The 72,089-nt window shown below is 32.7% G+C and overlaps 3 protein-coding genes and 1 long non-coding RNA gene across 4 annotated transcripts; 1 reads left to right on the forward strand and 3 right to left on the reverse strand.

Moving 5' to 3' along the window:
• Window positions 1-3,061: 3,061 nt before the first annotated feature.
• LOC110645632 (uncharacterized) lies at window positions 3,062-4,094 on the reverse strand. The gene has a single exon (XM_021798854.2). The coding sequence runs from the start codon at window positions 3,984-3,986 to the stop codon at window positions 3,423-3,425; it is 564 nt and encodes a 187-aa protein (XP_021654546.2). The 5' UTR covers window positions 3,987-4,094; the 3' UTR covers window positions 3,062-3,422.
• Window positions 4,095-16,593: 12,499 nt separating this feature from the next.
• LOC131183803 (uncharacterized) lies at window positions 16,594-49,735 on the reverse strand. The gene is made up of 2 exons (XR_009151813.1): window positions 49,668-49,735; window positions 16,594-17,452 (listed from the first exon to the last, which is right to left on the reverse strand). It is a non-coding gene; the product is annotated as an uncharacterized LOC131183803 (long non-coding RNA).
• LOC110647350 (U-box domain-containing protein 30) lies at window positions 37,001-39,513 on the reverse strand. The gene is made up of 2 exons (XM_021801130.2): window positions 39,200-39,513; window positions 37,001-39,015 (listed from the first exon to the last, which is right to left on the reverse strand). Exon 2 carries the CDS (start codon window positions 38,615-38,617, stop codon window positions 37,280-37,282), a length of 1,338 nt encoding a protein of 445 aa, XP_021656822.2. The 5' UTR covers window positions 38,618-39,015; window positions 39,200-39,513; the 3' UTR covers window positions 37,001-37,279.
• Window positions 49,736-66,984: 17,249 nt separating the features above from the next.
• Window positions 66,985-67,980, forward strand: LOC110670520 (cytosolic sulfotransferase 5-like). Its single transcript, XM_021832591.2, has one exon. The coding sequence runs from the start codon at window positions 66,985-66,987 to the stop codon at window positions 67,978-67,980; it is 996 nt and encodes a 331-aa protein (XP_021688283.2).
• Window positions 67,981-72,089: the final 4,109 nt, after the last annotated feature.

Consider the following 72,089-nt stretch of genomic DNA (forward strand, 5'->3'; position numbering starts at 1 on the left):
TTTTTGAATATCTCATGACAGTATATATTTAATAAATCACTCTTTTTTCAGGTTTGCTAAAGCCCCAGATTCTGCTCTAATGGATTGGTCCTCATATTACAGGTTATTTTTCTGAACAGTGAAACTCTGGTGAGAATTCAAGAGCTTATCGGACAAACCCACCAGGAGCATCCCTCGTGGATCATGACTAGTTCCTTGGGCAGAGATGAGTATATCACAGCTAAGAAACTAAAAAGCGAGTCAAAACCACTGCCCAATGCAAGTTATCTGAAAAAAAGATGCATGAAAATCCAGCAATATTTAATGAGATGTTTATGGTTTCCACCCCAAAGCCAAACCCCATTTTTTCCCCTCACATGTCAATTTTTCTAGAGAAAGTTGTGTTAAAATGAAAACTGGGCCGGGGTCTGCAACTTGCGGTGTGCTTACAGTTTTTATTCAGATATTATAGCTTCAATTTCTTGGAGATATTATGCTGTGTGCAAAAACTTCTTGCAGTGGTTAAAAATTCCAGGTTTTTCATTTAAGGGGATTGGAATCCCTATGCCAAATCAAACTGTTTGGGTATGGCAAAAAGGTATTTGATTGATGTTCAATTAACTGCGATCTGGATGAGTATTTGTTACTTGTAGCAGCTTCCAAGTTTTTCCATGGTCATCTAGATGAGTATTTAATTTGACCAACACCATTTTCTGAAGCATCGCATCTAATGAATTGAACCTTCAATGAAGTCTTTATCCTTTGTCAAACCTCACTATTAATTGCTTCAACTATGAATTTCTGCTGATGTCATTATAGGTGTCAAACATTTGAAATCAACTATTGAACGCGAAAAATTATACGCTACCACAATGATTACATATAAGTAAATTCACATGAAATGGCAAACAAATGAATGAGTTGTATATAAGTAAAATTAATTACTAAATTTTGAAATTTAAAAAATTATTGAATAGTTACTTGATAATTTTAATTTTAAAGGGTCCATTTATGTATATATGTTTAATTCTTGTTGGATTGTCATTTTATGTAAGATATCTTATATGGAATCACTGTTGTACAGTATAATGGTGTTAATTAATTTTTCTAGGGCCTAATTTTATTTTTCTTTTAAGTAAATTTAAAAATAATAATAATTTAATTATAGTTAAATTATCTCTAAAATAGTGAGAATTTTTTTGCATATCAGAATATTCTCTATATTTATTTTTTGATTCACAGGAAATTAATCACCTTGAGATTTATGCTGCTTTTTTTAACAATGTCTTTTTAAAGATCAAACCTGAATTCTCCCGTTTTGAGCATAATATATCTTACAAAATTGAATATATTAATTGTGAGCATAATATATCTCAAGGAATCGTTTGTGAATTTTAGCATGGCAAAGTTCCATTGTGCTGGAGGCTTCAGACAAATTGCTGGCTTCTAATGAATGCCTAAATAAAATTGAACACACTAAGATTTCTATTAACTTTTAAGATTCTTATATGTGGCCGACATTTTCACATTATCTGTCTGCTCTCGACAATTGAATTAATGATAATGAACCAAATAAAATAGTTCTGGACATCCACACTTGCATAAGAACTAAGAATTGTACCTTTCAACTAAACACCATTTTTTTTTTTTTTGATGCAAATGAAGGGAAAACCTGAAAGTAAATCAGCCTAAGCCAAGCAACTCTATGAATATAAGCAGCCAACAGTCCAGAAACAGCACTAGGAGGATCCAGCAAGACATGGACACCCATATCTGCATTCACAGCTAGCCATATTCGCCAAAAAATCTACCACATGATTCGATTGGCGATAACAATGCATGAAACACCACCTTGTAACTCTTCGTTTCTCATATTTTTCATTCTATGCAATTGCAACTTAATTTAATATGATAATAAGTATATTTTATAAAAAGTATATTTTCTTGATTTGAATACAAATTTTGAAATTAAATCCACATGATTAAAATCTTAGCTTTTACACCTCAATTTATTTTGCATTTCCATAATAATTAAAATTTCTATATATAAAGGTAAAATTTAATTTTTCAATGGTCATGTTTTATCAAACATTTTTTTATCAATTAAGTATTGATTAAAATTTAAAATTGTAATCTCATAATTTGAAAATGACTCTAAGGCAATTAAAATTTAGGGTATAAGTTAAATATTTATATTGAAATTTATATAAAATTAATTAATAAAATATATATGCTATAATTGAATAATTGGTATACAAATTTCAATATGAGTATATGAATTAAAAATTGTTAAACTATAACTTATATATATAACATCGAGTTTATAATTATCGATGAATATCCATTTTAATTACCTTAAAGTTTTGTAATTTCCAGACCTCTTTATTTTTTTTCTTTCTTTTTTTTTTCTTGTGAGCTTTTTAGGGAGATTTATTATCTTATTTTTTGGGAGAAATTAGTATTTGCTCCTTTGCAACGATTTATTGTTTTCTCTATTGTGATAATTTATTTTTTTTAGTTGTTCTATTTTATTATTTTATTATTTGGATAAGAGTTTAATGATAGAAAATACGTATCAAAATTTGATGATTTTAAATCGGACTCATAAAAAGATCATGAAATCGAACGTTGGTAATTAATATAGAGTAGAGTGTGTTTCTTGCTGACTAATCAACTTAAATATTAAGATCATTTAAAATTAAAATAATTACTATTATATTTTATATAAATAATTTATTTTAAATTTTTTCATGCAAAATTATAGAAGTACAATTTTATCTCTATTTAATAAAAAATTTATCTTTTATTTTAACAAGAAAAACCGATGAATTCCTTGAAAATAGTCGGTTATGGTAAGACGGATATCGTCCAAAATTGAATAGAAAAGTTTGAAAAATGGGATAGTAACAACTAATGCGGCTAAATATGAGAGAGTTTCACTTTTTCAGCGGTTGGTGAGGTCATAGAGTAGTAGAATAGCTAATTCAGGATGTTTTGAAAATTCCACAATTCACACCCATGCAACGCCAACCGTGTGGATTGATTGCAGAGCTAGCATGTGCAATTTATTTTCTTTTCAAGCTTCTTCACCACCGTTCTCATGGAAGCATCATATATATAATAATTATACATATCTCCAGCCCAAAAGACTTGCTGGTATATTATACAGTAATTTTCTTTCCTAATATTCTGAACCCAAACAAAAACAAGAAGAAAATATTGAAATAAAAATCACTAAATGCTAGTAGTTTTCATACGTTAATTACTTCACATTGCAGTAAACTAGCTAGGTAGTTTGCGGCTGTTGTGGCTGATGGTTCTGGTGAATGGCCAATAGCTGGTTTAATACGTACTTACGATTTAAAAAAGAAGAGACGTTTGATCTATTCTGCATCTCTTTGAAGCTTAAAGAAGCAAGAAATAAAGCTGCTTTCAGCTAAATTTTAAAGGACTGTGCTTTGCTCCAAGCTGGAAAGTGTTCCAGGACTCAGAAGAGGAAAAGAACACCAGCCATGGGTTGATGGAGACAAGAGGTTCAATTCGAGCGAAGGCGAAGCTACTACACTATCAGAAATCTTCTTGAGTTTGGGATCAGTTGTATCAGACATCAACTCCTGAAATAAAGCAGAAAATGGGGTTTTCACAGGGGAAGGAAGGAGCTGCAAAGGTGCTGCTGCTGCGAACTCTCTGCTAAACAATGCCGGTTTGTCTTTATCAAGAACAAGCGGAGGAGGCGCCACACGTTGGAGCCGCTGTTGAGGCTGCGACGGCTCAGGTGCACCGGTGAGCTTTTGAACAAGATCCTTGAAGTTTATAGGGTCGACCTTGTACACTCTTGGTGGGGTTGGTGCCAATGGTGCTATAGGTTTCTTCCATGGCTTCAACTGGGGCTTACGAACCGAATGAAGCAATTGCGATGCCTTTAGGCCCTTTCCTTCATGTGGGTATTGGGAAATATACATTGGTGAGGAAGAGGAAGAAGAATAGCTAGAAGAATAAGCATCCATAGTGAGAAACTGGCTTGTTATCTGCGAGAGAAATGAAGGTGTTTGATATATTGTGTGCTCCGTCTATTTTCCCTCCAGAAAATTGAGAATGGGTAATGATCAGAATAATACTCTATGTATATATAGACATAGAAAAATCCTGAGGAACAATATATTAATTAGTTTGCAGAAGTAGAAATGCGCAGATAAGACAAGAAGAAGGCAGCGACTGAGCAATTGAAACAACAGAAATTCAAATATATGCTTGATTGTTTACTATTAGCCGACGGCCAGATGTGAGTGCTTACATATACAATATTTTTTATTTGGTTCAAATGCTGAAATTTTTGACCGTTTATTTTTTTAATAAAAAATTCCCCTCCTCAATTATTCAATAATTAAGTATAAAACATTTAATATATTTAATATTCATCCATTGATTTAATATAATCAAATATTTTATTAAATACTTAATTAAATTACATTTTTTTAAATAAATTAAATTTTATTATACACTACTAAATGTTTGAAAATCCAACATTAAAAATATACATTATGGTACACTACAAATTATTGAATTATAATAGTGAATTAGTTAAAATTTTGATGTACAAGCTGTTTAATTATTTATATAAATTTATATTAAAAATAAAAAATATATATTATGTCCACTACTACACTGATCATACACATAATGCAAGCCAGCCTCACACTTTTTATATATACCACCTAATGAATATAAGAAACTGAACAGAATGATAAGTTAATTATAAATTAATATATAAATAATTATAATTATTAAATTTTTAAAAAAATATTTTATAGTTACAATTTTAAGAAATTTATTTATTTATTATTTTTTTGAATTTACCAAAATATCTCGTATCCATTTTATAATATGCATAAAATTAATTTTTTTATATTTCATAATTACATCTTGGAATAATATATTTTTTAAAAATAAAATTTGAATCTCACATCAATTGTAAAGTGTGCGTATGTTTGGGTTATATAAAAATAAAAATTTTCTCAAAATTATCATAATTTTGAGGTGTGATCTATTTCTGTTACTGATCAAAGTACACTTGTGTCTTTGCCTGATGAAAGAAAAAAATAGTACGCCTTGAGCCGTTTCTGGAGTTGCCAATGTGGTTAAGGCCCTAATTGAAGTCCCATGTAAGGCTGATCCATCGAGATCCCACATCAGCTGGCATGGAATGTGCATGTGTTTAAATTATATAAAAATAATGATTTCTTTAAAATTATCATGATTTTGAAGTGTGATCTATTTTTATCACTAACCTAAATATGCATGTGTCTTTACCCAATGAAAAAAAAAAAATTGAATACTCCCTTTAAAGTGCAAAGGAGCCTATAAAAATTAAATTTTATATGCAATAGAATTTTTTTTATTTAGATTAGGTCTATTATAAAAAAAATTATATAATAAAATTAATTCGTATATAATAATTTTATTATAATTATTTATTATGATCTATAATTAATGATTATAATTAAATTATTATATATATAATAATTATATGAAATAAAAAATTTTATCATAAATCAAATATGCAATAGATATATAATTAGATTTATTTATTAAATATATAAATTTTATATATTTATATTTTAAATTATGAAATTTAGATAAAATTTCAAATAAGCGACAAAGCGGACCAGCCGCCTTCATCCATTGAGAAATGTTCCAAATGTCCCACGTGGCGATTGCTTTGAAACTTTGACCAAAACTCAACAATAATTATCCAGCTACGTACACATCTCATAATTAAAACTAAAGAAAGAAAATAAATAAAAACTCAGATCAATCACTGTCTATGAAATGAATTCTACATTATTTTGAAAGCTTTTGTCTTCGTTTCTTCTTCCGCAACTTGTTTTGCTTTCGCTTTCTTAACTGTGTTTTCGTAATTTTACATAACTTCTCTAACCCTTTATTAATGGTGCAAAACTCGAAACAGCTTGCTTTTGTGTGCAACTGCAAGCAATGCCATTGAACTCACTATTTGAATACAGTATTCAATTGTTTGACTTGCAGTGCAGGAATTAAGAAGCTGCATTATCATAATTTCTTTTCTTTTAAAAATTCTTTATATATATAAATAAATTATGTGGAATTGAAATTATGAAAATTTATTTATTATGTTCATTAATTTCACAACTATGTATGGAGTTTTTTCTTTTTTCTTTTTTTCTTTAAAAAAAAGAGCCATTAGTTTTGGTGGAAATCTAAGAATTTTATATATTAATTGAAATGGAATGGATAAAACTTAGCAAATATATAGTTAGGTTAATTATTCTTTGAATATTAGGCATAATAGTATAAGTTTAATTCAACATGATACAATCAAGAATTGGTATCAATAATTCAAACATAAATAAACTATTTTTTTGTATTAATTTATTTTTTAAAATATTTTCATTCAATTTTTACATATTCCATACACAAATTATTTATATATTTATTTATGTATTTATTTATTAAGTAATTAACAAAATATGACATATTATTTTTTGTTTAAAGGCCAATTAGTGAAAAAATAAAAATCCAATCATTTGTTAAAATTTGTAATTATGATATAACACTTAAAATTAATTTTATCTATTATATATACATTTTTCCATATTGATAAACAATTATGATCAAATTTGCAATAACATGGGTTTGAAACGAAATTAATAATGGGTAATTATTACTTTTATAATTTTTTATTTCATTAATATTTATAACTTTTTGAGAAGTTAAATATTAATTTTAGAGGCTTCTTGAGGGGATAATATTTATCTTGGAGGATTATGTTAACCCTCTTTAAAGATTAAAATTTAAAAAGATAATATTTAACCTTAATTTTTTGACCTTTTAATTATCAAACACATTCTAAAAATTAAACACTTCAAATTATGTTTGAGAATTGTAAGACTGGAAAATAAATAAAGGATTGGTAGTTTACTTTTTGTTAGGGATGGCAACGGGTAGGGTATCCACTAAAATCACCTTACCCGAATCCGAATCCAATTAATATTTTCATTACTCAAATTCGTTCTAAATCTAATTAAAATTTATTCTCAACTATCTGAACCCATCTCAAACTCTATTATTATTACTCGAAAAATACCTGAATCAATTTAATTTTATATTTTTTAATAAAAAATTTATATAAAAATTTATTTTTATTTATAATTTATATTTTAAAATTTTAATAATTTCATAAATATTTCAATTTTATTTTATACAAAATAAAATATATAAAAATTTATAAATATTATAATAGAAAACATATATTTTACATTTAATTAACTATTTATATAAAAGAGTTTAAGCAAATGATACCAATATGTAAAATTCGAACCCGTCGTAGATATTAAATTTCAAACTTTAATCCGTTCTAAACTCGATTATATATTATTCAAATTCATACTATTAAAAATTTTTCATCAATTAAAAATTTTTATTGTATCCATTCTGGTTAATTACTCCTTATGATACGAGTGAAATACCTTTTAATTTCTTCCCTATAGAATTTAGCTTCATTAAAAATATTTTAAAATTTTAAATATAATTTAGACTTTACTCGATAATTAATGACTATTAATTATTTTAATAATTATTTAATAATTATTTTATTAATTATTAACTTTTAAATATTAATTATTAATAATTAACTTTTCATACAATTATTAAAGTAGAAGTATTAAATTAACTATTAAATAATAATATAATCAAATTATTCTCACTTAAAATACTCTTTAAAAATTATAAAAATTAATTTTTTTATATATCCCTCTTAATTTTTAAATATTAATATAAATATTTAATTTATAAAAATATTCATCATTATCTTAAAACTTATTACTAAAAGAATCTGCTTTTAAAATCACGTGTAGAGAAATTAAAATTTTTGTTTGATACTTCAAAAGTATCTGAATCTAAGGAAACGGAAATTAGGCAGTGTTTTTCAACGTGATGTTCAAGAGACAGGGCGGCCGCCGCCACTACTGTAAGCGTTAATTCACCGACCTCCACCATGAATGATGGGGACTACACCCATCGTTGGTGATCGTCCGTCGCATCAATACGCGTCAATTGACACTCCACCCACCCATCACTAGGTCCACCAGGCAGTGGTTTCTTCTACCTTTTCCTATAAATTTTCGTAAACTCTACCGCCTATTTTTAACCAGCATTTTACACATGCACGCATAATCTCATGCATCATTAAACTTTGGTCGTAGCCATAGCATCCAAGGGTTCTGCAAGTTGATCATTTAAGAGAGGTAAGGAGGTAGATTGAATAGGAGTGTGCAGCAGATGAAAGCAGAATTTGTCAAGAGGAGGCTTTTGTTTATCTTTAAACAAAACTAACTAATTTATTGCAAAATTTGAATTGAAGGACAAAGCTATAGTAAAAAAATCCATGAAATATGAAAATTGAGCTTAGGTAAACTTAGATCTATTGTTAAAATGTTAAAATTAATTAGTTAAAAAGTATTTAATTTAATTTATGAAAATCAATTTATAAGCATAATTTATTTAGTTAAAATATTTATAAGTAATTAATAAATAATTAATATATTTATTAAAAATTAATTTATAAGTATATTTATTATTAAAATAGCTAAAAAATATTAAATAAGATTTATGATGAAATTTTAAAAATTAAATAAAAATAATATAATAATATACTTAATCAAACTAATTTATAAACATCAAAATAAAAAGTTACGTATCTCAGCTTATTTATTTATTTTTTCATTTTAACTTATAAGATCAAATTATAAATTTAAAATTTATTATAAATAAATAGGTTAATTTAAATTTAAAACTTATAAATCAATTTGATCTACTTATAAATTAAGATAAATACTCTCTTAATTGGCCCTTAATCCTTATAAATCCTTTAGACTTATTTTTTTTTTTTTTTTTAATTAGGACTCTTAACATAATTTTTGATAGATGGATTTATTAATAATAATTTTAAAATTTCCTTATGATAATTAACAAAATATTAATAATAATAATATTTTAAATTAAATTAACAAAATTCAACAAGGGCGGAACAATTAAGGAACCAGAGTGCGCCATGCCCCCAAAATTTGGTGAATTTTCTTTTTCAAAATGTATAGTTATTAAATTAATTATTTATAACAGATGCTTTTCATATAATTAACCTTCTCAAATCTTTTTAATAATAATCAAACTTACTTTATAAATTTCAATGTTTAATTTTAAAAATTAATCCTTTTTTACGAGCTAGCTATTAAAAGAAATGAATTCTATATTAATAATAATAATAATGATAAATGTAACACCCCTAATTTTTAAATTTATTATTTTATGGATAAATATTAGTATTTTATTTTATTTAAATTTTAGGAAATTATTTGAAATTTTTTCGGGTTTTAGAAATCAAGTTCGATTTTCTGAAAATATAAACTTTGATGATTTTTAAAAATTAATTTAAAGACCATGTGGCAAAACTAAAAATATATTTAGAGTCTACGAATTTTATTGAGTTTTTTAGAATTTTTTCGAAATTTTTGGGCCTCGTTTTCGGTCCCAAGGCAGAGTAAAAATTTAAAATTTTGTATCTTGAATCGGACCGATCGAATCGAACAGGACCGGATCGGACCGATCGAATCGGATCGGCTTCTTCTTCCTTTTTCTTTCTCCCCGCACACGTCCCGACCTCTTCTTCTCTCTCTCCCGTTTTCTCTCTCCTCCCTCCTCCCCTCACCGGCCAGCCGCCACCCAGCCCTCCTCACCTCACCGGCGCGCCTCCCCAGCCTCCCCCAATCGCCGGCCACTGCCTAGAACGCCGGGAAACCTCGCGACGCGCAGCGAGCTGCTTCGTCTTCCCGGTCGAAATCAGGCCGATCCGGCCACCGATTGGGCTAGATCTTGTATCAAACACCATCTACACCTCGAGAGCTTTCCATAGACACCAAGAACACCAAAATCCATTAAGCGGTTTGTCTAATTTTTATCTGGGAAGTTTTAGCCCATTTTGACTTTTGGGCTAGATTTCTTGCAAACCGTGAACCCCACGAGAAAACCGAGAGTACCAGAGTGCTCCACCCGTCGAGAGCTTCGCAGCAATATAAATTTCAAAATTTTCCGACACCATTTTTCGGTGGGTCCTATAGAATTTCGTAGTGTTTTTTCGAGCATTAAATTAGTTTAGAAAATTCCGTAAAATTTATGTACTAACCCCCGTGTTGTGGGCTTCGTGTAGGTATCTTCAATTCGCGGAAATTCAACAGTTGTCCGGGTCTGTGAATTTCTGGCCAGACAGACCGGTTACCGAAAAAGTCTTGGAATTGGATCGAGATTTTGGCTACCCCACCATTGTCAGACGTCCCAAGGGCGTCCCCGGATTCGGAATCGGCATAGGTAAACCCAAACCTTGTTTTTTCGTAATTTTATAGTGCTTAAATGGGATTAAAAATTCATAAAATATTCGTGGTAGCTAAGAAAATTATGATTCTTTTTGCATTAGCCTAGTAATATTGCTAAAGCCCACGGGGCAAAGTTTTAGAATTTTTAGAGTTTATTTGGATGATTTTTGCAAAAAGGGTCAATTATAAAGACTAAATTGTAATTTTACATATTGTGATTGATGACTATTTGGATGGGCCCAGGAGGGCTGTGTGATATGATTGAGTTGTAGGTGTATGGTTGGTGGATATAGAAGTGTGTTTTAAACCCATTTGCAAGTTGGGTAGGTCTTAGGTATAGAGGAGACTCTGTCGGATTTTCGGCACAACTTAGGACGTATTTGGTCTTTTCTTGGGTCGTATTGAGTCAATTGTATTAAACAATTGTAATAAAATTATCAGGTAAGCCGAGACAACCTTCTTCCTCCGCCCAGCCGCCACAGTGACTGCTGTCAAGTCTGTAAGTAAAATATTAATTTTAATTCTAATTTTGATATTATTATATGTTTAATGCATGCCCATGCATCACTTATATGTATATATCTATGTAGTTAAACCCTAGGCACGTTTTATGTTGCATTCACAACTGATAAAGTGCCATGGATGTTGTTGTGGTAATTTGGAGCAGTGTGCGTGCGTTGGCGTGCGTGTGATGTGGTGTTGGCTATGGATAGGACGGGTAGACACGGTTTGAGATCTTCGCTGGGACCCAGTCTTTCGGGATAGACACGGCTTGAGTTCTTCGCTGGGATCCCGATTTGGTTTATTAAGCGAAAGTCCGGCTTGAGTTCTTCGCTGGCACAGGTTGGATTTAAGAGAGCTGTATAGGGGATCAGCTCCCATATATTTATGATTTGACATTACTGGGTGTGTGAGTGCTCCAAATTACCTTTTTGCTGTTATGATGTGAAAATATTGCTGATGTTGCATTTCACTTTACAGGGTGCATTAGCTTTAGATAGTTATAGAGATTATGGTTAAAATTGATATTTTACTCTCTGAGTTGAACGCTGACTCCTGTTCAATATTTTTCCAGGCCACAGGAGGATATTTTTGAGGTTAACCTGCTTTTCTCCCTCGCAGGTCATTTATTAATGTTTATATAAACCTGTTAACTCTTAGAATTTCCGTATATGATAGAAATATTTATTTGAATTGAGTTTGTAATATAAATTGTCATTTTGGACCTATAAACTTATTATTTTATGCATGTGTGTTGGGCTGGATGAGGGAGCTGAGCTCCCATTTATTTTTATGTTGTATGAGTATGTGGAGGGTGAGCTGAGCTCCCCAATTGATTATATTTTGTGTTTACAGGTCGGGTGAGTCAAAAACTCCCCGTTGAAATGTCTATTTTATGGCCGGACTCTGTCCAGTTGAATTCTCGAAATTGGGTCCAAATGGGCCTTAGAGTTGGGTTAAGGAATAGTTAGGCTTACTACGGGCCTCGGGGTCTTTAGGCTGGCCCAGGTCTTAGTGCCGGTCCGGCCCATAGGTTGGGTCTTGACAATAAAATAATATTTTTCGAGTAAAATATTTGCTATGATATATCTTTGCTGAATTTATATTCAACTATATAATTTTTTAGATTGAATTTTAATTCATTTTTAATCTTGCACTCCAATTATGCAAATTGGTTCAAAAAAATTATTCTTTATAAATTATATGTTCTATTAATAGCAAAAAGATTGAAATACACTCAACTTAACTCAACTAAGCCTTTATCCAAAAAATTTGTTAGGGTCGGCTATATGGATTCTCTTTCTCCACTCTAAACAATTTTGGGTTAAATCCTTGAAAATGTATAAGACTTCTAGGTTATGTTGTATTACTCTCCTCCAAGTTAATTTAGGTCTATCCCTTCTTTTCTTTCTATCCTCTAACCCAATGTGCTATACTTGTCTAACTGGAGCCTCCGTATGTCTACGTTTCACATAACCAAACTACCTCAATCTCCCTTCTCTCAACTTATCCTCAATTGGCATTACTCTTACATTTTCTCTAATACTCTTATTACAGACTTTATCTAGTATAGTATGGTCACTCATCCACCTTAATATTCTCATATCTGCAACTCTTATCTTAGACACATACGACTCCTCATTGTCCAACACTCACTACCATATAACATGGCCGGTTGTATAACTGTACGGTAAAATTTTCCTTTCAACTTATTGGGAATCTTGCAATCACATGAAATTTTCGTGGCACATTTCCATTTCAACCATTTAGCTTTAATCCTATGACTAACATCCTCCTTACATCTCCCATCTACTTGAAGGATTGAGCTAAGATATTTAAAGTGATTACGTTGGGGCAATACCACTCCATCCAAACTAACTTATTCCCTATCACCAGTTTGGCCTTCATTGAACTTGCAATATATGTATTATATCTTCGTTCTACTTAACTAAGATTGAAATACACGTTAAAAAAATTATGTTTTGCCCAATAATACATATTGTGAAAATTCTTCAAGTAGATTTATTAATTAAATTAATATCTACATTCAATTACTAATAATTTTCATAATATTAATATTTGCTTTCCAACCCCTCAATATAAAATGATATTTCTGCCATTATTATTAATTATTATATTAATTTGTGTACCAATATATATTAATTTAATAGTATATATCTGCTACAATTATTGTTTTAATTGTTGATGATGTGAAATAAATTTAGGTTTTAGGTTGTTAATTGAGGACATTAATTTTTAATTGTTGATTGTAATTGTTTGATTTTTTTTTTATGTTTGAAATAATATTTTATTTTAATTTTGAAAATCGATAATTTGAGATTAAGAATTGAGATTTACTCAGAATGTTATGCACTTAATAAGAAATTGAATTCTCAAACCGAATTCAATTTTCTTAATTGAAGTATAATTGAGTTTCAATTGAAATTAATTTTATAATTTTTAATTAATTAAAAAAATTACAAATTATGAAAATGAAAAAAAAATTATGTAATTTAATCAAATATTTGTATGAGCCATTTTTTTAAAAAAAAAGGGGGAGAGAAATTAAAATATAATTTCAAATATTTTATATTTTTTAAAAAAATTATTATTTTTATTATGTCAAGTATTAATTAATAATAAATACACTTATTAAATTTTTATTAATAGTTTTTAAGTTTTTAACGCATGCACACACATATATATATATATATATATATAATTATCGTTTTGACTGTTGTTGCGAAATAAATTTTGATTTTAGGGTTTGATGAGATTAATTTTCATTATTGATTGTATTTATTTATTTTTTATTTCTGAAATATATTTTTTTTTAATTTTGAGAATTGATGATTTGATGTTTTCATTTGAGATTAAGAATTGAGATTTATCAAAAATATATTATTCTAATATTGTGTGTTCAGGTTGTTTTGCTTAGAATGTTCTGGACTTAATCTGAAATTGAATTTTTAAACCGAATTAAACTAAGTTTCTTAATTGAGGTATAATTGAGTTTTAGTTGAAATCAATTATATATATATATATATATATATATATATATATATATTAATTTTTAATTACCTAAAGCAAATTACATATTATAAAAATTTAAAAAAATGTGAAACATGAACGTAACCCTTTTAATATGTGGTTTTATATTGTATTGAGTTAATTTGACACGCCTCAATACACGATTTAATATGATACAATATATAACTCATTTGACACATTTTAACATGTTTCAACATTTTTAATATTTAACAAATATACTACATGAAATTTACACAATTTTAGTATGCATAAATTTAAAAATATTTAAAAATATAAAATATAACATAAAATAAGTAAATGATATTTTAGTAATCAATATTTTAATTAAAACTTAAAAATAATAATTATAAAACAATATTTTTTTATTCATTATATAAATGATAAATTAAATTAATTTTAATAAAGAAAAAATAAATCAGTTATTATAATAAAATTCTAATGTAATTAATTTATTATTTTTTAATAATTTCATTTGCGGATTAGAAAATTAAACGGATTGTTAAGTTAAAATGAATTGAAGAGTAAAAATGGATTGGTGAATTATAAATCGACATACGATATGAATAATAAAATGTATCATAAATATGTAACACCCTAAATTTTTAATATAATTATTTTATATGTAAATATTAATTTTTTATTTTATTAAATATTTTAAAATTTTATTTGGAATTTTTTGAATTTTTGAAATCGGATTTGATTTTTCAAAAACAATAAATTTTATCGATTTTTAAAAATTAATTTAAAGACCATGTGATAAAAAAAAATATATTTAGACTCTAAAATTTTTTTTGAGATTTCTGTAATTTTTTTGGAATTTTCGAACCTCATTTTAGATCTCAAGATAGAGTAAAAATTTAATTTTGAGTATCCTGAATCGAACCGGTCAAATCAAATCGGGCTGAATTAGACCAATCGAATTGAACCGGCCACACTCTTTTTCTCCCCCTCCCAACGCGCGATCAGCACCTCCCCTTCCCTCACTCTTTTCTCTCTCCTCTCTCCTCCCCTCACCGGCCAACCGCTACCCCTCCCTCCTTAGCTCACCATTGCACCTCCAGGAGCCCTCCCCTCTGCCGTCAGATGTCCCAGTTGGTCCGAAAAACGTGCCAAAGTACTCCCTTCATACAGCTTGACTCTTGAGCTTCCCGGCTAAAATCTGGCCGATTCGGCCACCAATCGGACTGGGTCTTATCCCAAACCTCATCTACACCTCGAGAGCTTTCCATAGACACCAAGATCATAAATTATCATCGAGCGGTTTATCAAATTTTAACCTAGGAAGTTTTAGCTTATTTTGATTTTTAGACTAAATTTCCTCCAAACCAGAAATCCCATGGAGATTCCGAGGGTACCGGCGTGCTCCACTAAACGAGAGCTTCGTGGCAATATAAATTTCAAAATTTTTTCACACCAGAAATTCAATGGTCCCACAGATTTTGCAGTGATTTTTTGAGTTTTAAATAAGCTTATTTAATTTCATAAATATTTTATTCTAACTCATAGTGTCGTGGGTTTTGCGTAAGTATCTTCATCTGCGAATATTTGACCGATGCTCGAATCTACATTTTCGGGTAGGGCAGATAGGTTGTAGGAGCTGTTTTGGAGTCGAGTCAAAATCACAGTCCTCCCCACCATTTTCAGACGCCCCGGACGCGTTTCAAGCATTAGAATCGGCATAGGTAAACCCAAGCCCTAAGTTTCCTTATTTATTTAGTGCTGAGATTAGAATAAAAATCTGTAAAATATTCATGGGTGCTTAGAAAATTATAATTCATTTTGCAATAGCCTTATAGCATTGTTAAGGACTACGGAGCAAAATTTTAGAACTTTTAGAGCTAATTTGAATGACTTTTGCAAAATGTTTATTTTAAGCCTTATAATTGAAGTTGTTGGCTTGTGTGAGACTAGCCTAGTTTGGAGGGTCCAGGAGAGACTATTTGTTGTTGTTGAGTTATGGATGTGAGATTATGACCTTTAGAAGTGTTATTTGAATTAATTTGCAAGTTGGGTAGGTCCTAGGTAAAAGAGAACTCTGCCGAATTTTCGATAAAACTTAGGCCATCTTTTGACTCTTTAAAGTTTTGTTCTAAGTAAATATTAATAAATTTGTGATATAATTTTTAGGTGTGCCGGGTCAGCCTTTTTCCTCCGCTCAGCCACTGTAATGACTTTTAGATTACTGTGAGTATATATTAATTTTTATTATAATTTCAATATTATTATTTTATATTTAAAGCATATCCATGCATTACATATAAATATATGTACTTAACTATCATAGGCACACTTTGTGTTGCATTATTACTTAATTATACGGATATAGGTGTCATTTTTGTGTAATTTGGAGCTATATGCATGTGTCAGAGTGCGTGTGGTGTACCAGAAATGGATATGGGTAGGACGTGTCACGACCCAACCTATGGGCCGGACCGGCACTAGGACCTGGGCCAGCCTAAAGCCCCCGAGGCCCGTAGTAAGCCTAACTGTTCATTTACCCAATGTTGAGGCCCATTTGGGCCCAATTTCAAGAAAACAAACGGACAAAGTCCGACCATAAAATGGACTTACCAACGGGGAGTTTTTGACTCACCCGACCTGTAAACACAATAAACAATCCATTGGGGAGCTCAGCTCACCCTCCACATACTCATCAACATAATAATAAATGGGAGCTCAGCTCCCTCATCCAATCCATCAAAACAGACTTAAAATATTAAGTTTACAGGTCCAACATGATAATAATATTACAGACCAAATTCAAATAATTACTGCTAACACATGCGGAAATTCTAGGAGTAAATAAAATTACACAAATATCGATAAACAACCTGCGAAGTATAAAAGCAGGTTAACCCAGAATAAAATATCCTCCTGCGGCCTGTAAAAATTTTTGAACAGGAGTGAGCGTTCGACTCAGAGAGTAAAATATCAATCTTAACTATAATCTCTATAACTATCTGAACTAATGCACCCTGTAGAGTGAAATGCAACATCAACATCATATTCACATCATAGCATCAAAAAGGTAATTTGGAGCACTCACACACCCTGTAGCATCAATCATAATATATTGGGAGCTGATCCCCTATACAGCTCTCTTAAATCCAACCTGGTGCCAGCGAAGAACTCAAGCCGGACTTTCGCTTAATAAACCAAATCGAGGGTCCCAGCGAAGAACTCAAGCCGTGACTACCCCTCGAAGGAACGGGTCCCAGCGAAGAACTCAAGCCGTGACTACCCCGTCCTATCCATAGTCCACACCACATCACACGCACGCCAACGCACGCACACTGCTCCAAATTACCACAACAACACTCATGGCACATTAACAGTTATGAATGCAACATAATTCGTGCCTAGAGTTTAACTACATAAATATATGCATATAAGTGATGCATGGGCATGCTGAACATATAATAATATCGAAATTACAATTAAAATTAATATTTTACTCACAAACTTGACGACAAATTACTGTGGCGGCTGGGCGGAGGAAGAAGGCTGTCCCGGCTCACCTGACAATTACATTACATCTATTTAATAAATTTGACTCAATACAAACAAAGAAAAAGATCAAGTACGTCCTAAGTCGTGCCGAAAATCCGGCAGAGTCTCCCCTATACCTAGGACCTACCCAACCTGCAAAAGGGCAAAAAAAACGCACTTCTATATTCACAATCCATATATCAACAGTTCAATCATATCACACAGCCCCTCCTGGGCCCATCAAATCAATCATCTATCACAATACGCAAAATTTCAATTTAGTCCTTATTATTGATCATTTTTGCAAAAACTGCCCAAACAAGCTCTAAAAATTATAAAACTTTTCCCCGCGTTCCTTAGCAATATTACTAAGCTTTTTCAAAAAGAATATTATTTTTCTATTCTACAACGAATATTGTATGGATTTTTAATGCTATTTAAGAACTAGAAAATTACGTAAAACACGGTTCGGGTTTACCTTTGCCAATTCGACTTGAACGCGCTCGGGACGTCGACAATGGGGCTAGCCAAAACCTCGGTCCAATTCGAGACTTTTCCAGAATCGCCTGTCGCCCAAATTTGCAGACCTGGTCAACTGTCGAATTTCCGCGAATCGAGGATACCTACACGAAGCCCATAACACGGGGGTTAGTACATAAATTTTTCAGAATTTTCTAAGCTCATTTAATGGTCGAAAATACACTGCGAAGTTCCGTGGGACCCACCGAAAAACGGTGTCGGAAAAATTCGAAATTTATGTCGTTGCGAAGCTCTCGACGAATGGAGCGTGCTGGTGGCCTCGGTTTCCTTGTGGGATTCACGGTTTTCGAGAAATCTAGCCCAAAAGTCGAAATGGGCTAAAATCTTCCCGAGCAAAAATCGGACAATCCGCTCGATGGATTTCGGCGTTCTTGGTGTCTATGGAAAGCTCTCGCCGAGTAGATGATTTTGGACACAAGACCCGGTCCAATCGGTGGCCGGATCGGCCGGATTTGGCCGGGGAAGCTGGAGCGGCGCGCGCGCGCGCAGGGGGCGTTTCAGGCGCGTTTTTCCGGCCGTTCGGGCGTGGCCATTAGTCAATGGCTGGCGGCCGGGCCGGCTGGCGGCCGCTGGGTCGGGGTGGAGGAGAGAAACGAGAGAGAGAAGAGGGGAGGGAGCGTCGCGCGCGGGAGGAAGAAAAAGAGAAGAGACCGGTCCGATTCGACCGGTCCGATCCGGTCCGATTCGACCGATCCGATCCGGTCCGGTTCGATTCGGCTGGTTCGATTCATGACACAAAATTTTGAATTTTTACTCTGCCTCGGGACCGAAAACGAGGTCCAAAAATTTTGAAAAAATTCCATAAAACTCAGAAAAATACGTAGACTCCAAATATATTTTTAGTTTTGCCACGTGGTCTTTAAATTAATTTTTAAAAATTATCAAAGTTTATATTTTCGGAAAATCGAACCCGATTTTTAAAATCAGAAAAATCTCAAAAAAATTCCTAAAATTCAAATAAAATTAAAATACCAAAAATACTCATAAATAATAAAATTTTGGGGTGTTACAGGACGGCTAAATCGGCTTGAGCTAGCTTAGGGCTCGGTCCTTTTTGTGATAAGTTGAGGCGAGTATAGCATTGAGTTGATCTCGCTGACCCTCGCATTTGAATTATTAAGAGAAAGTCCAGCTCGATTTGATCTCGCTGGCAAACATTGGATTAAGAGAGCTGTATAGGAGAGCAACTCCCATATTATATATATTGATGTAACACACGGGTGTGTGAGTGCTCCAAATTATTTTTTGTATGAATATTATCTGAATTTGATTGAATATGTTGATCTCTATTGCATTTTATTCCTTAGAGATGTATTAGTACTAGATAGTTATAGAAATTATAACTAAAATCAATATCATTATCTATGAGTCGAACGCTCACTCCTGTTCACTCATTTTTCTAGGTTACAAGAGGACTTGTTCCTTGTGATTAACTTGCTTTCTTCCTCGCAAGTCTAGAATTGCAGTATCTATAATTATGTTATTATTTCGAAATCTAGAACTCCGCATGTACTAAGAGTATTTTATTTGGTTTGAGAACTGCAAAAGATTATTATTTTGAAATTGTAAACTTAATATTATGCATGTATGGTTGAATGGGATAAATATGTATTTTGGATGAGGGAGTTGAGCTCCCATTTGATTAAATTGATTGATTAAGGATTGTGAGGGTGAGCTGAGCTCCCTATATATATATATATATATATATATATATATATATATATTGTGATCACAGGTCCAGTAAGCTAAAAACTCTAAACTTAATATTATGCATGTATGGTTGAATGGGATAAATATGTATTTTGGATGAGGGAGTTGAGCTCCCATTTGATTAAATTGATTAATTAAGGATTGTAAGGGTGAGCTGAGCTCCCTATATATATATATATATATATATATATATATATATATATATATATATATATATATATATATATATATATATATTGTGATCACAGGTCCAGTAAGCTAAAAACTCCCTGTTAAGTAGTGTAATTTATAGCCGGACTCTGTCCGATTAATTTCTTGAAAATGGGCTTTAAGGTTGGGTTAGAGAATAGCTAGGCTTACTATGAGTTTTAGAGGTCTTATGCTGACTCAAATCTTAGTGCTGGCCCAGCCTACAATTTGAATCATGACAAAATGTATCAAGTCAGGCTAACGAATTAATTTGTAATACAATTTTAACACAAACACAAATATAAATAAACTCAATCCAAATTTAATATTTTCTTGTCGTGTTTTGTGTATAAAATTATCACCTTAAATGTCATGACCAAACCTATGGGCCAGACCGGCACTAGGACTTGAGCCAGCCTAAAGCCCCTGAGGCCCGTAGTAAGCCTACCTATTCCTCAACCAAATCCTAAGGCCCATTTGGGCCCAATTTTAAGAATTCAACTGGACAGAGTCCGACTATAAAATGGACTATTCAACGGGGAGTTTTTGACTCACCCAACCTGTAAACACAATATATAATAAATTGGGGAGCTTAGCTCACCCTCCACATACTCATAATATCATAAAATCCAATGGGAGCTCAGCTCCCTCATCCAATCCAGTCATGCATGCAATTAATAATCTTACAAATTCAACACCATATTATATTACAGACCCAAATTAATTAAAATACTCCTAACACATGCAGAGTCTAAAATTTAACTCAATTGTATAAAATACATCAAATACTACTAATTGACCTGCGAAGAAGAAGAGCAGGTTAATCACAATAAGTAATCCTCCTGTAGCCTAGAAAAATAGATGAACAGGAGTGGGCGTTCGACTCAGAGAGTAAAATACTAATTGTAACCACAATTTCTATTGCTATCTAAAGCTAATGCATCCTAAGGAATGGAATGCAACATCATCATAAATTTCATACAAACCACATCATAACAGTAAAAAGGAAATTTGGAGCACTCACACACCCAACACTGTTCAAACAGTACATATATGGGAGCTGATCCCCTATACAGCTCTCTTAAACCAACCTCTGCCAGCGAGTATCTCTCAAGCCAGACTTTCGCTTAATAAATCAAATGCGGGGTCTCAACGAGTGTCTCTCAAGCCGTTTCTGCCTCGACTTATCCATAAAGGATCGAGTCCTAGCAAGTGTCTCTCAAACCGTGTCTACTCGTCCTGTCCATAATCAATACCATACCACACACACGCCAACGCACGCATACTGCTCCAAATTACCACAAACAACATCCTTGGCATTTTCATCAATTATGAATACAATATAAAACGTGCCTAGTATTTAACTACATAGATACATTTTTATAAGTTGTGCATGGACATGCTTGAACATATAATAATATTGAAATTATAATTAAAATTAATATTTTACTCACAGACTTAACCGAGGTTACTGCGGCAGCTGGGTGGAGGAGAAAGGCTATCTCGGCTCACCTGATAAATTTCATTGCAATTATTTAATATATTTGACTCAATACAAGCTTAGAAAAGACCAAAGACACCCTAGGTCGTGTCGAAAATCCAGCAGAGTCTCCCCTATACCTAGGACCCAACTTACAAAAGAGTTCAAAATGCACTTTTATATTCACAAGCCACACATCCAAAACTCAATCACATCACATGGCCCCTCCTGGGCCCATCCAAATAGTCAACAACCACAATTTGAAAAATTATAATTTAGTCCTTATAATTACCCCTTTTGCAAAAACTATCCATTTGAGCTCTAAAAATTCTAAAACATTGCCCCGCGGTCCTTAGCAATATTATAGAGCTAACGCAAAAGGAATTATATTTTTCTAATCTACCACGAATATTTTATAGATTTGTTAATCAAAATGAGGCACTAGATAATTAAGAAAAATGAGGGTTCGAGTTTACCTATACCAATTCCGACATTGAAGACACCTCTGGGACGTCTGAAAATGATGGGGTAACCTATAACTTAGACCCAATTCAGTGACTTTTTTAGTAGCCTGTCTGACCGACCCGAAATTGCAGACCCCAGCAACTATTGAATTTCTAGGAATTGAAGGCACCAACGCGAAGCCCATAATATGGGGGTTAGTATATAATTTTTACGAAATTTTCTAAGCTCATTTAATGCTCGAAAAAATATTGTAAAGTTTCGTGGGACCCACCAAAAAATGGTATCGGAAAAATTTGAAATGGGTATTACCGCGAAGCTCTCGACTAGTGGAGCACTCCGGTACTCTCGGATTTTTGGTGGAATTTACAGTTTTCGAGAAATCTAGCCCGATAGTCAAAATAAGCTAAAACTTCCTGGACAAAATTTGGGTAAACCGCTCAATGGATTTTGGTGTTCTTGGTGTCTATGGAAAGCTCTCGAGATGTAGAAGTATTTTGGGACAAGACCTGGTCTGATTAGTGGCCGGATCGACCGAAATCGGGCCGGGAAGACAAAATGGCATGCTGCGCACATAAGCGTCTTTGGACGAGTTTTTCCGACGCTTTAGGCGAAGGCCAGCTAGGGGGAAGGGCGCTGGAGGTGCACCGGCGAGCTGGAGAAGCTTGGGCGGTGGCTGGCCGGCTAAGGGCGGAGGGAGGAGAGATAAAACGCGAGAGAGAGGGAGAGTGTCGGGGGCGCGCGAAGAAGAAGAAAGAAAAAGAAAATGAGCCGATCCGATTCGATCGGTCTGATCCTGTCTGGTTCGATTTGACTGGTTCGATTTAAGATACCCGAAATTAAATTTTAACTATACTCTGGGACCAAAAACGAGGCCCAAAAATTTTGAAAAAAATTCCATAAAACTCATAAAAATTCGTAGAGTCTAAATATAATTTTAGTTTTGCCACGTGGTCTTTAAATAAATTTTTAAAAATCATCAAAGTTCTATATTTTCAAAAAATTGAATCTGATTTTAAAAATTCGAAAAATTTCAAATAATTCCCAAAAATTTAAATAAAATAAAATATTAATATCTACCCATAAAATAATTAATTTAAAAATTAGGGGTGTTACATTCTTCCCCCCTACAGAAAATTCATCTTTGAATTTTTTATACAAGATAGAATAAAAGAACGGAATTATACATTGAATAAATATGGGTACTTGCTACGCATGTCCCGCTTTGACTCCTAAGTGCACTCTTCCACTAACTAGCTTTTCCACAAAACCTTAACCACAGGGATCTGTTTTGATCTTAGCTACCTCACTTGGTAGTCCACTATGGCTACAAGTTGCTCCTCAAACGTCAACTCTTCTTTCAACTCTACAATATCTAGCTGTAACACATGAGAAGGATCAGGTATGTATTTCCTGAGCATGGAGATGTGAAATACAGGATGAACATGAGAAAGGTTGGGTGGTAACTCCAACTGATAGGCAACTGCTCCAACTCTATCAGTAACCTCAAAAGGTCCAATATACCGAGGTACTAACTTGCCCTTTTTTCCAAATCTCATGACTCCCTTCATCGGAGAAACCTTCAAAAATACATAATAGCCTATTGCAAACTCTAAATCCCTCTGTCTGGGATCTGCATAATTCTTTTGCCTACTGAAAGCTATTTTTAATCATTCCCTGATTAAATGAACCATTTCTGAAGTGTACTACACTAAGTCTACATCATGCACATTCGCTTCTCCCATTTCCATCCAACACAGAGGAGACCTACACTTTCTACCATATAGCGCCTCATAGGTTGCAATCCCGATGCTGGAATGATAACTGTTGTTGTAGGCAAACTCCACCAAAGGTAGCTGATAATCCCATTGACCTCTAAAATCCAAAAAACACATGCGAAGCATGTCTTCCAGTGTTTGGATTGTCCTTTTGGATTGCCTGTCTATCCGAGGGTGAAAGGCAGTACTAAAGTTTAATTGCATGCCAAGTGCCTCTTGCAGCTTTTTCCAAAACCTAGAAGTGAACTGGGGCCCTCTGTCAGATATTATGGAAGCAGGAACTCCATGCAATCTGACTATTTCTCGAACATAGAACCAGGCGTACTATATAACAGAATATGTGGTTTACACATGCAAGAAATGAGCTGATTTAGTCAGATGATCTACAATTACCCATATCAAATCATATCCCCGTGTGCTACGAGGCAACTCAGTTATAAAATCCATAGTGATCATTTCCCACTTCCATTCTAGGATAGGGAGCTCTTGCAGCTTCCCTGACAGCCTCTGGTGTTCAAACTTCACCTTCTGACAAATCAAGCACTTGGACACAAAGTCTGCTTTGTCTCTCTTCATGCCATTCTGCCAGTAGCTATCTTTCACATCATGATACATCTTGGTGGAGCCTGGGTGGACATTGTACAGTGTATAGTATGCCTCTTGCATGATTTCATTTCTGAGATTGTCCACGTTGGGCACACATATCTTGGAACTTTTCATAAGAGCGCCATCATTGGCGAATCCAAACTCACCACCTTCACCCTGCTTTACTCTTTCTATAATCTTCATCAATTGTGGGTCTCTGTGCTGGGAAACTCTGATTCTATCTCACAGGTCTGGTCTCACTAAAAAATGGGCCAATAATACCCCCTCATTTGAAATATCTAAGATCAGAACTTGATCCATCAAGTCATGTACTTCCTGAATCAACGGTCTCTTCTCCGCTGATATGTGCACCAAGCTGCCAGAAGATTTTCTGCTCAAAGCATCTGCTACTACATTAGCCTTCCCAGGGTGGTACTGGATGGTACAATCATAGTCCTTCAAAAGCTCCATCCATCTCCTCTGTCTCAATTTTAAATCCCTCTATTGGAAGATGTACTTCAAACTCTTGTGGTCGGTGTATATCTCGCACACTTCACCATACAGGTAGTGTCTCCAGATCTTTAGTGCAAAGACTACAGCCGCCATTTTCAAATCATGGGTAGGATAGTTCTGCTCATGCCACTTTAGCTGCCTTGAAGCATAAGCCACTACTTTTCCATTCTGCATCAAAACACACCCTAAGCTAACTCTGGAGGCATCACAGTGCATGGTATATCCTTCACCATTCATCGGTAATGTCAACACAAGGGCCGTAGTTAGACATTCCTTAAGCTTCTGGAAGCTCTCCTCATAATTATCTGTCCAAGTGAATGGAACATTCTTCTGAGTTAAATTAGTTAGGGGAGTTGCTATCCTGGAGAAATTCTGCACAAAATGCTTATAGTAGCCAGCTAGGCCCAAAAAACTTCACACCTCAGTGACTGTTGCAGGCTTAAGCCAATCAGTTACAGCCTCAATTTTCTTGGGATCCACTTAAATGCCTTCAATAGAAACCACACGTCTCAATAATGAGATGTTTTTTTAGCCAAAATTCACATTTTGAAAATTTGGCATATAGCTGGTACTCCCTCAAAGTCTGCAACACCATCATCAAATGCCACACATGTTCTTCCTCGATCCGAGAGTATAGCAAAATGTCATCTATGAATACAATGATAAAATGGTCCAGGAATGGCTTTAACACCCTGTTCATCAAGTCCATGAAGGCCGCTAGTGCATTAGTGAGTCCAAAAGACATCACCAAGAACTCATAACGACCATATCTTGTCCTAAATGCTGTCTTAGGCACATTCTCATTCCTAATTCTCAACTGATGGTAGCCTGATCGTAGGTCTATTTTGGAAAAGAATCTAGCCCTTTGGAGCTGATCAAACAGATCATCGATCCTAGGAAGTGGATACTTATTCTTCACACTCACCTTGTTCAGCTGCCTATAATCAATACACAACCTCAAGGACCCATCTTTCTTTCTCACAAATAGAACAGGAATGCCCCAAGGTGAAGTGCTCGGATGTATGAAACCCTTGTCTAAAAGCTCCTGTAGTTGCTCCTTTAACTCTTTCAATTCTGCTGGTGCCATCCTGTAAGGCGGCATTGATATGAAGTTTGTACCCAGTACAACATTAATGCAGAACTCTATTTCCCTTCCTGGTGGCAACCTTGGAAGCTCCTCAGGGAAGACATCTATAAATTCTATGACAACAGGAACATTTTCAATGTTAACACCTTTTTCAGATATATCTCTCACCAATGCCAAATACCCTTGTCACCCACGCCTCAACATTTTTCTAGCAGTAATTACTGACACCAAGTTATATGGAGCCACGCTTCTGTCACCATCAAAGCTAAACTCTTTCACACCAGGTATATGAAAGTACACCTTTTTATTCCTGCAGTCTAACGTGCCATAATGAGTTGCCAACCAATCCATTCCTAAAATTACATCGAAATCCATTACTGGTAGAGGAACCAAGTCTGCTGTGAGGATCTTTCCATCCACTACCACTGGACTACCCGAAAAAACCATATCCCCATTTATGTTGTCACTAAGTAGGGTAGCTATAGACAAGGGGCATTCTAAAGTTGTAGGGTTCCTACCCAATCTCATGGCAAAAACAGGGGAGACAAATGAGTGCGTAGTACCCGGATCTATCAAAACACAAGCCTCATAGGAACAGACTAAAAGAATACTTGCCATAACTGCATTGGAAGCCTGAGCATCCTGGTGGGTCAAGGTGAAAACCCAAGCTTGACCCCTACCTGCATTGTAGAACCTTGAAATTGACTTCGACCTCCTGACCTGCCTCCAAATCCATGTCTTTCTTGTCCTTGGCCCTGTTGGCCACTGAACTGACTGCCTGCCATATTGGAAGCACCAGGATACAATTAACAAGGAACATTTGTAACAAAACCCTGTGACCCCATCTGTGGCTCTCTAAACACTGGACATACTTCTGAACCCATCATATAATGTCCTGAATGTCCTCTTCCACACTGCATGCAAGGTGACAAGGAGGATCCTGAACTAGACCTAGAACTGCTGTAACCGAACTGTGACCACTGCTGGATCCATACCCTGGTCTGAATTCTTGAGATTTGTGTTTAAAATGACCCTTCTTATTATTTCTACCCCTTGCTCTGTAGTGACTTTGGCCTCCGCTATCTGTGGTACCCATGTAGGAAACACCTGAAGAATCTTCTGCTCTATTCTTCTTTGCCCTTCCACTATCATCTCCTATATAGCTAATCTCAATCTGTCAAGCTCGATCAACTACCACATCAAAATACTGATCAGACATCATGGCCAGGTTTGCATACCTCCTGTCCAGCCCCTTTAGGAACCTCTTTACCTTCATACTTTCTGTAGCCACTGTTGTGGGGGCATATCTACTTAGTTCCAAAAATTATGTAGCATATTCATCTATGGATCTACCATTCTGCCTTAAGGCCTCAAATGTCACACCTTACCCCTCTGTAAGGCATAACATGATCCCGTAGAATACTTAATGAACTACCGAACTTCACCTACCGATAACCCATTAAGTACCCTACAAGGGATTTTAAAACGATTTTCTTACATTTTGGAAGTGGTGAGCATTTTGATAAGAATTTAAAACCATTTATTCAAGTTTAAATACTAATAAAAATTTTTGTCCATTTTAGTTTTGCCGCAAATTTTATAAAAATTTTGACAGAGTTCCCTCTGTATTTTGAGAAACCAGTTCTTCAAAGACCTGTAAAAAGCATTTCCAAAAATATCTCACAACTCCCAACCTTCAATAAAACTCAAATCAACCCAATTCAAGTCTCTTCAAAGCAAATTCCACAATTTAATCAAAATTTGTCACCACAAAATATTTAATACTCCATTTACAAGGCATAAAGCAGAAAATTCATATGTACAAATATTAAATTTACAGAAGCAAACCCAAAATAATATTATTACAATTTATTTACAACTGCTCAACTTTCATTGATACATACAACATTCCTATATTTACATCAAAATTATCTACAAGGGTATAAAATAATACCCGTACAACAGACTGGTGTAGTTTTCCAGTTAGTAGCAGCTCACTCTGCTGCCTTCTCCTTGCTCTTATCTGCGACAGCAAAATAAGCTATCGCTGAGTATAAACATACTCAGTGGTGCACAATAAAAATTTAAAATGCGATACATAAATCATTTATTGATGAAACATAATTTGAATACTTCACCATCACATTTCACAAATATCAAAGCTCATAACAACTCATTTTGTCAAATAATATATTAAACACAGTTTAGTCAAACAATTTCATAAACACAGTGTTGCCAAAATCATACACAACTTAAGCCATGACATAAAATTTCCGATCAATGCCGCGTTGTACACCACGACAAAGCAATCTACAACCCCATTAATCGAAATCAATGAGGGAGGTGGCTAGCTAGCTAATGAGTACTCATCTGATCTACAACCTCAACTGGCAAGCCAGAGAGGGAGGAAAATAAACGATCTCACCCCATAAATGGAGAAAGATTAATAAGTAACTGTCATGCTAAGTGTGAATCAAAAATCCATTTCAAACACTTTATTCAAATATTGCATACAAAGATCAAATCAATTTCCAAAGTTACAATTTAATCACAAGATGGCAACACAAAGTTCTTAAATTCATATTGCGTACTAAATCAATTTTTCAAAAATAAAATGCTTAAATAGGGTTTATTATGCACAAACCTCAAGCGAGTCGTCCCTTAGCCTCGACTCATTTCCTCGGGTTCCTTCCCGATATTCTTTTCAACTAAAACACAAAATTTTACAATGTTTCAATACTAGAACTTAACATAAATCCCAAAATAATTTTTTGCTTCGCATTTACCTAGTTCTAACGTTTTAAATTTGACGTTCTCGAAATTTTGTGTTTCGGGTTACTATTCACTGCACTATTTAAGTCAAATAGTTAACTTTCTGAGGCTTAATAGGTATGGGAACTCCAACTTCACCCACATACCACATTTTGGTCACTAAACTTGTTGGTTTTGGTCGTTTTTTCAAAGCGTAGGTCATTTTGGCAAAATTGCCAATTTTTGGTTTTGGTGCTCCGAAGTTGTACTGTTCCATTGGTCGATCTACTGTTAGATTTTGACAAAACTTCCATCATAGAAAATGTTCCTTATTGTGTCAAGTGTATTCTAATTTTTGGATCACCTCAATCGGAGTTTTGTAGCTCAAGTTATGGCCAAAATAAGTTTATTGTTCACGTGCACTGTTCATACTGGTATTTTGGGTTATGGCAGATTTTGATCCAACTTTGGTCAGTAATTTGATCAATTTAAGCTCATAATTTGGTCTAACTTTCTTCATATGAAATGTTCTACTATGTCTTAGGTTTCCATCGGTTCAAGAATCGCCTAAATCCGAGTTTCCTAGAGAGAGTTATAGTCATCCAAACCTTACTACTCAACTGAAAATTTGCAGAGTTGCAGGTTTGGTAACTCAACTTTGCTCAATAATTTGAATGGGTTAATGGATAATTTGGGGTGATGTTCTTCATGAAATTTTTAGGTCTATATCTCCTCTAACCCCTGGCCAAATTTCAGGTCAATTGGACCTGTCTAACTCGAGTTATGACCAAATGAACGATTCATCGCTCATTTGGTCGGGCTTTGGCCTGCTCTCATTTCACTTTGGTCAATTGTTTTACCAAGTTTTGGTCAGTTTTTGGCCATGGTTCCTCAATGAAAATTGTGCTATTTTATGTCTATTTTCATCCCCAATTGGTGGCATATCAATTAGACTTGTAAAATTTGAGTTTTGGTCCTTCAAAGTGGGTTTGGTCATGTTGCCAGCAGCATGACCATTTACCTCCAAATTTAACTTAGTTTCCTATCATTCCCACACAAGTTATTTGGTCATAATTGACCACTATTTCACTTTACAATAGGTCCAACATGCCATTTATGCATTTCTCCAAATTTTGGTTCATAAACCCTAGTATTGAAAACCCTAACTCATCATTTTCATGCCTTTAACTACTTCTAATGGTTTAAATGTTAATCATTTAACTAAGTAAAGTTTCTAAACTCATTCAATTGCATCATATTCATGCAAACCATACTCCTCCCAAGCTGCCCGAAAATTCAGTTTGTTCCTCCCCATATTTTTATTTCATTTTAACACATTACAAACTAATTCAACAACTAATGATGCATTAAAAATGGAAGATAATAAGTTAACATGCTCACCTCTCTTTAATCCTCAAAACCCTATCTTTAGCTCCACTTTCTTCTTGTAATTCTCTTCTCAAATTGCAACTACAAGCTTTAAAGAAGTTCTTATGAGAGTTATTATGGTTGGGTAAGGAAAATTTAAGCTTAATGTAAGCTTAAAGAGAAAGTTTCCATGGGGGATTTATGGAGGAAGGTGGGGTGTCACTTTAGGAAGAAGAAGAGCTTTCTAATAAATTTCTTTTTCTTTTCTTTCCTTTATACGTTTTTTGCTTATGGAAGACCACTAAATCCAAATTAATTAATTCAATTTATTAATTTAGTTATGACATCATGCATGATGTCATAACTTTTGACTTTTTCCATTTTCATCTCTTTTTCTTTTTTTTTTTCTTTTAGTTCTTTAATTTAATTCTTGATTTTGAAATTTTCTTTTCTCCGATTTTATTTGACAGTTAGGTCAGGAGTCAGCTCTCGGGGTCAATTGACCAAATTGCCCCTCGCCGATTCATCCCGGTTTGCAAATAATCCAATATTTCTTCCAGCTCCCTGACTTAATTATTTGACTAGCTTAACAGTTCTTTTTCGTGATTTTCTCTTTTCCACTGTGTTCATAAGGGTCCTAAGGACCGCAGCGTCACTTTTTACGATTCGAAATTTGAGTTTAAAATGACTTCGCAGTCGTTCCCGAGGAGGTCACTCATCGCTGTGACTCTCGACTCGTTTAACCTCTTATGTTCTGTTTTTCTTATTTATAGTTAACTAATTAAACATTACTAATTATTTGTGTTTATGGCTTCTCAAGTTGTCTTAAGTGTGGCTCTAATCTCCTTAATTGTCTGGACCGACACCGGTCACCGGAACAATGAAATATACCAGGCTATACCAATAGGGGTGTTACATCAAAGGCCCACTGCTTTTGATCTCTGAAGCTTTCTGGCACAACCCTGTTGATGAACAGTTCCACAAACTGGGTCCATGATAATCCCTCAATACGAGATAGTATGTAGCCTGTCATCCATTGTCTTGGCACTGGCCCCAATATATACTGCACACACTCTATAAGCCTCCTATCAGTCAACTGCAACTCCATCCCCGCCTGTTTGTAGGAATCCAAAAATCGATAGACATCATCTGACACATTATAAGTACCAGGCACTAACTTCTTGAAATTAATTATTTGTTTGTAAGTTTCCCCTCTTGGTGTGGTGGGCTGCTGCTGTTGTGGAGGGTGGACCATATATTATGCCATCACATCGATGGTTCTCTCTAATTCGGCTAGGGTAGCTGCCATTGAGTTCATGGGACCCTGGGCCATAAAAGACTGTTCCTGAACTAGTGGCAGCTGCTCTTCTATTTGAGCAGCTCTAGGTCTCCTGCCTCTCCTCCTTGGGGCGGGTGCCTCATCCTAAGCTGACACCTCGTCTGGCACATCCCGTTCTGGTGCAGTGGCAGCTCTACTGCTTCTATGTATTTTCCTAAAATTCAACAGCATTAGCCCACAAAAATTCAAAAAGGCATGTTACATAGCTCTATAGACTCATATTTACACACATTTATATAAAGCAGAAATGAGAAGCAAAGATGACAATGCAAGGATGAATGTGGACCCTATTCTCCTCATGTGACTCCTATTAGAGTCTTCTCAACACTTTAAACATATATTCCCTATGAATCTGGAGCCTAAGCTCTGATACTACATTTTTCACGACCCAACCTATGGGCCGAACTGGCACTAGCACCTGGGTTAGCCTAAAGCCCCCGAGGCCCATAGTGAGCCTAACTATTCCTCAATTCAATCCTAAGGCCCATTTGGGCCCAATTTCAAGAATTCAACAGGACAGAGTCTGGCCATAAAATGGACTATTCAATGGAGAGTTTTTGACTCGCTCGACCTGTAAACACAATATATAATAAATTGGGGAGCTCAGCTCACCCTCCACATACTCATAATATCATAAAATCCAATGGGAGCTCAGCTCCCTCATCTAATCCAGTCATGCATGTAATCAATAATCTTACAAATTCAACACCATATTATATTACAGACCCAAATTAATTAAAATACTCCTAATACATGCGAAGTCTAAAATTTAACTCAATTATATAAAATACATCAAATACTACTAATTGACCTGCGAAAAAGAAGAGCAGGTTAGTCACAACAAGTAATCCTCCTGTAGCCTGGAAAAATAGATGAACAGGAGTGAGCGTTTGACTCAGAGAGTAAAATACTAATTGTAACCATAATTTCTATAGCTATCTAAAGCTAATGCATCCTAAGGAATGGAATGCAACATCATCATAAATTTTATAGAAACCACATCATAACAGTAAAAAGGAAATTTGAAGCACTCACACACCCAACATTGTTCAAACAGTACATATAAGGGAGCTAATCCCCTATACAGCTCTCTTAAACCAACCTCTGTCAGCGAGTGTCTCTCAAGCCGAACTTTCGCTTAATAAACCAAATGCAGGGTCCCAGCGAGTGTCTAAAATTTAACTCAATTATATAAAATACATCAAATACTACTAATTGACCTGCGAAAAAGAAGAGCAGGTTAGTCATAACAAGTAATCCTCCTGTAGCCTGGAAAAATAGATGAACATGAGTGAGCGTTTGACTCAGAGAGTAAAATACTAATTGTAACCATAATTTCTATAGCTATCTAAAGCTAATGCATCCTAAGGAATGGAATGCAACATCATCATAAATTTTATAGAAACCACATCATAACAGTAAAAAGGAAATTTGAAGCACTCACATACCCAACATTGTTCAAACAGTACATATAAGGGAGCTAATCCCCTATACAGCTCTCTTAAACCAACCTCTGTCAGCGAGTGTCTCTCAAGCCGAACTTTCGCTTAATAAACCAAATGCAGGGTCCCAGCGAGTGTCTCTCAAGTCGTGTCTACCCCTACTTATCCATAAAGGATCGAGTCCCAGCGAGTGTCTCTCAAGCCGTATCTACCCGTCCTGTCCATAATCAATACCATACCACATACACGCCAACGCATGCACACTGCTCCAAATTACCACAAACAACATTCATGGCACTTCATCAATTATGAATGCAATATAAAATGTGCCTAGTGTTTAACTACATAGATACATATTTATAAGTGATGCATGGGCATGCTTGAACATATAATAATATCGAAATTATAAATAAAATTAATATTTTACTTACAGACTTAACCGAGGTCACTGCGGCGGTTGGGCGGAAAAGGAAGGTTGTCCCGGCTCACCTAACAAATTTCATTACAATTATTTAATATTGTTGACTCGATAAAAGCTTGAAAAAGACCAAAGATACCCTAAGTAGTGTCGAAAACCCGACAGAGTCTCCCCTATACCTAGGACCTACCCAATTTGCAAAAGGGTTCAAAATGCACTTCTATATTCACAAGCCACACATCCACAACTCAATTACATCACATGGCCCCTCCTAGGCCCATCCAAATAGTCAACAACCATAATTTAGAAAATTACAATTTAGTCCCTGCAATTACCTCTTTCGTAAAAACTACCCATTTGAGCTCCAAAAATTCTAAAACTTTGCCCCGCGGTCCTTAGGAATATTATAGAGCTAACGCAAATGGAATTATATTTTTCTAATCTATCACGAATATTTTATAGATTTTTAATCGAAATCAGACACTAGATAATTAAGAAAAATGAGGGTTCGGGTTTAGCTATGCCAATTCTGACCCTGCAGACGCGTCCGGGACGTCTAAAAACGGTAGGGTAGCCTATAATCTAGACCCAATTCAGAGACTTTTTCGGTAGCCTGTTTGCCTGGCCTGAAATTGCAGACTCGAGCAATTGTTGAATTTTCACAAATTGAAGGTACCTACGCGAAGCCCACAATACGGGGGTTAATATATAATTTTTACAAAATTTTTTAAGCTCATTTAATGCTCAGAAAAATACTGTGAAGTCTCGTGAGACCCACCAAAAAACGATGTCGAAAAAATTTGAAATGAGTATTGCCACGAAGGTCTCGACGAGTGGAGCACTCCGGTACTCTTAATTTTTGGTGGGGTTTAAGGTTTTCGACAAATCTAGCCCGAATATCAAAATGGGCTAAAACTTTCCTGATAAAAATTAGGTAAACCGCTCGATGGATTTTGGTGTTGTTGGTGTCTATGGAAAGTTCTCGATGTTTAGAAGTTTTTTAGGACAAGACTTGGTCCGATTGGTGGCTGAATTTGCCGGAATCGGGTCAGGAAGACAAAACGACGCGCCACGCGCGTAAGCGTCTTTGGGCGCGTTTTTCCAGCCTGCCTGAAGGGGGAAGGGCGCTAGAGGTGCGCCGACGAGGGGCAGAGGGAGGAGAGAGAAAACGCGAGAGAGAGGGAGAGTGTCGGGAGCGCGCGAAGAAGAAGAAAGAAAAAGAAAATGGGCCGGTCCGATTTGATCGATCTGGTTCGATTCAAGATACTCGAAATTGAATTTTTACTCTGCCGTGGAACAAAAAACGAGGCTCAAAAATTCCGAAAAAATTTCATAAAACTCAAAAAAAATTCGTCAAGTCTAAATATATTTTTAGTTTTGTCACATGATCTTTAAATAAATTTTTAAAAATTATCAAAGTTCTATATTTTCGGAAAATTAAACCCGATTTTAAAAATTCAAATAATTTCAAATAATTTCTCAAAATTTAAATAAAATAAAATATTAATATCTACTCATAAAATAATTAATTTAAAAATTAGCGGTGTTACATTAAACTATGTTATTTGTTTGATGTAGAACAATTTTTGTCATTTAAATAATAAAACGTGGAGCTGTAGAGTGTATTTTTGAAATTATCTCTTTTAATCCTTCTCAATTCTCGTTTCTCACCAGTTTTTAATCCTCCGTTTTTAAAATATTAAAGAATTTATCATGAATAAGATTTTAAATCATAGATTATTAAATACTATTTCAATGCTTGATTGTACAAATTATTATAACAGCTTTTAGTTACTTTTAATAAACTTTTTATATGTAATAATAACTCAAAGTTATAATAATAAAAGCTAAATTAAATGCCTTTTCTTTATTATGGCTAAAAGTAAATAATTAAAAACCTTTTATACTTTTTTCGTGAATTATCTTTTAGGAAGGATTAAAAAAAAATAAATTAGGTAACTTAATTAGTCTTCCTCTCCCTATAAGATACAAAAAATAAACATATCTTCAACTCAAATCACATATTTATTTATTTTAAAAATATTTACTATTATAATGAGAAAAAGAAATGGCTATTTTTTTACTGTATAATCCATCAATTCTACCTTTCTCAGAGATCTTTGGTTTGATTTATAAGCCAATTTATAAATAGAAAGTCATAAATATATTAGTGTTTAATTTAATTTATAAATTAAAAAAATTACTTAAAATAAATCTAAAGTCACAAGTAAAGGTATTTTACTTATGATTTATCTATTTATTTAAAATTTACTTTTTGACTAAGTTGAAAACTACATTATCCTAATAATTTTAAAAAATATCAATATTATCCTATTTTAATAGTTAAAACATTTAATTATATATTTTTTTGGTAATTTTGATCAATGAAATTACTTTTAAGCACATTTTAATTAAACATATAAATTATTTAAAGTTATTTTTAGTAATTTTATTAAATAATTATTTATTTATTTTTTATTTGATTTATAAATTAAAAAGTATATTTTTAAATAAAAATTAAAAATAAGTAGCTAATGAAATTAAAAAAAATAATAATAATGAATCCCAAAAAGTCTAAGGGAACCACATAATATTTGTAGGGACATAGACACTAGCTCATCATGAAGGAGCATTCAGCATCAACCTTGCAATCTAAATATCATTAAAGTAAATAAAGAGAGTCCATTTTCACCCAGAAAAGAAAAGAAAAAGAAAAAGATTGCCTCATTGATTTGTCATCTTGTGGATTCCTTCATTTGTTTTTCGGTGTGAGAATCTGCTCTGCATTCACACTAACCAACAAATCATGTTAATTGAGGCTTTCATCATTAGTGTAGTGTGTAGAACTAGAAGATTGTTCATTGATAAAGCTAAAAGATTATACACTGAGGCCCTTTGAAATGCAACAGAACAAGTTCTGTGCAGCTTCAGCTTCTTGTACAAGATTATGCTTTTCCATGATTATGGGTCTCATGTCTCGACCATCATTCAAAGATGCCAAGTACTTTACTCTTTACTAAGGCCTCTTCAGGGGATTTTTTGTTTTTTTAACTTTTTTTCCCCGCTACTGTTAATAAGGTGAAGAAGATGACAGTGTACACCTAATCGTTCAGTTACTCAAAACCGTACTGTCCCATCAGGCAAATAATAAAAATGGTGACCTTAAGAAAAATAATCTCCCGTTTAGATACTGTGTCTCACATGTTTCTGCAGGAGCATTGGAAGCACTAGTTGGGCTGGCTCAGACGTTTGGAGCTGCAAGTGATATCAAATAACAAATCAGTGCAACACTTCATTGATAACTCTTCAACAATTTTCTTTCTTTTCATTCACACAGTGAATTAGGAAGACATAGCAAGTTAGGATAGGTCATGTCCTCAACTCTTTCCACTATTGCACCTGGGTGTCAATAGTCACCCTCATAAATAGAAACAATGAAATACAGCACGAGTACATGACCACGACCAAAAAAAAAGTAAAAAAGTGAAAAATTATTTGAATAAGCCATACAAACAATGTAATAAAAAAAACATTGCAGGATATGATCAAGTTAAACATAAAACGGCTGATCTCATTCTCTGCATATTTTAATGGACATCTAAAACGGCTGATCTCATTCTCTGCATATTTTAATGGACATCTAGAGGCCAATGCACTCCAGTATCCATAGTTGTAGGTTCATAAAGCAAAACTTCCATTAACAAGCAAAAACTGAGGCCCCTGGGACCCTGAAGAACTAATAGAAGGGAATTCCTCAGCAGCTGCAATTGCCATTGCATCCACAACATACTTGGGCGAATTTCTCTCCCTATACAAGTATACCCCGGTACAAATTCATTGCGATATTAACATTTTACATGACTTTGTTCCTGGAAGGGGTTTATTTGGAAAAGAGAAAAAAAAAATAAACAAAGATTGACAAGAGCACCTGCTACTGATAAGAAAACAAAATCTACAGCAGTGTAGAATGGTGTTTAGATGTCCCCATAATGATTCTTCTACATGAATGTTGAATTAATTGCTGAAAATTAAATGCTTTTAAGTATGTACAGGACACATAATTTCTACCTTAAACCCCATTTCATATGCCAGATGTTTGAGATAATTCGTTGTCTCAAATCTGGCCACCAATGAATTCTTCTTTCTGCAATGTCTCGAGGGGCTGCGCATATCTCAACATTTAAAACTTTCCTCTCATTGGATTGTCTTTATAAGCTTGCACTTAGAAATGAACATGCTATCCATGTAATTTAGACTACACAGCTTCAAAAGCTCTGCAGATTGCTGCTTCAAGACAGGATTACAACCACTCTGAATCACAAGCAGGAGCTTTGCTGCAAGGCCCACATTCACAGCAAGTGATGGGCATTCCTCAGGAGCAAGTTTGCATACGGAACATAAAATTGACAATGCATATTGAGTACAAATCTCCGGAACTCCCATCAATAACTGTGACATGTTCAATATTGTGTTTGGAGAGTCCTTCAATGCCACTCGTCCCTGAGGTAGAGAAGATAATGAATCCAATATGAATAGTGCCAATTCCAAACAATCAGGATCCAAGGAAGGTAACAGCTCAACCAACTGAGGAACAGCTCCAATGGTCACAATCAAGCTCCTTACTTCCTCATGTAAGCATATTGATCTGAGGAGGCTGAGCCCTGGCAAGATACCATTGGTGTGCCTCTTACCCTTCACCAGCCTCATCAACCCAACCAACAGACTATGACTTGAGATAAGTTCTGTGCGAAAATCCTTCTCTTCCATCAATTTCTCAATCAATCTAGTACAATTGATCCTCGTCTCAATTGAACCTTCATTTAATATGTCCACCATTAACGAAATCTTTGCAGGTTGCATCAAATCGGACTTGGCCTCTGAATCAAGTGTCAAATTCATAAGAATCCCAATTACCTCAGAACCAACGGCATGGCTTGTGAATGGACCTATTAAAGATGAAATCACTGCAACCCCACCTTCATCTACCACAGTTTTCCTAGCAGTAGCATGAGCTGCTACAACTTGGTGCAGCTCCTTCAGTGCCTGAACCCTAGTTTGACCCTTCACTTTCTTCAGTGACTCAATAAGTTCTGCTGCCCTTCCCTGTACATCTTCTGCTCTCTTCCTCGCTAGCAAATACTTCTGTGAAAACCAAGAGTAAATCAAGTGATAAAGAGTTTTATTTGGCGTAACTGAATCATCCCACAGTTCTTGCATTGTGGTAGGGCAGGTATAGTGCCCCAAACTGAACCATTTGAGAATATTGGGTCTCTCATAGGTTTGGCCCGTGCAAAGAGTAACAGGGTCTTGCATTGGCTCAAGGGATATCGGACATACAAATACTGAAGGAACTTCTGATAAATCAAGCTCCTCAATCATCTTCTTCAGGTCCAATTTCTCGCCAACACCAGCACCAATAACCCCACCACCAACACCACCCAGAACTCCATCTTTCACTGCAGTGTCTAAATCTAAAACTTGGCCATCAAACCCAGCAATGCCATCCCTCTTAGAGGGCTGAAACATTGGCATTTTTTGAAAAACCTGCAAAGAAAAACCTAAACCCACCAACAACACAAACACAATAACAAAAAGGGAAAAAAGAATCCCTCCAAATCACTGCAATGACAAGCACCCTTCATGGCACATTACATCTAGGTTGCACATGAAATGTGCGAAAAGGATGAAATAAAGGGGAAAGAAAGAATGGAGTTCTCTGTCATTGACAATCACAAGCAACAAACAAAATTCTTCCTTTATTGCCCACAAATATGCATCACCTTCCCCTCCTGTTGCTTTCCCTTTGCTTTAAGCAATGCCTTTCTACGGTCAAAAAACTCATTGGTATCATAATAACACAAACAATAGACATATAATCAAGCTGCTCTCACTTTGTTGTTCAAGCTTCAAAAGGGTCAAATCATGAACACCTAAAACAGAAAAAAAAAATTAATAAAATAAAAGAGACACCCAAAAAGTAACCAAAACAACTATAATTATACAATAAATCAAGTAAAAAAAAATCTAACAAATGGATAAGAATAAGAGAGAGAAAAACAGAGATCCAGATCAAAAGAACAGGAAAATCATGAGTAAACATCAGAGGAAGCATACCAGTGGAGTGAGAGAGGGAGAGAGTGAAGCAGAGTGAGAAAGAGAAAGCGAAAAGCAATGTCCAGCAAAGCCTTCCCTAGTTCTCCTCTTCTTTTGGGGCAAGTGTTTAATGAGAGAGAGAGCTTTTCACGGAAAATAATAAAAATGGAAAATAAAAGAATTACTCCTTTTTGATTTTGAGATGAGTGCGACCGGGAAGGAACCGCTGCAACCGGTGAATCAGCCCCTCACCGCGCGCACTACACGTGCAGTCTTGTCATATCTCGCCGTAATCTCTCGCTTCTCTGGCTAATGACTTCCGTATTGCATTTTAGATAAACTGTCATTTAATCGTAAAAGAAATTGACCATTTAACCTTTTTATTTTAAAAAATATATTATTAAATTTTTATTTTATATTTTATTAAATTATTTTTTTTTTATTAATAATACTAACCAAACTACTCATTCAATCTATTTATTTTAATAAAATTATTAATTAACTTCTATATTTTAGAAAAAATATATAATTTAACTCTATTAATTATATTATTATATAATTATTTTTTGAGTTAATTACAAAAAAATTTTGAATTTTATGATTTTTTGTAATTAAATCATAAAATTTATATAATTATCAATTAAATTTTTATATTTAATTAATGTCTTAAATTGACCTAATCATCAATAAATAGCTAATATATTTAATAAAAATTTCACATCAATTTTCATATTATTGTTAAAAAAGTCACATAAAAAATCTCAAATCAAGTTTAATTATCAAAAAAATTCATAAAATTTTTTAATTTTTACGATTAAATTCTAAAATTTATATAATTACCAATTAAACTCTTATATTTGATTCATGTCTCAAATTGACCCGACTATTAATAAACCATTAGTACATGGTGCTTGATAAGTAATTGTAATAGCTTTTATTTTGATTATTTTAGTTAAAAGTTATACTTTATAAATTTATTAATAACTGATATTAATAAGTACTTAATTTATGAGAATAATTATTTTTTTTTAGTGATTTGACCCACTTTACAATGATCGAAAAAATAAGATACTTACATATTTATTTCCACAAAAAATGCTCTTAAAGATAAAGTTATAGAGTTTGATGAGATTTATAATAAAATTATTAAAAAATAAATATAGCTCAATAAAAAATATAATCAAAATGATATATTAATTAATGATATACAAAGCAGAGTTGAAATATTGGTAAAAATTAAATGAAAAAAAAATTATTTAATTAATTTGAAAATAAAATTTAAGTTTAAATTAAATAGCATAAATTAAAATTCATTAATTCAAAAATAAAAAAATGTAAAGCAAATTAATAAAAAAATCAAATAATTAATTGATTGATAATTAATCAATATCAACCGTTGTCTATAAAATTATTTAAAGAAAACATTGAAAATTTATTTAATATTATTATTGAATTTACTTTTGAAAATATAATTTTGTTGGAAATATTAATTAGTAGATATAAAAGTTAATTTAAAATTAAATTTATTATATCTAATAATAAAAAAAATAAAAGTTACTAATTATTTTTTAAAATAATAAAAAATACTTTTTCTGAGAAATACTGTTTTTGTCTCAGACCTTTAGTTGGGCCCACCTTGAGATGTCGTTTTGTTATATTATATAAAGTGCCAGCTAAGCTTTTTGTTTTTTACCAAAACCTTTATTTATTATTATTATTATTATTATTATTATTTTGCTTTGACTACAGGCATCGGCTGCCTATGGAGAATGGGCTTTGTCTAATCTTTTGCCTCTTTGACCGGTGGCTTCGTTTTGTTTGCCCTACCTCCTTATAAAATATATTAACAGCACTAAAAAAAAAAATTTATTTCGTACAAAAATATAAATTCGTCTTAAGAAATAAATTTTATATAATTATAAAAAATAATATATATAAATATATATATATATATATTTTATTAAGTGTGCTTAATAATTTCTCGTTTATCTTGCTCTCCTCTTTGAGTCACTTCCGCACTTCCCAGCCAATCATATACTGCCACCTGGCTTTACTTAGGCTTAAGGTTTTTCTAAATTAAACTGTGAATTTTTTTTATTTATGCTTTATTTATTATTTATATATTAAATATATAAATTTTATATATTTATTTTTTAAATTTATAATATATTAAAATATATTAATAGTATTAAAAAAATTATTTTCTTTCATATAAAAATATAAATTCTTCTTAGAAAATAAATTTTATATAATTATGAGAGATATATATATATATATATATATATATATATATATATATATATATATATATATATATATATATATATATATAATATTTATATATTAAATACACCTAATAATTTTTTTTGTTTGCTTGCTCTCTCCTTAGTCACTCTAGGACTTCCCAGCCAATTATATACTGCCACCTAGCTTTGCTTAAGCTTAAGGCTTTACTAAATTAAATTGAGGATTTTTTTTTATTTATATGTGATCTATCATTTATATATTAAATATATAAATTTTATATATTTATTTTTTGAATTCATAATGTATTAAATTTGGATAAAAAATTCACTAAAATGGATTTGGTTCAAAATTTGATTAATTGAGTATGATGAATAAATTAGATTAAGTATTTGTTTGACATTAGGATTGAAGGGTCAAAATTAATTTTCAAGGAAAAATATAATTTTAAATACGGTTAAAAGAAATAATTTAAAAAAGTTATTTGAAAATATTATTTTATTATTTTAATATTATAACTAAAATTTATTAAATTTAAATTTAAATTATTTTTTAATAATAAATCGGATAATATTACCAGGCCTAAAATATAAAATTGAATGGTTTTATGTGTTTTGGTTAAGCTGTGGAGTATTAAAGGTTAGTGTAGGCTCCAGACTGAATCAATTGGGTAGGTTGGATTCTTATTATATTAAAAACTGTTAATAAAATGAGCAAAATGGTAGATGATATAATTAAGAAGTTGATCAAATCATCAAACCAATGGGTCTCCACACACGTACATACATATTATTATTCTGAAATTCCATAATGCTTTGCCCCTTGGGACTGAAATTCCAATGTAGTTTTATTTTATTTGGTAATTTTAATAAATTTTTGAGATAAAAATTTAGTTAAATTGAGTTGAATTTAGTTATATATATCTTATTCTACGGACAATTAAAAAGTAACAAAAAATAATTTATTTATAACAAACTAAAAAAAAATTAGAGTCTGCTATTCAATTTTTTATATTTTAATACTCTAAATTTTGTCCCATTAATATTTTTTAAGTCAAATATTTTAACACCATTCATTTATGTTAATCTAGCATGAGATAAATAATAAAAATAATATTTTTAATACATTAAGAAATTAAATTTACTAATTATTAAATTATTACTAATTATTAAATTATCAATTATTAAATTAAATATTTAATTTAATAATTAATAAATTTATTTTCATATAAAAATTTGATTTAAAAAATTTCACCATCGACTTCTCCATTTAATGTAAAAAATATTCATAGTACAGAAAACCAACTGTGACAGTAACACATTCCTACCTATCTAAAGTTGAAAACATAAATGCACAAAGCTAAAATCAACTACAACCCATAAAATAACGCGTTTTTCTCCAATTTCTTCATTTAATTGCAAAGAAAACAAACTCTACTCCTTCAATTTCATAAATCAGTGTAACAATAAAGGAAGCATTCAAATGCATACTACTAGTGGAGTTTTTAATACACTCGGCCATAAATAGGTTATAGGTTGGAATCGCGGATTTGCTTCGATTTAATTTAAATTTGAAATAATTTTAATTTATAAAAGTTTGATACAATTTCAATTTGATTAATGATTCGACTCAATCATAATGTAAAAAATTAAAGGGACTTAAGATAATTAAAATTAATAATATAGACTAACAATGTTAAGGTATTTGGTTTAAAATTAATAATAAGTCGACCACAAGGCACGTTTTTGATAAAATTTAACTCACAAATCTTAAAATGTCAAAACAAAAAATCAGGTGATAATTTTTATGTGTCCCTCGCCATGTTATTTGTATAAAACATTGTTTTTTTCAATCAATTTATAATTGTAATATTAAAAAATTTAGAATTTTTGGGCTCTCTGAAGCCCAAAACAAAACAAAACCTCCTACGTGCTTGTTGGGTTATTGTTAGCCTAATTAATAATGGCTTATCGTAATTAATAATTAAAGCTCATTTTATTTGGTAAAAAAATAATTTATATATAAAAAATATTTTTTATGAAAAATAAAAAAAAATATATTTTTTATTGTTTAATTATAATATATAATTAATAGTATGTATTTATTTCATATATGCATAAGTGTTTTCACATTTTCACAAAATTATCAAAGTTTATAATGTAACGCCTTCATTTTACGTAGTCCGTACATTCGACTACTTCGGTGATCTAATGTCTGTCCGAACAAGTCAGGATGTCTGAAACTACACTTCAGTGATAATAAATAGGCATAAAATGATGAAATAAATAAAAAAAATACAAGAAAAATTAAAGAAAAATAAAAGAAAGAAAGTAAAATTAAGTTAAATGAGCCGACACCTAAGCGAAGGGTGACCGCACCGAGAAGTTACGGTGCAGGCAATAGCCGACCCCAGGACTGCGGGGGACCCTCAGAAATAATTTTTGAGACATAATTAAAGGCCAAATGAGGTGTAATTAACATTAAAAATGTCAAAGAAAATTAATAAATTAGTACAAAGAAAAGTGAAAAATCAAGAAACTGACAAAAATCTGTATTACCAAAAAATCATAAATGCAACCCGAAGAGGGGCATTTTGGTCATTTGACACTTAGAGTTGACTTTTGACCTCAATGTCCATTAAAAATAAGTGATATTACACTTTGAAAATATCATGAAAAATAAAAATGTGGTACATAATATAAATAGTAGAAGTAATAAGGCGAATTTACAAATTTAGTAACTTTAATTAAATAAGTCATTTCCTAAAGTTAGTGCTCCACTTACACACATTGTGGGACACCTATATAACGCACTTTGGACAGCTGAACATCATCTTCAACCTTCAGTAATTAAACCAGCCGAATGCATCCCAAAGAAAAACTTACATGGCCAAAATCTTTAACCTCTCCATGCAACCATGAAGTGAGCCCTTTTTCCACTTGATTGCTTCATTAAAATTGATCACCACACTTAGGGAAGGATATTGGCAACTGAAAGAGAGAGATTTGGAGAAGTTTTGACAAGCTCAACTTGAGGTAAGTGTCCAATTACTCCTCCTTTCTTTAGGCAAAATGATGTTTAAGGTGAGGGATGATGTTTGATGAATAAAAATTGATGAATTATTGGGTAATTGGATTGAGCTAATTTTGGCAGCAATGAAAGCTTAATGTGCTTGAGTTTTTCCTACCTCTAACTGATGGAAATTAAGGTTGATTAAGTCAATTTGAAGTGTCGCAAGTTAATGCCCATGTATATATATGTTAGTGCTTGAAATTAGGAGTTTAAAAAGGGAATTGAATACCTTAGTAAACTGCCATGGTTGGCAGCTTGTAAACCCTTGAATTTGTATATGAATTGATGAAAATTATTCATGAAATATGATAGAGTTGAATTGGGGGCAGTATGTGTGTATTTGTTATGAAAGTGTATGTGACAATTCGGTGAGTATGTATATTGAATTTGGATTAGCTTACATGTTGAATATTAATGGAGTATTGTGTAACTTAAAATCTTGAGTACTCTGCTCAATTTACTTTGCTGGAATTGTGTTGAATAAATATAGAAGTTCCAAGAATGAATATTAAAGTATTGGGAGGAGGAGGATTGCTAAATTGGGAGTATAAATTCTCTTATGCAGGTTGTGATTGTTGACAGTATATAAATTAGGTTATAAGTGTAAAGTTGTGACTCTAATTGGTATGAGGCCAATTGGAGGTGAAACTAGACATAAAATAGGCCAACTTTCATGTAGAAGTATTGCCCAAATTCTGCCTAGAAGTGACCTAAAAGAATGACCAAATCCGGATTGTCTAAAATGTGAACCCAGAATTTGACCATATGAACAGTAATCAATTTTTTGGCCATAACTCACTCAAAACATGTTCAAATGACCTGAAATTTATATCATGGAAAGTTTAGATATAGAGCTACAACTCTTATGAAGACACCAAAGCCCAAAAATGACCAGAACCAAGTCAAAATGCTTGCACAATTTGGGTTACAAAAACCGGCCGAATTGACTTTGACCTAAAAATGACCTAAACTTTGCAATATAAGTGCAACTTGACAAGCAATAGTAAAATGACCATAACTTGGTTCATAGAACTCCAAATGACATGAAATCAGTCCCAAAATTTTAATAAGACATAAATCTACAATATTGATAATTGGACCAAAACCCAAAAATCAAGGGAACTAGGTCAATTAACTTGATTAATTTGGCACACTAAATCTTAAATTGGTACAATTGACTATTAAGTCCAGAAAATTCAAATAAGCATATCTCCCACAGAAAGTGTCCAATTTAAATGAGCCATACCAATCTGGAAATCTAAGAAAGAGACCTAAAATATTCTTTTAGACAACTTTCTCAAATTATAAATGTATAAGGTCAGAATTTAAGGTCAAGGCATTGACCTAATTGATGACCATGCCAATAGAGGACTTTTGAGTCCAAGTTAACAATTTGTCTATAAAAAATTCTATAAGACTTGAAAAATAGTAAGTAAAATTTCTTGTTGTCCCTAAGACATAGGGCAACAATACTTATGAAAATGCTAGACCTCAATGTGATTACAAATAGTCCAAATAAATTAGTAAATTCAGAACCGAAAATGCCTAAAAAGGAAACTAAAATTTAGATTTGACCTAATTATAGTTAATTGACCATAACTTGAGCTATACAACTCCAAATTGAGTGATTCAAAAAGAAAATTAAAGAAGACACAATGAGAAACAATTTAATGAAGAGAAATCTATTAAATTTACACTTTAGCTTGGTCCAATAGACAATAAACGTTAGCCATAAAATCTAAATAATTACAATAATGCAATAAGCTTTGAAATGAAATTGGTAACCCATATATCAACATGTGAGTAATGAAAAATAAAACATATTAATGACATTAAAACTAATTCACCTAGTATACATTAAAGGTCAACATTATAGGTTGACTAATAAAAAGAATAGTATTAATAAAATTTAATTATTGAACCTTATTATTAGAAATAATTTAAATGGGTACTGAAACACTTTAAATTATGTGTTTCAGTTAGAAAAGACACTAGAAAGGGAAAAGACCCACTGAGTCAAGGCCAAGAGGTGACTCATCAGAGGTTTGCGCACAACTAGTTTTTAATTGATTTTATTCTGAATATTTCATATGATTAAATGAAGTTATTTTCCTTACGTATTATGTTTATCAAGTATTGGATTTAATTCAATGATTATTGAAATTATTATAGTATGTATGAATTTAGCTTTGTGAAATGGTATTTCAACAAGTATTAGGCATTGTTGTGGATTGAATAAATTATGTTTTGGAAAATTATGATAGAATATGTTTTGAATTGTGATGAGCATAAAAATTATTGGATATTGGAATTGACTTTGAATCAAATTGTGTTGTGATTTATGCTCACAAAAAAGACAAAGAGATTCATGATATTGTTTTATATCTCACTATAGATGCTTGACTAAGTTATTACCCATCTCTCTCATTTGTTGAGGAGACAATAGAGTTACCTTTGTTTTGATTACCATGGTACGTGCACAGGCTTAGATTCTCCTCTTATTAGAGGTTAAATCTAATTTTTTTTTGTTATGGCTTTTTCAGAAGTTTCATTATTGTGGTGTGTACTATGCACGATGATTCAACCTCTCCGACCATAGGGAGTTAGAATCCGATTCGACCTCCCCGACCATAGGGAGTTAGAATCACCCCGAAAATGGCCCTTTCGGATTAGTCTTGCACAATTAGTGAGATAAAGAATGGTTTTTGAATAGTAAAGAATTTCGATTTCAAATGGGACTTATGCATAATTGATTTTGTTAGAATTAATCTTTATTTCCATAATTGTTGGAATTACTTTAAATGTCCAGTTGTGATTTGATAAATTGAATTTCTTGCTCAAAGTCATTTTAACTAATGATTTATATTATTGGCAATGAAGATTTTAACTTTTGGAATTTTATTGAATTTCGAGACTTTCAAATTAATTGTTATAATTTTGTCAATGTATATTGTATTATGTTTTAAATTATAGTTGTGCACAACTGAGTTCACCACTCAGCGATAGCTTTGTATGCTGTCACAGGTGAAAAAAGCATAGAGCAGTTGAGTAAGCTTCTTTGAAGACACATTCAGATTAGCTCCCGGTATATCATACGTATACCCATGTACATAGGTTTTGATGTATGCATGTAATAATATATATGTAAATTATTTGAGCAGTTGTATAAAAATTCTTGTAAAATATTTTGGTATGTAATTAAATGTAAATTATTGTAATGTAAATTTGAGATTTTATTTACCTGTATAGTTTTGTAATATTTATTTTTTAGTCTTGTAATCAATGAAATGTTCCTTTTATGATGAAGTTGGTTTGAAAATGAAATGATTTTATTATTGAGGTTGAATTATGAGATGAAATGAAGTTTATTGGAGTTGTATTTGAGAACACATATTGGGAGTGTTTTTCTTTTCAGGTTTAAAGAATTGTTTTCTCAAAATATAGTCGGCATTCTACCAAAATTTTGAAAAAAATTTTATAACACCAGATTTTAATCGATGATTTAAATTTTACGAAAATTGATTTAAAATCCCTTGTAGTATATTTAATGGGTTACCTATAGGCGAAATACAGTAATTCATTAGATGTACTACGGGATCATGTTACATCTTACGGAGGAGTAGGGTGTTGTCACGACCCAACCTATGGGCCGGACCGGCACTAGGACCTGGGCCAGCTTAAAGCCCCCGAGGCCTGTAGTAAGCCTAACTGTTCATTAACCCAACTCTAAGGCCCATTTGGGCCCAATATCAAGAAAACAAACGGACAGAGTCCGGCCATAAAATGGACTTCCCAACGGGGAGTTATCGACTCACCCGACCTGTAAACACAATATATAGTCAATTGGGGAGCTTAGCTCACCCTCCACATACTCATCAACATAATAATAAACGGGAGCTCAGCTCCCTCATCCAATCCATCAAAACAGACATAGAATATTAAGTTTACAGGTCCATCATGATAATAATATTACAGACCAAATTCAAATAATTACTGCTAACACATGCGGAAATTCTAGGAGTAATTAAAATTACACAAATATTAATAAACAACCTGCGAAGTAGAAAAGCAGGTTAACCCAGAACAAAATATCCTCCTGTGGCCTGTAAAAATTTTTGAACAGGAGTGAGCGTTCGACTCAGAGAGTAAAATATCAATTTTAACCATAATCTCTATAACTATCTAAAACTAATGCACCCTGTAGAGTGAAATGCAACATCCACATCATTTTCACATCATAACATCAAAAAGGTAATTTGGAGCACTCACGCACCCTGTAACATCAATCATAATATATGGGAGCTGATCCCCTATACAGCTCTCTTAAATCCAACCTGGTGCCAGCGAAGAACTCAGCTCGGACTTCCACTTAAATACCAAATCGGGGTCCCAGCGAAGAACTCAAGCCGTGTCTACCCCGAAGGACCGGGTCCCAGCGAAGAACTCAAGCCGTGTCTACCCGTCCTATCCATAGTCCACACCACATCACACGCACGCCAACGCACGCACACTGCTCCAAATTACCACAACAACATACATGGCACTTTAACATTTATCAATGCATCAAAAATCGTGCCTAGAGTTTAACTACATAAATATATGCATATAAGTGATGCATGGGCATGCTGAACATATAATAATATCGAAATTACAATTAAAATTAATATTCTACTCACAGACTTGACGACAATCACTGTGGCGGCTGGGCGGAGGAAGAAGGCTCGGCTCACCTGACAATCATATTACATTTATTTAATACAATCTGACTCCATACAAACAAAGAAAAGACCAATTACGTCCTAAGTCGTGCGAAAATCCGTGATCTCCCTATACCTAGGACCTACCCAACTTTGCAAAGGGCTAAAAACGCACTTCTATATTCCCAATCCATATATCAACAGTTCAATCATATCACACAGCCCCTCCTGGGCCCATCAAATCAATCACCCATCACAATACGCAAAATTTCAATTTAGTCCTTATTATTGATCATTTTTGCAAAAACTGCCCAAACAAGCTCTAAAAATTATGAAACTTTGCCCCGCGGTCCTTAGCAATATTACTAAGCTACTGCAAAAAGAATCGTAATTTTCTAAGCTACCACGAATATTTTATGGATTTTTAATCCTATTTAAATACTAGAAAATTACGAAAAAGCAAGGTTCGGGTTTACCTTTGCCAATTCCGACTTCGGGAACGCGCTCGGGACGTCTGACAATGGGGGGGCTAGCCAAAACCTCGATCCAATTCGGAGACTTTTCCGTAGCAGTGCATGCGGCGAAATTTGCGAACCAGTCAATCGCCGATTTCCGCGAATCGAGGATACCTACACGAAGCCCATAACACGGGGGTTAGTACATAAATTTTTCAGAATTTTCTAAGCTCATTAAATGCTCGGAAAAACACTGCGAAGTTCCGTGGGACCCACCGAAAAACGGTGTCGAAAAAATTCGAAATTTATGTCGTTGCGAAGCTCTCGACGAATGGAGCGTCTTTGGTGGCCTCGGTTTCTCGTGGGATTCACGGTTTTGAAATCTAGCCCAAAAGTCGAAATGGGCTAAAATCTTCGAGCAAAAATCGGACAATCCGCTCGATGGATTTGGCGTTCTTGGTGTCTATGGAAAGCTCTCGCCGAGTAGATGATTTTGGACACAAGACCGGTCTAATTGGTGGCGGATCGGCGGATTTGGCCGGGAAAGTCAGCGCAGCCTTGTAGGGCGTTTACGCGTGCGTTTTCGGCCGTTCGGCGGCCGGCATTGGGCGTGGCGGCCGTGGTGAGCGGGAGAGAAAGCGAGAGAAAAGGAGAGGGACGCGCGAGAAAGAAAAAGGAAGAAGGAAAAGGGCGGTCCGATTCGACCGGTCGATCCGTCGATTCGATTCGGCCGGTTCGATTCATGATACAAAATTTTGAATTTTTACTCTGCCTCGGGACTGAAAACGAGGTCCAAAAATTCCGAAAAAATTCCATAAAACTCAGAAAAATACGTAGACTCTAAATATATTTTTAGTTTTGCCACGTGGTCTTTAAATTAATTTTTAAAAATCATCAAAGTTTATATTTTCGGAAAATCGAACCCGATTCTTAAAATCCGAAAAATCTCAAAAAAATTCCTAAAATTTTAAAAAAATTAAAATACCAAAAATACTCATAAATAATAAAATTTAAAATCTTGGGGTGTTAAAGGTGTGACATATAAAATGTAATATGACTATTTTTTAAAACTAATAAGTTATTTTCTTTGAAAAAAAAAAAAAAAAATCCCCATAAGGAAGTTCTCACCTTGACTTCGATCTTTTGTGAGGTAGAGACAAAAAAGTTATCCCGTTGCCATTTCTATCAATATGAGTATTTTTTTTTATTAAAATAAAATAGTACCTTTCGCTCATGAATTCGATTGAATTAATATTTTTGTAAAAGAAAAGGATTGTATTAATATTTAAATACATTTTGCTTGCTATAATACATAATTATATACTTATAATATTGACCATCAAAATAATTCTAAATCATTGCATAAGCAGCCGAGTTTTCAATGAAAATAAATTAGAAAAAAAAATTATTCAGAAGGTGGCCCTGTAAACATCATGATCTCATCTTCTAAATCAGGTGGATAAAGCATTTCATTTACCCTTATGCAAAATGAATACTATCAATTTAATGATACAATAAAGAGATGGTAGAATGATTTAATTTTTATGTGGATATTATTAAAATCTGCTTTGAAACATTCCTTGTTGATGATTTGATGGATATATTAAATAAAATTACATAAGATTTTTTATATATTTAATTAAATTATATATATATTTATGAATTGGGTTTTATTTAATTGATCTTGGTGTATTAGTCATCAATCATCATCTTAAGAGACTAATTCATTGTTCAGAATGGGTTGACTATGTAGTATAGATATAATATTCACCGACTATTTTTGGTTTGATTGAGATTGGTAAATGGTAAATGATGCCTAGCTACATGTGGTCCAATTTTCATCTTTGAAATAATCAATAGTAAGCAAATTTGCATTAATATTTGGTCATTTTCTTCAAATTAAGGAAATTTGTTACAAATTAATAGGATATTATATTTAGTAAATTTAAGGTCTATTAAGTAATATTAATTATTTTAATAATTATTAATCGTTAAATATTAATCGTCAATAATTAATTATTTATATAATAATTTAAAATAAAAGTATTTGATAAAAATAATTATTAACTTAATTATTAAATATAAAAATATTAATATTATCTTTTTAATCTTATAAAAATACTCTCTCAATCTCATTAAAAAAAATAACCTTTTATAAATTATTTTTTTAATTTTTAAATATTAATATAAATAATATATCATTAAATAATATAAATAAGCAATAATATTTTCATACACCTTAAAAGCCGTTAAGGAATAAATTCTTAAAATATCATGGGATGTCTTTCAATTTTACAGGGCTCCTTAGGTGGATTAATTATCTTACCATTTCAAGGAAGAATTGAACAAGAAGATATATAATAATAGAAATAAACTAATTGGCTTTTTGCAGCCAATGATAGGTAGCCAAGAATTGCGTTTCTTTTTTAAAGATAATGGAGACTTGTTTGGTTTAGGTATTGCGCATAGAAAAAATATAAAAATGAAAAAGTAATATAAATTATTGAATTGCAATATTAAAAATTAATTATTTTATTATATAAAGTAACTCAGTTAATTAATAAATTTATATTAAAAATAAATTAAAATATAATTTATTTAGCACTCTAAATTTAATGTAATATTAGATTTTTTTATCAAAAATAAATTAAAATTTGATTTGCTTAGTAATCTGAATTCAACAAAGTACCAGAATTTAGATAGGCTATATAATTGGACCCTTGGATTGAATTTTGTATTTAATTATTGTTGACATCATATTTTGACCGATCACCAAAGTCAATGAACTTTGAAAATCGATCCCCAACCGACATTCTTCATTTACAAGTGACTCGACCAGGAAATAAACCGATTCCGCATCTAATCGATTGCTTTCCGATCTCTCGTCAAAGGAGATCAAACCAATATCAAGTCTCCATGCCATCCAATCTCATTTCCGATCTCTCGTCAAAGGAGATCAAACCAATATCAGGTCTCCATGCCATCCAGTCTTATTTTCGAACTCTCTTTTACAAATATTGTGGAAAATCGTTTAATAAAGTTAAAGTTTCAATCTGACTTTATGGTGATTCCGATCTTAAGAATTCAAATCAAGTTTCCAATTTTAATGATCTAAAGTTCTATTCAGTGTTTGGTCTCGGCTTAGGCCGATCTCATGGTTACAATGTTTTTCCAACCTCTTATACTTAGATTAATAATTACTTTTAAGTTTGATGTTCTAATATATTCAAACAATCAGACACTCATACAATTTGGATACTTTCGGATCTCATCAAGAAATTGAACAAAAGGGATTTCATTTCATCTCAAAATAAAAGTACAAGTCATTCGGCTGGAGAGTCACCCCCAGCCTGTTCTACATTAACATTTCGCTCATTCTCTCTCTCTCTCTCTCGGTTTCCTCCTCGCTCCCCTCTTCGTCTCTGGGAGTAAGATCCACCATCCAGGAGAAGTCTTCCCTAAGATAACGCCTCTCGAGCTCGGCCAGAAGATCGCTGTGTGCATTCACATAAGCACCAGCTTCCCTCGTCACAGCCTCTTCTTCTTTCGCTTTGAGCTCCTCAGTAAGGCGAGCGACGTCGACAGTTCGGAACGACCTAGCGTCCCTAAGTTCACGAGCCTGTTCAGCTAGCTTATCCTCGTAGGATTTCATCCGGCCTTTGATTTCAGCAATATAGTCTTGGGCGGATGAAAGTTGGGCTCAGTGGAAGCTGAGTCCTAGACCGCTTTCAGAATCTCCTGCCTCAGAAGATGAGCCTTTTCCCTGATTATGTGCTGATTCACCAGGCTCTCTACTCTAAAACTCATCGTCTGAGCCAGGAAATCGTCAATGCTACCCGGGGTCAGCCTGTTCCGGTCCTCCTGGAGGCATATGGTAGCACCCAGAACTTTGGCCAAGCCCGGATTCTCCCGAACAGATCGGTTCTTCTCCAGAAAATGAATGAGGACTTGGGCACCACGAGAAAGGGTCCTCACAGTAGGTTGGGAAGACCCCCCTTCTACACTTGAAGGAACAGGTGGAGGTGGTGGCTCTTCTTGTCAAGGGGGAGAAGGAGCTACCTCTACTTCTGGGATCGGTTGTCTCAAAGGTCGGGATGAGTCTCCTGGCACTTCTCCCGAATCCCGCCTTAGTGTCTGTGATGCCGCGACGATCTTCATTTCTCGTACCTTCCGGGAGACTTCTCTTTTCCGCTTGTGGCTCTCTTTTGCGCCTTCGCCTCTAGCCATTTCTACACAGAAAAACAGTTAGTGAGATTACTTAAATTAGGAGACTAAAGATTTAGGTTATACCGGTCCCGGGTCCGAGGTCAGAGAGCTGCAGTTCATAGTCTTCATTGGCGATCATCCGCATTAGCCACCATCTCAGTTCGGCCATAACAGCGTATAAGCACGAATACTTGTGAGTGGCCGCCTGATCCTTCAATTCCATTACCATGGCACCCTCCTCCCTACTCAGGGCGACCTCCTTTGGAATTGATGGGACCAGATATTGCTAGCTACGTGGAAAACCTTCAAATCCGTTCGGAATCTTGCTTCTCAATATAAAGAAGCGATTCTTCCAATTCTTCAGTGAAGAGGGGAGATCGGTAAAAAGCCCACAGTGCGGTTTGGCTTGGAAGAACCAATACTCGTCGTCCTTTCGACGAGTAAGCCTATGCAGCTCGGCAAAAACCTTCGCTGTAGGCTCGAGCTTCTTGGCCCGGCATAAGCCTCTAAAAGCCACCAGAATTCGCCATGAGTTCAGATGTACTTGGGCTATACATACGTGGTGGAACTTCAGAACATCCTTGAAGAAGTCATCAAGGGGAAACCGAAGCCCGGCTTTTAATTACTCTTCATACACCATGATCGCATCGTTTTCTTCAAAAAAGTGATCAGCTCGGAGATCGCCATGGCATCTGATAAGCTCGTACGAGTCGGTCCGAAGGTTGTACTATTGACTAATGAATTGCAGATCGGTTTCATAGAGGACTGACGGCAACTCATCCACGGGAAGATTTTCTTTCCCAGAGGAAGGTGTCCATCTTAATTGTGCCGCTTGACCGTGGGCTGAAGCAGAGGCCGTAGGAGGCTCAGGTCGCCCACTTGGCCTGACCACCTTAACTTCGTTTGACGTCCAAGAGATATGGACGAAAGGGGGGCTTGCCGCTCTCTGACCCTCGGCGCTGCTCATTTTCAAAGAAATAAAAGAAGTTTAACTAAGAGAAGGATTAAAACCCTTACCGAAATGTGATCGGTACCGGAAAAACTTGAAGAAACAAGAGAAAGTTGATGTTGCTAGCAGAGTGCTGAAAGTGACATAGAGGAGCAACTGATGGACCCTGCCCCTATTTATACCCATTTGAGCATTCAATGCTCACAGAGTCCCAAGCAACGCATCGGTTAGCGGAATCCGCCCGCTTTCCTAATACGTCGAGGGAAGGTTCCAGAAACACAATAAATAAAATAAAATGAGATCGGTTAGCTAAGGCTGTCGGATTAAGGCAAATGTTCAAAGTCACAGATCGGCTAAGGACGATTTAGTTAGGGACCAGATCTGATATGCACATCAGAGATCAAAAAATTAACCAATGCAATAATTAAATAATGACCTTCAAATAAAATTTCATTTCATTTCCAAAAGGTCAGATTACATCATTTGGGCGATCCCAAGAGATTGGATTACACCATTGAGAGAACCTTCAAAGATCAAATTTCATCGTTTGGGTGATCTCAAATCGGGAAGCGATGAGGGACCCGATGTGAGAGAGATCGGAAGGAATAGAGATCGGAAAGCAACAAGAGGACAAAAGACTTCCAATAGCTTTCTTCATAATCAGGGCCGAGGTAGTTAAAGCATTGCAGGCGTGATCAAATCTTCTCCACACGCCTCATTTTCAAAATCGCCCACATTGCTGACAGATGCCAAGACAGTTATGGCAGTCCTGTACATCTCAATCTCCACCGTTGATCTTACTTTTATGGACAAACCCGGAGCCCTTGGATCAAAAAGTAGATGACAGGACCGGTGCCTTTTATTCCCGGCCTTCGGATCCATCTGGATAGGAAAGCTTCTGAGCCGTTGGATGAAAAAAAGAAAGGACAGATATTCTGAATAGGATCTCAGCCGTCCATTCTGATTCTCTTCAATTCTCAGGTATCGGATTATGTCCTTTTAAATCCAAACCTTCCATCTCCCCAGAAGAGATCTTGACCCTTCATTAGGAACACCCGTTCCCTATAAATACCTGCATGGAATACTGTAGAGGGGAGGACACAAAAAAGGTGGTGGTGATTATAGTGGAAAGGCTCTGAAATTTAATTCAGTCTTGCTGTTTTGCCATTCTAAGCTTGCATAAAAATTGAGAAACTTCAGAAACTAGTTTTCTAGAGTATCTCCATTGATAGAGTTTTCGAACCCTGAAATCCTTCATTTTCAGTTGTTCATCACTCTGCCATTCCATTTCTGTTCAGTCTCGTCTTCATCATCCCAACATCAACACATTATTCTCTCAGCTTGATCTCATTCTGACCCAGTTTCTGTCGCTTCGGCTCAACTGCATTTTAACCTGGTTTTTGCAATCTCAAAGTAAGCATTGGTCCTTGTATCACCAGCTTTCAACTCTACAATATTTGTGATCTTCGGAGTCAGTTTGATAGCTTCGACCTCACACAAATAAGTGCCTAGACTGTCATTTTGCTGAACGCTCGCGTTTTACTTTCTTTGCTTTTATTCTCGAAATTTTCATTAAATCCAATTATACTAAAGAACCCACGTAGATCCTTCAGGCCGATAGTTATTCTCTTGAGTTTACTTTTTCCATTCACCAGTTCACGTTATTTATTTGTTCTTAGTTTTTATTTCCTTCGAATATAGGTATTCTGGTCGCGGGTAACTTATAGGTAATTTAGTAAAATGTTGGTAGCAATATCCTAACGTGATAGTTTCTTTTGAATAAGTAAAAATAATCAAAGAATGAATAGGGAATCAAGAGAAAAGTCATGAGGTCGGGCTACTAAGCGAGTCTAGGAAATAGCATAATAGAGCAGGAATCAAGATAAGACCCTAGACTAGTAACCGAGAGAGATTGGATGTAGCCAGCCAAAGAGTTCGGACAAGGTAGTCATATACGAGATCGGTGAAAAGTTCGATCTTATGTCACGAACACTTTAAGAGGTCGGGGGAGAGTTCTTACCCGATCCTCATTCAAACAAAAACACGGAGATCGGAGGAGAGTTCTTATCCGAGATCCTTCATTAAAACTTTAAGCCAAACACTTTAAGAGGTCGCGGGTGGAGTTCTTACCCGATCCTCATTCAAACAAAAACAAGGAGATAGGAGGAGAGTTCTTATCCGAGATCCTTCATTAAAATCCTAAATCGAATACTTTAAGAGGTCGGAGGAGAGTTCTTACCTAATCCTCATTCAAATAAAAATGTGGAGATCGGAGGAGAGTTCTTATCCGAGATCCTTCATTTAAAATTTTGAATCAAAGAGGTCGGGGGAGAGTTCTTACCTGATCCTCATTCAAATAAAAAATGCGGAGATCAGAGGAGAGTTCTTATCCGAGATCCTTCATCAAATTTTAAACCGAACACTCTAAGAGATCGGGAGAGAGTTCTTACCTGATTCTCACTTAAATTAAAACAGGGAGATCGGAGGAGAGTTCTTATCCGAAATCTCCCGCTCTAAACTCTTAATAAAATATATCTAGAGATCGGGAGAAATTTCCCGCCCGAGCTCTCTTAACAAAATTCAAACTAAATGACATGACCCCAATACACAAGACAATCTCACTCAAACACTTATTCACTAAAGGGCCATCTCACGAACTTGTGTTCCTGGGCAACCCAAAATAAGTGGAATATCAAATATTCCTTTATTTTGCACAAAGGATTAACATCATCACTATCCTGACCCCCTAATTATCCTTTTAATTTATGAAAGAGCATAACATTAAATCTGTTTACCTTCATTGAGGGATGAAGTGGGGTGCCTTGTAACACCCCCGTTTGCATAGCCTGGTAGATTTCACTGTTCCGGTGACCGGTGTCGGTCCGGACAATTAAGGGGATTAGAACCACACTTAAGTCAATTAGAGAAGCCATAAACACAAATAATTAGTAATGTTCAATTAGTTAAGTATAAATAAGAAAAACAGAACATAAGAGGTTAAACGAGCCGAGAGTCACAACGATGGGTGACCTTATCGGGAACGACTGCGAAATCATTTTAAACTCAAATTTCAAACCGTAAAATGTGACGTTGCGGTCCTTAGGACCCTTATGAACACAGTGGAAAAGAGAAAATCATGAAAAAGAACTGTTAAGCCAGTTAAATAATTAGGTCAGGGAGCCAGAAGAAATATGAAATTAATTGTAAACCGGGTTGAACCGGCGAAGGGCAATTTGGTCAATTGACCCCGAGAGCTGACTCCTGACCTAACTGTCAAATAAAATCGGAGAAAAGAAAATTTCAGAATCGGGAATTAAATTAAAGAACTAATAGAAAAAAAAAAGAAAAAAAAAAGGTTGAAAAAGGTTATTACATCATGCATGACATCATTCATGATGCAATAAACCTAATATTTAAATAATTGAAAATTTGAGGATAAATCTTAATAATTAAAAGACAAAATAAAAAGAAAAAAAAATTGGTTCCTTTTTTTTCCATTTCCGTCACTCTCATCTCCTCTCTCATCTCTCTCATTTTCTTAACCTCCTCCATTGAAGCTCACTAAAAAGCTTCTTAAACCCAAGATTTGAGCCATAAAATTTATAAGTTTCTTAATTAAAACTTGTAGTTGAGTCTTGTTAAGAAGATTGGAAAGAGAAAAATTGAAAAAAGCTTGAAGAATCAAGAAGTTGGAAAGCTCCATTTGAGGTAAGCTCTCTTCCTTAATTTTGATTGAATTATAAGTATAGAAGTAAGATGAAAGTGGTTAGAAATACATGAAAACATGCAAAATCATGCCTATCTAGAACCCTAGGAATTTTGGCCAGCAGCAAACTAATGTTGAAATGGGTAATTTTGATACAAATAACGAAGTGGTTAAGTGTAAGTGAGGGTATGAGTACTAAAAATGCATTTAGAATTTAACAAGTGAGTAAGATATGGAAGTTAGGGTTTGGACCTAGGGTTTGGGAGGCAAAATTATGAGAAATTGGTAAATGATATGTTTGACCTATTTTGAAGTTAAAAATGGTCATTTGGGACCAAATGACCATTTTTGAAGTTAAAAAAATGGTCATTTGGGACCAAATGAGTTGTGTTGGAATGGTTGGAATTAAAATCAAATTCGGAGGGAGTGTGGTCATGCTGCTGGCAGCATGACCAAGTCAACTTTGAAGGATCAAAAATGAAATTTTACAAGTTCAATTGATATGGGACCAATTGGGGATGAAAATAGACATAAAATGACACAATTTTCATTTAGGAACCATGCCCAAAAAGTGACCAAAACTTAGTGAACAAATTGACCAAAGTTGGAAAAGTGCAGGCTACCCTGCACAAACTGACCAAATGAACAGTGTTTGTTCATTTGGTCATAACTCGAGCTAGGCAGGTCCAAATGACCTGAAATTTTACCAGTGGTTAGATGAGATATAGACCTAAAACTTTCATGAAGAATATAAACCCAAATTCTGCCAGCAACCAAGTCATTTGGCCACCCCAAGTTGGTGACCCAAAACTACCAGCACCAAAGTTGCCCAGAAAATCTGGGTTGTTTCCAATCCGGCAGCCATGGTTCAAATGGCCATAACTTGAGCTAAAAAAATCCAATTGGGGTGATCCAAAAATGAGAATAAACTTAAGACAATAAGAAACATTTTCTATGAAGGAAGTTTTGTCAAATTCCAACAGTAAAATTACCAATGGAACAGTGCAACTAGGAGCACCAAAACTAAAAATTTGACAATTTTGCTAAAAGGACTTAAGCTTTGAGAAAATGACCAAAACCAACAAATTTAATGACCAAAATGTGGTATGTGGGTGAAGTTGGAATTCCCATATGTATTAAGCCTTAGAAAGTCAACAAATTGACTTGAATAGTATAGTGAATAGTAACACGAAGCACAAAATTTCAAGAACGGCGAGTTTAGCACGTTAGAGCTAGGTAAAAATGAGGCTAAATTTATTTTGAATTTATGTTAAGTTTTAGTACTGAAACTTTGTAAAATTGTGTGTTTCAGTTGAAAAGAATATCGGGAAGGAACCCGAGAAACTGAGTCGAGGCTAAGGGGCGACTCGCTTGAGGTTTGTGCACAACATCACTATACTTTAAAATGTAGTGATAAAGTGAATGAAATATGTATTTTACATTTGCTTTGAATTGTTGAAAATTTATTTGTGACATTAGTTATGATGTTTTGACTTAAATTGTTGAAAGTTATTGTGTATATTTGAAATGACAATGTTTAGCAAATTGTTAAGATAAGTTTTGAAACCACAGTGCCATGACCATATATTTGAACACCTCACTAGCATGACTAGTGGGGGTAATTAGTTTCAAATTTTGATTCCTTCTCTGGAGAAGTGTTGAGGTGTGCCAGTAGAAGAGGATGTGAATGGATATCCATATATTTGAGCTAGCTAGCCTTGTGATGTGATTTCTCTTTAGCCTCTGGCTATTGAGATTTTATTTGTTTCGAATGGCATGATTTAACTGTGGGTTTTATGAAATGTGTTTTGATACTTTGAAATGAACTTGGTTTGCATTTAAAATCTCATAATGCATGATTTGTACTTAATTCTCATGTTCAGCCAAAGTTTTGAATAAATGTGATTTAAGTTTTGCATAAAGATTATTTTAGTATGTTGTGCACCACTGAGTCCTAGTACTCAGCGATAGCTTCTATTGCTGTCGCAGATACAGAGACTAGAGGAGCAGCAGATTGAGCTGCTGAGGTGTGAGGAGCTATCAGCTTAAAGTCTTCGGGTATAATTTATACCCTAACTATAAATATTTCTTTTGATTTATATATTGCACATAAATGTATGACATGTAAAAATGGTTCTTGAGCAGTTTGTATAAAATTTGTATAAAGTTGTAATATATATTGTAGTTTGAAATTCTCTTAATGTAAATTTTATAATGATGTATATAAATTGTTTTGTTTCTAATGAAATATGAATGAAACTATTTTATTTAATTTGAATGAAATGTATTGCTAGTATTTTGAGGATTATTAAATTTTGAACTTGAGAAATTGATTGAAATGATTGTGGAGTTGTTGAAATGGATTGAGTTTGATTGTGAAATTGAAGTAGTTGTTGAGAAAAATTTTTAGAAGTGCTTTTTACAGGTATTTGAAGAACTGTTTTCTTAAAATACAGAGGGGACTCTGTCAAAATTTTTATAAAATTTGCGAAAAAATAAAATGGACTAAAAATATTAACTAGATTTACTTTTATCATATGTTTTAAATACCTATTAGAAAATGCTCACCACTTAACAAAAGTAACAAAATTGTTTTAAAATCCCTTGTAGGGTACTTAAATGAGTTATCGGTAGGTGAAGCACGGTAGTTCATTAGGTATTCTACGGGATCATGTTATGCCTTACAGAGGGGTAAGGTGTGACATGCCTAACACCTTCCCCGCCCGTATGCGGACCCCGAACCTAGAGTCTCTGTTTTCGAAGTGGTTTCTTTTAAATTTATTTTCACAAATGGTTTTCTTTAATTTCCCTCAAAATTAAAGGGGTAACTCCTCACTTTTCCCACTTCAGTGAAGAGCTTTCGTCCAGGTGATCGCAAAATACTTTGCGACAATTACCCATAAGAATGTATAAATGGATTCAAGATTGGACAAGTTGTATAATTGAGCCCTTGATTTGGGTTATAGGTTTCAACTTGCCATAAAGCTAGTTGTAGATTTTAGCAGACTGTATAATTGAGTTTGTATTAAATTAATAATGATTAATTTTTTAACTACAAACATGTAATTTTACTAGAGATTGAGCCCTTAAATTGGGCTTTGTTATGGTTTCAGTTACCTAAAAGGCTTATAAATAAGCATGTTGACCCCGTGTAGTTCAAAATGAGCATTGATTTTGATGATAACAAAACTCAAATAGAATTTATCAACTCAATTTTAAGTGATGTGTAGATTTTTTCTCTTATTCATGGAAAATCTTTGAGGTTGCATCAAAGGAGGAAGAGCACTAAAAGGCATCTCAAGATGAATTAAAGTTAAGAAAGAACAAGATTATGAAAGCTAAAACTCAAAGTAAAGGTATGAAAGTCACAGAGTTAGAAATTAAATCTCAGGACTTGTGTAAAAAGAATAGATGAAAGTTTTAGTCAAATGGAGCTCAAAATTTATTTTTCTTTCAATTACTTTATAAAATTTTCTCTCATTATGATCTTGGATATTGCTATTGGAATATATATTTTTTTAAGGTCTAAATTAGATTTTTAAGGATTATAATTTGAAACAGGCATCTGGTAAATTAGTTTACTAACTTGTTTGCTAAAATATTAGTTTGCTAATATGTTTGCTAAAATATTAGTTTGCTAACTAGTTTACTACTGTCGTAAAAAATTTCATTAGTTTGCTAAATGATCAAAGTTATTCAACTTCATACAAAAAGACAAAATAACAGCTATTTTGCCTAGAACAGAGTATATAACATTTCAAAAAGGTTTTAAACAGTTTAAAATGATTTGAGACTATAAATACACATTCTTTACTTCATTTTACACTTGATGAAAGCTTACAATTACACTGCAATGTTGATTTTTCATTTATTGCTTTCATTCAAGAGCTTTAAAGTGTTTGAGCTACCATTGGCAAATCAACTCATCTCTTCTTTATAATTTGATTTGTATTGAGTGAGAGTGAGTGTTAAAACATTAAATTGCATTCAAGAGCGATTGTACAAGCACCTATTGAAGCTTGATAGTGTGAGTGCTTGAGATAGCACTTGTCAAGGGTTCAAGCTACCTTGGTAAAAGCTTGGTGTTGAAAAAGTTGTAAAGGGTTTTTGGTCTCTTACCTTTAAAAAAGCAAATAGTGGAGAGAAGACTCAAAAAGGGTTCTTTAAGAGAGTGGATGTAGGCTAGTTATGCCGAACCACTATAAAAATCATTGTGTTTGATTTCTCTAACCTTAATCTCTTTACTTTTGTGTAATTTAATTTCTATACATTATATTAAATATTGATTGAATAGATTGAGTTGATATGCTTGAAGATATATTGAGTAGGTTGAAAAATTAGTTGAATATTTTGTAATACATGTTATTTCAAAAATTACTATAAATATTGATTGAAGCTTGAACTGAAATTTAGGGACACATTATTGAAACACATATCACTTTCACTATATATAAAGGAGCACCTAATTGAACAAAGCCATAATTTTTCATTAGGCTACAAGTAAGGGTCGAAAATTTGTTTGTCCAATTCACCCCCCTCTTGGATTATTTTGGGACAACAAATTAGTATCAGAGCTTGTCTCTCTTGCTTAAGGCGTCACAAACTTGGAGTGATCCCCAATGGCTGGTTCATCTAGCAACACTGTCGGTCTACCCGCACCACTAGCTGAAGGCTACTCAATTACTAGACCACCACTCTTCAATGGCACTAATTACTCATTTTGGAAAGTGAGAATGAGAAATTTCATGCAATTTGTAGATATTGATGCATGGAGAATTATTAAAAATGGTCCACATATTCCTCAAAAGAATGGTCAAGGAAATACTAAAGTTCCTAAAAATGAAGATGAATATGATGACAATGATTGGAAGAAAATTTCTGTAAATGCTAAAGCTATTAATATTGTGCATTGCTCACTTGACCTTAATGAATACAATCGTATTTCAGGATGTCAATCTGCTAAGGAAATTTGGGATAAGCTTGAGGTCACTTATGAAAGAACGGATGTCGTCAAGGAGTCCAAAGCAAACCTCCTTATCCAAGATTGTGAGCTATTCGAAATGAAGCCAAGAGAATCAATTGCAGATATGAGTACAAGGTTTATCGATCTTGTTAATCTTCTCAAAGCACTTGGTAAAAGATTTGAGGAAGCCGAACTTGTGAAGAAAAATTCTTAGATCATTTCTAAAATCTTGGGAAGCAAAAACTATAGTTATCCAAGATACCAAGGATTTTAAAACATTCGCCTATGATAAACTCATTGGATCTCTCATTGTACATGAGATGGTATATAAGAAAGATGAAGTTGAAAATGAGCAAAAGAAGAAGAAAAGCATTGCTCTCAAGTCAAATAATGATGAAGATAAGAAGAAAGGAGTTGTACTTAAAGTTGAGTCAAGTGACAACTCAAGTGCTTCAAGTAATGATGATGATGAAATGGCTATGCTTGCAAGGAAATTCAAAAGAGCTTTCAAGAAGGGAGGAAGTAAATACAAGAAATTCTTGAAAAAGTATACTCCCAAGGATAAACGTTTCAAGGATTCAAAAGAAGAAATTGTATGTTATGAGTGTCACAAACCAGGACATATCAAGCCCAAATGTCCATTGCTCAAAAAGAAGAAAGGAAAAGAAGACAGGAGCAAGAAAGCTATGAAAGTAGTATGGAGTAACAGTGAAGAATTTTCAAATGATAAATCAAGTGACAAGGAGACTGCTCACCTTTGTATGATGGCATTTGAAGAGAAAGTCGAAAGTTCACAAAAGGAAGAAGAAAGTGATAATGAGGTAAACTCTCTTGAACCTCCTAATGTAGAGGAACTTGAACTTGCATTTGCTAAAGTATATGATGAGTATAGAAACTATAAGAGAAAGTGCACTAAAATGAATTTAGAAATTGAATAATTGAGATTACAAAATATTGCCATGTCCAATGTGATTTGATTGAGTGCATTTGTGATTTTGCCTGTAAATTGGTGATTTTTAACTTGTAATTACGGATTATTTAAGCTTTTAATTTTATTTTTACATTTTATTTCAAATTATTGATTAAGAATTTTAATATTTAAAGTTGCCATTATTATTATTATTATTATTATTATTATTATTATTATTATTATTATTAGTGATGATGAAAATTCTTATCTAGACATTATTTGTTATGAATTTAATATAAAAATATATGAGATCTATGTATTTAATAAAAGAGTTCTATTGTATATTATGTATTTTAGATTCATGATGGATGACAAGAAAAATCTCAGTTATGATATGGTGAAAATGATAAACGTTAAATTCTTCGCTACAAATTGTTTGTATTTTGCCAGAAGAGAAAAAAACGGCTTCCATTTAGTGCAATGATATTACAAAGATTACAAAAATAAATTTTTGGAGTTAGTTTTATTCCTAAAATAAAATTTTTTGTATTTAAATTAAAGCATTAAATTAATGAAAATTTGTTTTTTGTAATTTATATGGTAATTGAGATTTGGTTAAATCTGATTTAAAATTGAACTATTTTATTGAGTGAATTAAATTGAGAGAGAAAAAAAAAAATAAAATAACTCTTAAAATTGAGGGATGATTTTACTTGAGAAAGAGCTTTCAATTTTTCTCTTTGAAAGCTTCAAATATTTTTATTTGAGAAAATCTATAATTTAGTCATTGAATTTTATCTTATATTATACTTTAGTATTCAATTTTGAGAAATTAATTATTTAATCCTTAGGTTTTATACTATATTACACTTTAATCCCTAGATTTTGAAAAATGAATTATTTAGTCCCTCTAATTTTTATATATAAAACAATTTAATCAGTGTAATTTTAATATTTACAATAATTTTATCTATCGACAGAAAGATTAAATTGTTATATATATTAAAATTATAAATATTAAAGTGTGATATAGTACACAATTCAAGAACTAAAGTATAATAAATATAAAATTCAGATATTAAATAATTAATTTTTCAAAATCTAAAAATAAAGAGCAATATAAGCAAAACTTAGGGATCAAATTATAAAATTTCCTTTTATTTATTTAATTTTCTCTCAACATCATCAATAAATTTATAATTTCTAAAAATAGTTAGTAATTTATAGATCCATAATCCAATTATAAACCAACAAAAATAATTATCGTAATTCAATATTTTGCTATCATATTATTCACAATATTTTAAATATAAAATTATTATTTAATAATCATATATGCTTATAATTAATAAAAAAACACGGGTTAATATTTTCAAAAGCACATGCTATGAATGGCAGGACAACATTTGAATAAATAAATATTTATTATTTACAATAAAAAATATTATTTTACAAGAAAAATTAAAAAAAAATTAAAATGTATCTCCTAGTCAACTAGGTTAGGTTTAGTCCTATTAGCGCCTGAGAGGTTTATTATAGGGCAAAGTGTTTCAGTGGGATTGTAAATTGTTATTTGATATTTATATATAATTATAAATAAATAGTGAATAATTAAAATATCTATCAGATGATTTAAAAATTAATTTTTAGTAAATAAATGTAACAAGGGCTACAAGTCAACTACAAATAGAGAACCTCTCATAGAATTAGAATGTGTCACTCTCCTATTAATGGGAATATATTCAAGTTAATTGGGAGTCAAGTGAATAATGATAATTTTATTAGTTGCCGGCTGGACCAAGTCCATAGAGTTTAGAGGCATTTCTTTGTTCTAGCATGTTTGGTTTGGCTTAAAATATTGCAAGACTAATGATTATTTGAAATTTTTTCCATCAATTCTTTCATATTTTTTCCATCAATTTGAAATTTTTGTGACTTTATTCTTATAATATTATTGTTATTATTGTAATTTAATCATATTCATAATAAAAAAAGTTTTTTTTATAAGTTAAAATCATATTATTTATTTTATTTAATCTATAATTTTGATTAAAATTTTTTCACAATGATTTAAAAATAATAGATTTGAAATAAATTAGGTAAATTTTTTAATTTTAAACCATTAATATATTCAAAATTCATAATACTACTAAACATTTATTATATCTTTATTTTAACAGTAATTCTATTTAATTTTTAGCAAGTTAATTTTCTTTAAAAAATTTCTCTTATCTAATTTTATTTATTTTATGTATATTATTTTTATAAATTATATATTTTTAATCTCTTTAAATTAAAATTTTACGTCCGTCAATTATTTTAAGGGGTTATCTATCTTTCAGTAAAAAAAAATTTATGAAGTTGTCTCTTGTCAACATTTGATTCTTTAAACAAATGAATGATATGCAATTCTAAGGTACCTACCCCATGTATTCTCAAAACTCGAAAATACTATTGAATTCAAATACGTATGGATGAAAATAATTTTAAGAATAATTTAAAACCAGAGCACTTGATCTCTCTATATATATTTTTACACAACGAAGGCTAGTAATCAAGTAGCTTGTGTGCAAAATTTAGCCTTTAATTCCTTAATAGTCATAGATGGCTTCAGCTCCCATCAGTTCCTTGAACCATAAAGAGTTTGATGAGCTTCCTAAAGAAAATTTTTGGGATGTCGCTGATATTTTCAAATGGGAAGGATTTTGGTATGGTTTTCATCAAATAGAAAGCATAAAAGCCTTCCAATCCCACTTCCAAGCATGTGATGATGATGTCATTTTGGCTTCCTTCCTGAAAACTGGCACAACTTGGCTCAAGGCCCTTTGTGTCTCCATTATAGGACGCCAATCCTCCCACCGCCAGCAGCTAGGTGGTGACGAGGAAGAGGAGGAGAAGGACCTTCTTGTTAGAAATATTTCTCATTTTTATGTACCAACCTTGGAGGTCCAGGTTTACGAAGATGCTTCACATCCTGATCTGTCTGGTAGAGGCCTAGGCATGCCATCACCCAGACTCTTTCATACTCATCTTCCTTATAATACCCTTCCTGATTCCATTAAAAATTCCAAGTGCAAGATTGTTTATATAACTAGGAACTCCAAGGACACTCTAGTGTCTTTTTGGCACTTCTTCAATAAAATACTGAGGCCTGGGCAGGACCCATTTCCCTTCGAGAAGGCATTTGAAAGTTTCTGCAATGGGGTTCACGTCTATGGACCTTTCTTTGACCATATTTTGTCTTACTGCACAGAGAACTTGAAAATGCCTCATAAGATACTCTTCATCAAGTATGAAGATCTCAAGAGTAATCCTATGCTGCAGGTGAAGAAGCTAGCTTCATTTCTTGGAAAACCATTTGAGGAAGGTGATGAGGAGGAGATTGAGAAGGTGATACGGAGATGCAGTTTCGAGAGGCTCAAGAACTTGGATGTCAACCAAAACGGTGCCATTTGCAGGGTGCCAAATAGTTTCCTTTTCAGGATGGGAACTGTTGGAGATTGGAAGAACCATTTCACCCCCGAGATGAGCCAGAGACTTGATCAAATTGCACTCATGAAACTACAAAATGCAGGCCTTGATCTTGAGATGAATGTTTAGTACTATATGTCATGCATATTTCCTTATTTTCTTCTCTTCATGCAATTACAATTTCTTCCTTTGGTACGTAGTATTTTGGGATAAAGGCTTAGTTGAGTTGAGTAGTTATGTAGAACAATGCTATGGCACCCTAGCCATAATTAAATTTCTTTGCGTATAATTTGTTTGATCATTTCTAAATTCCAAGCAATAACACTGAACTTTTTATTAGAAGTTGTCTATGATAAGCATAAAATTTTTTAATTAACGGAATCTTATTCTTATCAATAAGAAAGAAAATTAGTACAGTCAACGGTTACAATTTTTCTATCATAACTACTTAAATTGTTTTGGTCTATTGATTCATTTTGATTTCAAGGTATACTTGCCTACAAATTTGTACTTGGCACTCACTTCACTTTTCTAACTCTTTTGCTTCTTTTCTTCCTCTGATAATGCTGTTCTTCCTTGCTCATGGCTGAATGACAATTTTTAGCTCATGAAATGGTATTTTAGAACGATTATAGCTTATTATCTGAAGGTAACAATGCTTTTTTTTTTTTTTAATCTTTGCATTGTTCTTACGGATTTTTCCTTGTTTTTGACTTCATAGGCTTTGGTTGAAGCTTTACGGTCACTGTTGTAGGAAAATTCTTATATGCGTCTAGGTGTATACATCCAATCAATAAAAAGTTAATAAATTATAAATTTAAGTAGGTCTTATTATAATTCTAATAATATAATCATAATTTTATATAATGTGGCATGTGTGAATTAGTTGAATATATATATATCTAAGTGTAGATAAGACTTATTTACCTATTGTAATTGATCTTCATTTAATTGATCTTGGTGTATTAGTCATCAATCATCATCTTAGACACTAATTCATTGTTCAGAATGGGTTGACTATGTAGTATAGATTTAATATTCACCGACTATTTTTGGTTTGATTGAGATTGGTAAATGGTAAATGATGCCTAGCTACATGGGGTCCAATTTTCATCTTTGAAATAATCAATAGTAAGCAAATTTGCATTAATATTTGGTCATTTTATTCAAATTAAGGAAATTTGTTACACATTAATAGGACATTATATTTAGTAAATTTAAGGTCTATTCAGCAATATTAACTATTTTAATAGTCGTTAATTGTTAAATATTAACCGTTAGAAATTAATTATTTATATAATAATTTAAAATAAAAGCATTTGATAAAAATAATTATTGACTTAGTTATTAAATATTAAAATATTAATATTATCTTTTTAATCCTGTTAAAATACTCTCTCAATCTCGTTAAGAGGAATAACCTTTTATAAATTATTTTTTTAATTTTTAAATATTAATATAAATAATATTTCACCAAATAATATAAATAAGCGATAATATTTTCATACACCTTAATAACACTAAAAAAAAAAATTTCTTTCGTACAAAAATATAAATTATTCTTAAAAAATAAATTTTATATAATTATGGAAGATAATATTTATATATTAAGTGCACCTAATAATTTTTCGTTTGCCTTGTTCTCTCCTTAGTCACCTAATATACTGCCACCTAGCTTTGCTTAAGCTTAAGGCTTTACTAAATTAAATTGAGGATTATTTTTTTCATTTATATGTGATCTATCATTTTTATATTAAATATATAAATTTTATATATTTATTTCTTTAATTCATAATGTATTAAATTTGGACAAAAATTCACTAAAATGGATTTGGTTCAAAATTTGATTAGTTGAGTATGATGAACAAATTAGAGATTAAGTATTTGTTTGACATTAGGATTGAAGGGCCAAAATTAATTTTCATTAAAAAATATAATTTTAAATACTGTTAAAAAAATAATTTAAAAAAACTATTTGAAAATGTTATTTTATTATTTTAATATTATAACTAAAATTTATTAAATTTAAATTTAAATTATTTTTTAATATATTTAAAAATATTTTTTAATAATAAATCGGATAATATTACCAAACAAGCCTTAAAATATAAAATTTAAGTTGTGGAGTATTAAAGGTTAGTGTAGGCTGCAGACTGAATCAATTGGGTAGGTTGGATTCTTATTATATTAAAAACTGTTAATAAAATGAGCAAAATGGTAGATGATATAATTAAGAAGTTGATCAAATCATCAAACCATTGGGTCTCCACACACATACATACATATTAGTTTTCTGAAATTCCATAATGCTTTGGCCCCTGGGACTGAAATTCCAATGTAGTTTTATTTTATTTATTTTATTCGGTAATCTCAATAAATTTTTTGAGATAAAAATTTAATTGAATTGAGTTGAATTTAGTTATATATATCTTATTTTATGGGCAATTTAAAAGTAATAAAAAATAATTTATTTATAACAAATTAAAAAAAAAAAATTGGAGTCTGCTATTCAATTTTTTATATTTTAATACTCTAAATTTTGTCCCATTAATATTTTTTAAGTCAAATATTTTAACACCATTCATTTATGTTAATCTAGCATGAGATAAATAATAAAAATAATATTTTTAATACATTAAGAAAATAAATTTATCAATTATTAAATTAAATATTTATATTTAAATATATATATATATATATTTAAATATAAATATTTAATTTAATAATTAATAAATTTATATATATATAAATATAAATATTTAATTTAATAATTGATAAATTTATTTTCATATAAAAAATTGATTTAAAAAATTTCACCATCTGACTCCTCCATTTAATGTAAAAAATGTTCATAGTACAGAAAACCAACTGCGACAGTAACACATTCCTACATATTCAAAGTTGAAAACATAAATGCACAAAGTTAAAATTAACTAAGTCATGTTTAGTATTGAGTTTCAGAATTTGAAATTACTTTTTAAAATAAAAGTATCATTTTAGATGCTATTAAAAAAAGTAATTTATAAAAAATTATTTTATTATTTTATTATTCTTACAACTAAAACTGATAAAATTTAAATTTTAATTATTTTTTAACACTATCTAACTAATATATTTAAAAAAATAATTTTCTCAATATCAGTTTCAATAACAATATCAAACAGGCCTTACAACTCATAAAATAATGCATTTTTCTCCAATTTTTTCATTTAATTGCAAAGAAAACAAACTCTACTCCTTCAATTTCATAAATCAGTGTAACAATAAGGAAGCATTCACATGCATACTACTAGTGGAGTTTTCAGTACACTTGGCCATAAACCGGTTCTGGGTTGGAATCGCTAATTTGATGGTTCGATTTAATTTTAGTTTGAAATAATTTTGATTTATAAAAGTTTTGATTTAAAAAGTTTGATACAATTCCAATCTGATTAATGATTCGATTCAAATATAATGTAAAAAATTAAAGGGACTTAATATAATTAAAATTAATAATATAGACTATCAATGTTAAGGTATTTGGTTTAAAATTAATAATAAGTCGACCACAAGGCACGTTTTTGATAAAATTTAACTCACAAATCTTAAAATGTCAAAACAAAAAATCAGGTGATAATTTTTATATGCTCCTCGCTATATTATTTGTATAAAACATTGTATTTTTCAATCAATTTATAATTGTAATATTAAAAAATTTAGAATTTTTGGGCTCTCTGAAGCCCAAAACAAAACAAAGCCTCTTTCTATGTGCTTATTGGGTTATTGTTAGCTTAATTAATAATGGCTTATTATAATTAACAATTAAAGCTCATTTTATTTCGTGAAATATAAATTATTTTTTATGAAAAATAAAAAAATATTTTTTATTATTTGATTGTAATATCAAATTAATAGTATGTATTTATATCATATATGCATAAGTGTTTTCACGTTTTTATAAAATTATCAAAGTTTATAAAATGGAGGATAACTATTTTTTAAAAATAATAAGTCATTTTCTTTGAAAAATACTTAATTTTCCCTTTGACATACAAAATATTTTCCATTGACGTATTTTCTTGAATATTTCAATTGTTAAAAAAGTATAAAAAATATTTTATATAAAACAAATAGAACTTGAAATGACAGAAGTTTTTCACTTCGCTCTAAGTTTCTAGTCTGGCCTCGCTTCGTCCCGATTAATTTTTCTATAGTTTCACTCTAATTCTAATATCATGCAAAATGAAAATAGTTCTCTC

Source organism: Hevea brasiliensis, chromosome 10 (genome assembly GCF_030052815.1).
Source record: "Hevea brasiliensis isolate MT/VB/25A 57/8 chromosome 10, ASM3005281v1, whole genome shotgun sequence".
Classification (NCBI taxonomy): domain Eukaryota; kingdom Viridiplantae; phylum Streptophyta; class Magnoliopsida; order Malpighiales; family Euphorbiaceae; genus Hevea; species Hevea brasiliensis.

Coding starts and splice junctions, on each gene's coding strand:
- LOC110645632 (XM_021798854.2), bottom strand. CDS start 3,986: ATGGATGCTTATTCTTCTAGCTATTCTTCTTCCTCTTCCTCACCAATG.
- LOC110647350 (XM_021801130.2), bottom strand. CDS start 38,617: ATGCCAATGTTTCAGCCCTCTAAGAGGGATGGCATTGCTGGGTTTGAT.
- LOC110670520 (XM_021832591.2), top strand. CDS start 66,985: ATGGCTTCAGCTCCCATCAGTTCCTTGAACCATAAAGAGTTTGATGAG.